This window comes from Capra hircus, chromosome 16 (genome assembly GCF_001704415.2).
Source record: "Capra hircus breed San Clemente chromosome 16, ASM170441v1, whole genome shotgun sequence".
NCBI classification, from domain to species: Eukaryota; Metazoa; Chordata; class Mammalia; order Artiodactyla; family Bovidae; genus Capra; species Capra hircus.
The window spans coordinates 47,949,713-48,017,862 of NC_030823.1; the positions used below are offsets into that span (position 1 = coordinate 47,949,713).

The following is a 68,150-nucleotide window of genomic DNA, read 5'->3' on the forward strand; positions in this document are numbered from 1 at the left end:
GGCCTGGGCACAGGGAGGGACAACTGGAGCACATGCCCTCCCCCACAACATTCAAGGAATGGGTGTGGCTCAGTCACTTAGTGGGAAAAGACCCAAAGAACCCTACCCTGTCCCCTCCCCAAAACAATCCATCCCGGTTGTCCTCAGTCACACGCCGGTTCTTGTGGCTCCATCCCCAGTTATTTCCATAAATGTAGATGGACTGAACTCTAAGGGGCAGATAAACCTACACCATCACAAGAGGGACCCCAGGGGCCTTCCCCAGCCCCTTCCAATACCCTGTGGCTTGTCTTGAGGGGACCCCAGAACGTCCCAGTGCCCACAAGTTCCCCCTACCCGGGCAGAGGGGTCAGGCGGCCATCACGCAGGAGGCCCTGCAGTGACATGGCGCTGTCCCTGGGCAGCGGCCCAACAGAATTCCTACAGTACACCCAGGGCCCAGGCTCCTGGGCCCTCGGAGCTGAGGGGCCCCTGTAGACCCAGCCACCCACCCCGGAACAGGCTGCCCTTGGCCAGTGGGGCCAGGACAGGGGTCCCACCTGGAATGGTGGCCGGAAGCGTGTCGCCCTCAGGGAGCATGGGCAGCGGCCATCTTCGCCTGCCCCTCCCACCCGCACCGGGCCACGTGGCCACAGGAGGCTGGGCAGCCTCTGTCCCTGCTGGCCCAGCAGGGGGTGGGGTGCGGTCAGGACAGGACAGGACCCTCGGCTAGGGCCAGCCAGGGTGGCACCTGGGCCTTCTGTGGAGAGAGACGGGGCCTGCAGGGCCAGGGAGGAGGGCATCGCTGCGGCTCCATCACCCTGGGGTGGCTCCCTGCTCCCTCTCGGCTCCGCTCGGGGGGAGCCCAGGGCTGCTGATGAGACAAATTTAGCCTCCCCACCCTGGGGCAGGGTGCGCTTGTGAAATATGAAAACAGCTGGAGGTGCCCGATTAAGCCGCCCTCTCTCCCTCCTAGGCTGGGGCCCCGGGCAGGCGGGGGAGGCCGAGCCTGGGAGCGGCCCGGGAATCCCCCAGTTCTGCCACCTCTCATCCCGCGGGCCTCTTACTTTTGCTGCCAGCCTCCGTCCCTTGGCTGGTGCCAGGGGCAGGATGGCCTCCCTCCGCACCTGGGCCAGCCTGGAGCACCCTCAGGTTGCCCGGCAGTTTCTGTTTGAATCTAATGGTTGGCTTAGTACCCACGTGAGGCCAGGAGCTGGGCAGCAGCCCTCTGACCACGTGAGCCTCACAAACTTCTGGAAGGAAATGGCTGACCAGATCCTCCAGGGCTGCCTGGCTCTGGTGTCACCCAGATCTCTGCTGGGAGAGGTGCTCGGCCAAGCTGAGTGTTGGGGACCCAGGGGCACCTGCCCCCCACCCCTGCTCCACCAGAGAGGCTGCCATGACCAGCTTCCTGGTGGACAAACTCTTGCAGCCAAACAAAGAAAGAAATGCCAGAGGATGGCTGAGCCCCGCCATGTCCCAGCAGGCCTGTGCAGTGACGTGGAAACGTCCACAGCAAGGTTAGGTCACTCACCCAAGGGCACACAGCTGGTCACAACTCCAACCCAGCCAGCTGGCTCTTGACCTTGCCCTCAGCCTGGCCTCTCTAGAAGGGGAGCAAAGGAGGCCCAACTCCCTCCCCAGCCTGCATTCCCACCCACACAGCCCCACCGGCACGCTACTGGGAAGTCCCTCGCCCACCCCTCTTTCTTCACCCCCACGCCGAGGCCCTACCCACATCCGGGCCTCCCCCCGCCCCCTGCCCTCCGCTGACCTGCCCATGGTTTTCCTCCCATCCCAGCATGTGCAGGTCAGACCAGGACACATGGTCCCTGTCCCCTGGCTTTCTCCTCTGTAGCTCGACACTGCCTACCACACTCCCGGCCCCCGGCCCCCTCTGTCCACTTGGCCCCGCTCTGCCTCTCTGCTTGGCAGTTGTGTGACCCCAGACAGGTGTCTTGCCCCTTCTGAGCCTGCTTCCTGTGCTGCATAGGAAGAGCCTGAGTACTCCGCAGGGCTCTGATACAGGCATGGACGAGGAGCTCAAGATCCCGGAGCGAGCTGTAATGGACCAGTGGGTCCTGAGGGTTAGGGTGGCAGCAGACGGGGAGGAGAAAACCTGCCCTGGTCCCAGGCAGAGGCCAGGTCTGGCCACTGCCCTGTCCCTGGTTCGCTTGCAGGGCCCCCCCTTCACTGGTTTCTCTAAAAACAAGGTGCTTGCAGAGCAATGGATGGGACCCAGCACCCCAGGGCAGCAGAAAGCTGATGTGCCATCCCAGGGTAACGGACAACCCACCCGCTGGAGGCAAGCAATGGATTCCTGCTTGGGCTTCAAAGGCTGGACCCCAGGGGCAGAGGACCAATGGAGAAGTCTTGGTTCCTGCCCAGCCTAGACAACGGGGGCAGGCAAGTTAGTAGGTGGGTGGTGGTGGGGTGTCAGAGGCACAGGCACTTGCGGGAGAAGTTTTCTCTAAGAAGGCACAGTGCAGGGGGCAGAGAGAATGACCTCACACTGGTGGGGGGTCCTGTGTCTAGGAAGGGGCAGGTCAAGGGCGGCTGTAATGGTGCCCCAAACCCAACTGCACCACCGCCAAGGGGGCTTCCATGGCAGCATCCAGCCACCTGTTGGGGGGCCTTGTGAGAAGAGTGGGAGCAGAAGTGAGGGTGTCGGTGAGGAAGGTTCAGATAGCAGAGAGGACAGGGAGGGGATCCAGGAGGCGGCGTGGCTGCAAGGCTGGGAGCCTCACGAGGCTGGAGAGGAACAATGAGATGCTTCAAGCAGAGCAGGTATCTGAGCTCTCGGTCATGGTGTGGCCCACATGAGAGCCGAGGTGGCTGGGAGTGGACGGCAGCTGAGCGCATCGTGGGCCCTCCATCCCACTTCCCACCTCCAACCGTGCCTTCACATGGATCTGGAATCCAGCGCTCCCCTCAATGGGGCCACCCCAGCCCAGATCCCCTCACCACTGCCCCATAAGTGCAGCAGCCTTTTAGCCAGGCTCCCTGCTCTTGCCTCATCTGACGGCCCCCCAGTGGCCGGATGTAGGCTCACGCACCCCACCCCTGTACCCCCACCAGGTGGAAGAAGTCAACGACACGAAGACCAGACTGTAGCCATGACATAAGCTGTCACTCTTCTGAGAACTGGCCTCAGGGAATTCCCCAGCGGTCCAGTGGTTGGGACTCTGCACTTTTATTGCAAGGGGTGCGGGCTGGATCCCTAGGGGAAACTAAGATGCATGCCAAAACAAGAAAACAGAACTGGCCTCGAGAAATGGAAACAAACTGGCCCCGGAACAGAAGACTAACTGTACTTAAAACAATCAAAATGACACTGATGAGACCACCGGGTGACCGATTTCAAGATGACTGTCAGCGCTGACTGTGCTGTTTCCGCATGCAGCCCCCTCCCTCCACCTGTAATAGCTCTTGCCCCCATACTCAGTGGGAGGGAGTCACACTTTGGATGTGAGTCCGCCCACCACTCCCTCAACTCTGCTGCCAGCCTTCAAAAAAAAGCAAACTTTCCTTTGCACCAGGCTTGCCTCCTTTTGGCTTTTGAGTGACGAGCAGTCAGACCCCACTTTTGGCAACACTCTCACCTTCCAGTCTGCCAGGCACTCTTGCTGTTTCTGTCTTTCTCCTCCAAGCCACCCCTCCCGGGGTCCCACCTCTACACACCAGCATGCTAGCTTCTGTCCTCCAGAATCTTCTCTTCCCCGGGCGAGCATTCATGCTCTTCAATTCTGCCCCACATGGTCATTCTCAAACCACCTGACCACCCTCCTCTGGACACCTCCACACTCTTTGAAGGGAACCCACTCATCTGCATTCCCACCCTGCACAGACGCCTTGACTCTCACCCTGGGATCCTCGCTATGGGCTCAGGATGTACTAATTTCTACCATCCCCACTAATTTCTACCTCTACCCATCTCCACTCAGCTCTCCGTCCCCGCTGCCCCCAGCCACTGAGGCCCTGATCTAGTTCGAGATCTCCAGTTGACTCATGAATTCTGCTACTTTCCATCTCTGAAGTCAGCTGACATCTGACATGACCTCATCCAAGGTGCCACGACTCTGGTCTCTTCATGCCCTACTCACTCCAGGAACACTCATCATCAGCCCTTCTGTCCCACCTGCCTCCCTGCCCCCACATCTCCAAGGTGCCCCCACATCTCCAAGGTGCCCCCAGCCCACCCCCTGGCCCTGGCGGTCTCTGTCTGATAACGATGTGCCCTCCCTCAGTGCCAACCCCAGCCTGGAAGCCTCTGCATTTCTTGATCTCAGTCTTCATGAGATCAAGGCAATGCTGTACCCCACTTTCCAGATGTTCCTACAGAAGCACAGAGAGCAGACCACTTGCCCAAGGCCACTCAGAAGCTGGGTTTGACCCAACTCTGGTTAGGATCCACCCAATCCCTTCCCGCCAGGCAGCCCCACCCTCCAGGGGACCTTCTCTCTTAAGGGGGAGACAAGAGGACCAGCCCTCCCCCCACAGTTTGAAGGGTGCACTGAAGGGGTGCGGACAGGCCTGGGGTCAGCCCAAGGGGAAGTGAAGGTCCACGTGCACTGTCATTTTTCGTCTCACCAGCTGACTGAGGGTGGCGGAGGGGCACCAGCCGGGTAGAGCTTGGCCCAGGACAGGCCCTAATGGCCCATCAGGTCAGGGGAGGCAGGAGTTGCCAGGCGGGCTGGAGAGGGAACAGGGGGCTCAGAGTCCTTGGTTACAGGAAGGGTCATTGACCTGCACCTGTGGGACTCAGAGAACAAGAAGGCGGTTTGGCTCTCAGAGGGATGAAGGGGGATTCTGGTGGGGAAGGTCACCGGGGGGCACATTGTGGGTTTGGTGAACCTAGAGGCTGGTGGTCAGAGAGGCAGGGATTGGCTGGGTCCAGCGAGGTGGGGATAAGGACCACGGGAATGCAGGAGGGTGCAGAAGGGGTGAGGACATGTATCCTCTCCTGGGACCCCCTTCCACACTGATCCACAATGGGCTAATGCACTTCTGAGTTCAGCCCCTCAACCAGCTGCACTCGGGCGCCTTCAACCAGCTACCAGTTGTGTGTGGTTTGGGGCCTCTGTCTTTTCATCTGTAGAATGGGGACATCACACCCACCATGCAGGGCTGACCTACACAGGGGCGTCTAGCAGGATTCCTGGGGCATCTCGGGGTGCACACTCAGTGCTCCTGTCTGACCACTGAGCCATTTGTAAATCTGCTATTGGCTATCTTGTAGTTAAGCCCTCACTCCTCGTTCCACTCAGGCTTCAAAGTCTGCTTCCTGATGGCAGCATGTGGGGTGGAGAGCCAGCCACTGGGGCCTACACACCCCACCAGCATCATCAACACACACGTCTGTATTTGGTGTGTTAAGCCGCTCAGTTGTGTCCGACGCTTTGCGACCCCATGGATTGTAGCCCACCAGGCTCCTCTATCCATGGAATTGTCCAGGCAAGAATACCGGAGTGGGTTGCCATTTCCTCCTCCAAGGAATCTTTCCGACCCAGAGACTGAACATGTGTTTCCTGCATTGCAGGCAGATTCTTCACCACTGAGCCACCGCCATCAATGCACACGAACACGTGTATACACACCTGCACACACACATGCTCTGCTTTCATCGTGGAGAATCCCCCAACCCAGCCCCTCCACTCAGGAGTGCAACCTCAGAGGCACCCCTGGAGCGCAGGTGGGACCACAGTGCCCGGCAGGCAGCACAGGAAGCGGAGTCCTGCTGCCCGGGTCTCTGTGATGCCTGGGAGGCAGCCAGGGTGGGTGGGAGAGACCGGGGAAAACTGGCTCTGGGCTGGCCCCATGGGGCTGAAGAATGGTGGCCCCCAGTGGGACAAGCCTGGCCATGCAGCTGGGGCCAGGACTGGGCAGCCACTCCAGGCCTCTGCGGCAGAACATGGAGAGAGTTCCTGGTGGACCCAAGCGGGGAGGCGGCGGCACTAGAGTGACTTCTGTCCCTCCCCCAACTGCCCGGGCCATGCAAATTTCCCTGCCACCCCCCTGGGGGCAGATAGCAGTGCCACACAACAGTGGCTGAGCCCCATCAGGGGAACCACAGGCATGGCCTCCTCGCACTGGCCCGTCTGCCACCCCCGCCCCCAGGGTACCCAGTTCCCAAGCGCCAGGTGGGGAGCTAGTGAGAAGGGGCTTCTGCACCCTGGGGTGGCTCCAAAGAGCCCCAACCGGCAACTGAACGAGGGCCAGCCTGAGCCAAGCCTACCTTGGCGGAGCCTGGGCCCTGGAGGGTCCGTGCAGAGGGGAGGCAGCTGGGAGGCCCACAGCTCGTGGCTGGGCAGGCCGGCGGTGGCGGCAGCGTCCCGGTCGCCTAGGCGATGACATTGGAGCCGCGGAAGCAGCGTGGCCGCCTGGAGCCTCGGGGCAGACGGGGCGGAGCATGGCCTGGAGCCCTGGGGCCGTGGCCAGCATGTGCCCCCTGCTCTAGTGGACGCATCGCCCTCTGCAAGGGACCCGACAATAGCCCCACCTGGCGGGAAGCAGAACTGGGGGCGGCGGAGCAAGATCACAGCCACTGACTCTGCTCGTGTTCCTGCTCGTGGGTTTTTCTTCTGCTCCTCTTGGTCAAAATTTCCAAACACACTCAGAAGTAGAGAGAATGGCACAGTGAACCCATGGATCTGTCCTCCAGTCTCAACATCGGTCCGCCCTCAGCCAAAGCCTATTCTACAAATTATATTGTTTCACCTGTCAGTCACTCAGTCATGTCCTACTCTTTGCGACCCCATGGACTGCAGCCCACCAGGCTCCTCCTTCTGTTAGGGGGAGCACACTGACTGCAACCGCCCACCCTGGCCTGGCTCTCTAGTAACCATTCGCATGACAGGAGATCCTGGTAGGGAATACGGAACTAATAAGCCACTGGAAGAGTTTGGGAAAGGTCGAAAGGAGACATCGCGTGTCCGTCCACTTCCCAGAATCCCTCTTGCTAGCATCCATCTTGGCTGAGCTATGCATGTGCCACCAGGAAAGACTCTGAATTAGAGTGATTGGCCAAAGACCACCCAGAAACTAATCCCATCACCATAAAACCCGAGACTGCAAGCCACACGGCAGAGCTGTTCTCCTGGGTTCCCTTACGCTACTGCTCTCCAGTAGCGTGGGTGCCCTTTCCCAATAAAATCTCTTGCTTTCTCGGCACATGTGTCTCCTCAGAAAATTCTTTTCTGAGTGTTAGACAAGAGCCCGCTCTTGGGGCCCTGAAGGGGGGCCTCCCCACTTCTTCCAACACTTCCATGGGATTTTCCAGGCAAGAATACTGGAGTGGGTTGTCATTTCTTCTCCAGGGGAATCTTCCTGACCCAGGGATTGAACCTGGGTCTTCTGCATTGCAGGCGGACTCTTTATCATATGAGCTACCAGGGAAGCCCTTGATACAGCAGCAGGTGCTTCTAACTGATAAGGATCCACCTATTTCAACACCTATTTCAAAACTGCTGATACTCAGCTCTTTCTGTCCTACCAACACACATAGGCACGTGCAGGTGCACGCACACACACAGACATACACACACTCACAGAATATATTCAGATAATTCAATGTAATATGCGGCCACAGTACCACATTCTGAATTTCCAGGCCCAATTTTTAACTGCTGGTCAGAAGGACTTTGAGGAGGACACAGATTTGGGACATTCATCTGTATCCACACACTGTCCCTTCCCTCCCCCACCGCAGGCAGCAGCACAGAAAGCCCAGCCCAGCTCCTGGTAGACATTGCCAGTGGGACATTGCGAGTGGGATAAAGGACCTGGAGGTGGCAGCCCTAGGTTATCTGGGTGGATCCAGGGTAACAACAAGGGTCCTCATAGGGAGGCGGGAGGTCGGGGTGGAGGGAAGGTGCCTGGATGTGGCTTTGCAGAAGGAGGCCGGGGCTGCGCCCTAAGGAGCATAGGCGCCTCTAGAAGCCCGAAAAGGCAAGAAACAGGTTCTCCCCTGGAGCCGCCAGAAGAAATCAGCCCTGCCAGCGCCTGGACTTTAGGCCAGTAAGACTGACCTCAGCCATCTAACCTCCAGAACTTGTAGGAAAACAGATGCACGTTGTCTTAAGTGGCTGAATTTGTAGCAATTTGTTTACAGCAGCCTAGGAGACTGATAACAGTTTCACAAAACACAAGCTTGGGAAACATCATTGCAGAGATCTCCCATTTGTCAGGGCCCCAGGGACAGACATTAGCATGGCAGTAAGTCTGAGGAGGAATCCCTGGGGTGAGAGACGCTTTACAGAATAGCAGCCCCTGGCTGGACAGAAAGGTGACTGAAGACAACACCGTCCTGGGAGCCAAAGTCCTCGCCCTTCAGGGACGTCACACACAAACACATGCACACACATGCACACATACAGATACACATGCAAGCATGGACACACACACACCTGTGCACACTTGTATACAGAGACACACGCACCAACACACATGCACGCATAGACATGTGTACATGCATGCATACGTGTGTGCACACACATGTGCCCAGGCATATGCACAGAGACACTTGCACACAGACACACACACATATGTTCACACACAGACACACACACACATGCTATAAAACAACAGCGAGTGGAGGTGGGGAGGCAGGTGTTTCCTAGTCCTTGTAAAAGAGGCAGAGAAGCCAGAGGGATGCTGAGGGCTCCCCATGCCCTGATTCTGGGCTCTGCCAGGCCACCTTCTGCCAGCTGATGGCTGCAGTAGGCATGTCCTCAGGGAAGTCATGCAATTCTGGGAAGGACCCCTGCTGCCTATTCTTAAGAGAAATGGGTGATCTCACCCTGGGCTCCTGTAGGGTGACTTCCTGACTGCCGCCTCTCTTCCCCTATGGAGACAGGAGAGTCCTGAGCTCCAGAAGGCTTAGGCCCCACCCTCAGAACTGGGACAGTGGATCCACAGCCCCAGGCTCTTGGGTGACAAACCCTGCCCTTCCTCAGCAGGAACAAGGAAGTCAGAGACAAAGGATGGGTGGCTGACCCTTGAGTGGTGGTCACAGCTGGGCCTCTGGCTAAAGAGCAGTTGGCACAAAGGGCCAACAGCCACCAGCTCTGGGTGGGGCACTTGACGAGCATCCTGGGCCCCTTCTCCCCTCAGGAGACGCGATCAGAAAAGCCCTCCTTGCTGAGGCTGGAGCCCAGGTCAGCCTGGGAGGCCCAGGTGTGAAGTCGGGGCAAGGCCTCTAGTTATCTGCATGGAGAGAGGAGCAGAGGGCGGGGCCCTTGAGGCGGGAGCTTGCCTCACTCCCCTGTTGCAGCCAGAACTGATGACCACAGGCCCTCTGTTATTCCCTCACAGTCCCGGGCATCAGGAAGAGTCTTGGGAGCTGGAAATCAAGGTGTTTCTTCTGGAGGCTCCAGGACAATGTCTGTTCCTTTCTTTCTTCAGCTTCTAGAAGCTGCCTACATCCCTTGGCTCCTGGCCCCTCCCCTCCTCCATCCTGAAATTCCTCCCTCCACCCTCTTCCTCCATCTTGCTTTGACCCACCCGCCTTTCCCTTAGAGGGACCTTTGTGATGACACGGATGCCCCAGATACCCCAGGAGCAGATACTGCCCGCCTCTAGTCTTTGATTTAATCATGCCCCTCTTCGTGTGAAATAAGTCTCAGGTTCTAGGGACCAGGACATGGATGCTTTGGGGGGACATTCTTCTGCCTTCCATAAATGCCCTTTATTCCAAGACACATCTTGGGGGCCCTGGATGGGGGGTCAGCTAAAACAGCCCTGCATCTTTAGACAGAAACCTCTGGACTTCCCTGGGGGTCCAGTGGCAAAGATTCTGAGCTCCCAGGACAGGGGTTGTTGTTGTTCAGTAGACTGCAGCACGCCAGGCTTCCCTGTCCTTCACCATCTCCCTTCACCTTCAGCAACTCCTGTGAGTTTGCTCAAACTCATATCCACTGAGTCGGTGAAGCTGTCCAACCATCTCATCCTCTGTCATCCCCATCTCCTCCTGCCTTCAATCTTTCCCAGCAGCAGAGTCTTTTCCAATGTAGGGGTCCTGGGTTCAATCTCTGGTCACGGAACTAGATCCCACATGCTGAAACTAAGACCTAGTGCAGAGAGAGAGAAAGAAACAGAGAAAGAAATAGAAACCCCTGCCTCTTGCTGGGGCAGCAACTGTGTGGTTGGGGAGGAGGCAGCAGAGGCATGTTCAAGGCCACCCCCCACCATCCCACCTCCCACTGATAGAGGATCCTTCCTCCAGTTCTCAGCATTTCCCAGGAGCCCCTGCTCATTCAGGGTGCATTCCCAAAAGTGTGTCAGAAAGTCGACAGACAGTAGCCAGATCCCCGTGAACCCTCAGTGCCATACCTGACATGTGACTCCCTCAGTACTGGGCACCGGAAAAGGCACTTTACAAACAGGGATCATTTAGTCATCATGTCAGCCCTGGAGAACAACTACTGTCTCCATTCTGCAGGTGAGGATACGGAGGCACAGTGAGACTAAGGAACAACACACAGCAGAGCTGGGCCTAAAAACCAGCAGGAGATGAGCCTCTGACTAAACCACCCATTCCAGACGCATCCTGGGCAAAGCATGTGCCATGTTTCCTGGGACATGCTTGTTCTTCAGGACTGAACCACCACCATCAGATTCAGGAGACTCCAGGAGTTGAACCAAACTCCTGACCCACCTACTGTGTGTCCTGAAATATTCTCCCAACTCCTCCGCAACTCCCCACCCCTGACCCCAGCACCGTGTTAGTTTCCAAATGCAGGTGAGACAGCTTGGAGGAGCAGGTGCCCCAAAGCTGCCCAGAGGGCCTGCTGTCTCAGTTCTGGGCACAGCCCATCCTGCCCCTGGTGGTCAAGACCTCTCCCCACCCATGTCTTTAAATAAAGGAAGCTCTGAATCATGGCTTGCGCCCAGGACCTTCAGGAGGGGGAAGCTTGGGCTCCGGCAAGCCCCTGCGTATTTGCTTCCCCTCCTGGTGCCTGGTCTCCGAGGGGTGGTCATTTTGGTTTTAGGTTGATATCACTGGGAGGCAAGGCTGTGGGCTCTTAGCCCTCAGAACGGAGCCTAGAAACTGTGGGTGCTCAGGAATGAATGACAAGTGATGGGTGGATGGATGGATAAAGAGTTAGACACCCTGTGGAATACTGATTTAAGCCACTCCACATTCCTTTTCTGAACTTTGAGATCCAAAAAACTCAGAAGACTGAAAGCCTTTCCTTACGTCTGGGGCTGACGCTGCTGGGTGGACAGACACGAGACTCCCCATGGTCTTTGTTGATGTTTAAGGGTAAACATCCATGTGTGTCATTGCAGAAACATGGGTGCTTCCATCAGACCTCTTGGTGGTATCACAATACAGACGATTCAGACACTATGCTACTTTTCTATAATGAAAAAGTGAAAGTGAAAGTTGCTCAGTCATGTCCAACTCTTTTCGTCCCTGTGGACGATACAGTCCATGGGATTCTCCAGGCCAGAATACTGGAGTGGGTAGCCTTTCCCTTCTCCAGGGGATCTTCCCAACCAGAGATTGAACCCAGGTCTCCTGCATTGTTGGTGGATTCTTTACCAACTGAGTTATCAGGGAAGGCAAAATGGAAAAAAGTAATCTGAATTATGAAATATCAGGGCTCAGGATTAGTTTGGACCATAAAGTTAGGGCAGTCACAACGGCTTGATTTTCCCCACGGCCCGGTTATACCCAGAGGTGCCCAGATAAGGGGTCAGGAAAGGGTCCCTCCCTGGGACCACAAGGGCTGAACTGGCCACATCCTCACGTTCTCTCCTTGTGTTAGTCACTCAATCATATCTGACTCTTTGTGACCCCATGGACTGTAGCCCGCCCGGCTCCTCTGTCCATGGGATTCTCCAGGCAAGAATACTGGAGTAGGTTGCCATTTCCTCCTCCAGGGGATCTTCATGACCCAGCAGAGATCGAACCTGTGTCTGTTACTGTTACTTCTAACCTACACTGGCAGGCAGGTTCTTTACCACTAGCGCCACCTGGGAGGCCCCATTTTCTCTCCTTATATGGGGAAGGTATTTTCCCACTCATCAACCAAAGCCAACCTTCACACAGCAGATCTGGGCTAGCTGATACCCTCACCATGACTCTCGTCACTTTTTACCTCCGTGGATTTTTCTTTTTTATTTTGTCAATGAAGCACTACTGAGTAGCACAAATTTCAAAAGGTTCAAAAAGGTTCAGGTAGGGCCACGCCGGTCTCTCACAACCCCGTTTGTCCCAGTCCTGGCTCCCGTCCGGGAGCACAGCAGCTGACACACCTAGCAGATTTATCAGGAGGAGAGAAACAGAACGGACCAAGGCTTAGTCACAGCAGAGCAAAGAAACGAGAAAGTCAGCAACTTGAGGTTCTGTTGACCACTTTACATGACCCTGTCTGGCCAGAGACTCCCCCAGACTCCGAAAAGACAGCACGCAGCTTCCCCACACTCTGCTGACACGGGGCTCTTCTACTTTCCTCCCACTGCGAGAGCAGATGCTTCCTAGCATCCTAATTCTTTCAAACATCATATGGACCAGATGACGACCAGGCAGTACTCTTGGCATCACAGCGACCTCAATCTTCCAACTGTCTATTTGGACTACTTTTTATCAGAATTCATTACTTTCACATTAATCCAATTAACATCTTGTTTACCAATACCTCATTTTTAATTTGCAGCTTCCTTCTAAAAGCTGGGGGGGACTTTGACAACCTGTGTCCTCCTCGCTCATTACTGCCAAGTAATTAGGCAAGGAGCACCCCTGATCAGAAGCTAAGAAGCCTGGAGCAAGCTGCAGCTTGTCTGGCTCCTCAAGGAAAAAAAAAAAAAAAAAACAGAGCGTCTCCTAATTACCGGGCTTTTGTTGGTTGAGTGAGGGGAGGGAGGGCAGAGGTGGGGGAAACGGAGGTGAGTAAAAGCAGAGGGGCCTCTAATCACTGGGTTTTGCAGATCACAGAAAATACCGAGGGGATCCTCTTTTGATCTGCATACTAATGACCTACCCTCCCACAGTCTTTTGGGGAATTGTGCTAAATTTGCATTGCACATAATGCAAATGATCGAGGACCCTAAATGCAGGACCGCCCAGTGTGGAGGGGGTGATTAGATCTGTTTATTTGTGTCCTGCCTGGCAGAGAGGAGGATTTGATCCCTGGGTCGGGAAGATCCCCTGGAGACAGAAATGGCAACCCACTCCAGTATTCATGCGTGGAGAATTCCCTGGACAGAGGAGCCTGGTGAGCTACAGTCCGCAGGGTCGAAAATTGCGGGATACAACTGAGAAACTCAGCACGTGCACTCACACGCGCGCACACACACACACACAGCACAGGGAAGCATAGCCTCCCCTCCTGTAGCCCCAACGGTTCTGCAGAGACTCCTCAAGCCGCACACCTCCCAAAAGCCGCCCTCCATCACTGTGGAGGATGGCAGGACCCACACTGGGCCCCAGGCTGCCCTCCTGGTCCCCACTCTGGCCCATCCCCCAGAGGCTGGCATGTATGCTGGATGGACACAGAAGCGGCCTCTGTCTGGCAGGTGGGCACCACGGAAGCAAGCTCGGAGGCCCAAGGCTGCCAAGAGAGGCCCTTGGATCTTTCTCACGTCTCAGCCCCGACGGAGAAAAGAGCCCAGGAAGTCAGGGGGGAGGGGGAGAGGCATCTTCGCTGCCTGCTCTGAAGGACCCAGTCCATCCTTGCCCCAGGAGAAGCCGCCCGCCCAATTAGCCAGAGGCTTCCCCAGATGCCCGCCTCCCGGGCCTGGCACCTTGGAGCGGCAGGTGAGCAATTAGAGCACCCGCCTCTCCTCACAGGCACCCAGGGCCTCAGGGAATGCTTTGCCGGCTGGCACTGGGCGGGGCTCACCAGGAACTTGTCCCTTCTACATGCAGCCACCCTGAGCAGGACCACAAAGGAGGGACCCCTGGGCACCCAGTCCAGACCTGATGCCCAGGCCCCCGAATCCTGGCTGATGGGAGGCAGACTTGTCTGATGGGGCAGGGAGGGGCTGGACCAGTCTTCCCTGGGCGCCTTAAGTCTGCCCTCTGGGGCTCTCAGGTGTGTCCCCGTGGGCCACTCAGGGGAGCCCTGGCTCCAGTTCCAACAACGAGGAGGCAGGTGGGTGTCCCCCGCCCATGGATGAAGAGCAAGAGCCTGGGGACTAGTCCAAGGTCATGGAGGAGCCAGGTCTGCTCTGGACTACTGTCTGGACTACCAGCCCAGGGCTCTGCCCGTTGTACCCTCTGCCCGCGGCATGCCAGCCATGGGTGGCCAGATAACACCTGCATCTGATTTAATCACTGGGTCTGAGGTTTCTGGCTTCAGTGCCCACCTACAAGTGTGGTAAACGCTTGTAGGCACGTACACTGGTGGGGGGGCCACTATGAATGTCTACTGTCAGGGTTATAACTCACCCTTGCCCCAAAACACGGGTGGGAGGACAGAAGCACTGGGCGGTCTGGACTGAAGCGCGGTCCTCACTCCCGTGCCCCCGCCCCTCTGGCTCCCAGGTCCCTCTGGGGCTCATTCTTTGTGGGACCAGATTCTAAACCCGAGGGCCAGAGTGTCACTGCCGCCGACCCTCTAGAGCTGCCCGAGATGCCCACCCCATGGCCCTAGACCTGCCCCGCCTCCTCCCTCCAAGCCCCGCAGTGCCCTCCCTGCTCTCTCCTGGTCCCGTTCCCTCGGAGGTGCCGCCCCTCCTCCCCGACTCCCCCAGGTTGATGCCTGCCCACCTCTAAGCCCCTCTCTGCCACCGGTGGCCCAAAGCCACTCAGTGCGTCTGTCCTCTCTCCCACCGCTGGGGGGCTGTGACGGCACACGTAGACTTGGGTGGGGTGGGCGGGATAGTGGCGGGAAGAACTCCCCACAACGGCTGGAGGAGTGGCTCCCTGCACCTTTGGCTGCCCTGGAACAGACTGGGGGGAGGGGTGTCCGGTTCCTCTTTCAGCACAGAGGGGTGTGGGCTAGAAGAAGTTTCTTCACCTTTTACGTCCCGGCCCCTGGGCAGCCCAAAGGCTGAGGAACACTTCTTAGAAACATATTTCAGGGAGTTCACTGGTGGCCCAGTGGTTAGAACACAGTGCTTCCACTGAGGGTGGTTCCAGAGGTCGTGTGTGCAGTACGGGCAAGCAAAAAATTACAAACGAAACTAACCCAGGTCTCCCGCACTGTAGACAGACGCTTTACCGTCTAAGCCACCAGGGAAGTCAGCTACATTGAATCACGATTATTCTAGTGGGTTCAATGGCACCCCCCTCCCCTCTGCAGACACGTAAGATAAAGATCTCAGGATGGGCTCTCCCGGATTGCTGTGGTTCTAAATCCAATGACAAGGGTCCTTATAAGAGACAAAAAAGGGGAGACACAGAGGAGAGGCCATGCGAACCCAGAGGCTGGGATTGGGGTGATGTGTGTACAAGTCCAGGAAGATTCGGGGCGAGGGGTAAGACACAGACGCGCTCTCCCTCAGAGCCTCCGGAGGAAACCAGCTCTGCCCACACCTGCGTTTTGGACTTTTGAACTCCAGCCCATGAATGAATAAGTCCTTTTCATTTGTTTTCAGCCCCCTCGTTCTTGATTGTCTGCTAGTGCCCCAGGACGCTAACACAGTTAGGATGATACTTAAAAGCAAAATTAGGGACATTCCCTCCCCGGCTGTCCAGTGGTTAAGAACCCGCACTTTCACTGACAACACCGGTTCAATCCCTGGTCGGGGAAATCAAGATTCCACAAGCTGCATGGTTTGGCCAAAATAAGATAAAAGCCAATTTGTGATATGGTGATTATGGGGCTTCGGGTAGCAGGTCTGACGACTATTTCAACTCAGTGACAAGAATAAACGAAATTTTGAGATTTCCACAGCAGCTGCCACACACAATGAAAATATCAGTGATTCCTTTAGGAATTTTTGCTCTCTTTGGGTCTCTGATTTGAGGAAGGATCTCTAGGAAAAGAAAATACTTTTGAGGAGCGAATGTCTGGTCTGCAAAGGAATACCAGCCTGAGAGCAGACAGGAAGCAGGGGATGCAGATGAAAAGTCAATGCCCGCCCACTCGTGCAGACTCTCAGAGCTGGCTGCAGTGAAAGTGTCTTTAACTCGAGCCCCGATGAGTAGAGGGAGCTTTTCTTGATAGAAAAAAATCAATTTTCCTCTGCATAACACACTCAGAAAGGGTTTTCCAGGAGTCCTATGTAACCTACTTAAGAAGGCAAACTTAAAGAAAAAAAAAGATATTGTATATTTTCAGTTCAATTCAGTCGCTTAGTCGTGTCCGACTCTTTGCGACCCCATGGACTGCAGCACTCCAGGCCTCCCTGTCCATCACCAACTCCAAGTTTGCTCAAACTCATGTCCATTGAGTCGGTGATGCCATCCATCTATCTCATCCTCTGTCGTCCCCTTCTCCTCCTGTCTTCAACCTTTCCCAGCATCAGGGTCTTTTCAAATGAGTCAGTTCTTTGCATCAGGTGGGTTGTATATTTTGGCTACACACAAATGGATGCTGCTAGTTCCAGACAAGGAGAAGGCAATGGCAACCCACTCCAGTACTCTTGCCTGGGAAATCCCATGGACAGAGGAGCCTGGTAGGCTACAATCCATGGGGTGGTAAAGAGTCGGACACAACTGAGCAACTTCACTTTCATGCATTGGAGAAGGAAATGGCAGCCCACTCCAGCGTTCTTGCCTGGAGAATCCCGGGGACGTAGGAGCCTGGTGGGCTGCCATTTATGGGGTCGCACAGAGTCAGACGAGACTGAAGCAACTTAGCAGCAGCAGCAGCAGCAGCAGTTCCAGACAACTGGGTAGGGCACAGAAACACTTTATAGCAGCTTGCATGGGTAAACTGGCACACAGTGTTCTGGGGGCACAGTTCTCATAACAATAAATCTTTCAGCATCCAGACAGAAGCATGGTCAGGGGCCAAGGGAACTAGGACTTGCTCAAACACTCATCTCAGTTTATATTTTTTTTTTTCATTTTTTGCTGTATAAAGCTAAATCATCAGAAAATGAGTAGTTTTAAACATTGACTCAGCACTCCCACAGAAATGTCCAAATTGGAAAATAAAGGCATGCCCTTCCCTTTTATGGGGGCTGGGTAGAATAAATGCACAACTGAAGAAAGTTTCTGGCTTTTTTTTTGTTGCAAACTCCAAGTTCATTGTGTGTATCCTCGATGTCTTTTATACAAGCCTTTAGAGGACAAACTCCCCTTGAATTTGTTGTACAGAAGCAGTCTCCTGGCTGGATGAAAATGAAGCTTCCTTTCACCCACTGATGATTTCCCTTTAAGGTGTCAGAATCTCCGGGTGAATGCCATCCTTGGCCATAGGCAGGACCTTCCCCAGGTCCGGTTCCCAAGTTCTCTACAAATAACTACTCAGGAAGGCATCCTTGCTCCAGTACCCTCGACAGAGACTGGCAGCTTCCATCCAAACCACAGGCAGATTCCTGCCTCACTGCCAGCCGTTCCCCACTCCCAAGGGGAGACCTGCTGGCTCCCAGAGAACCATGTCCCCTACCCTACCAAGGCCTCTGGAGCAGCATCAACAGCCAGCGCTTTGGGACCCACCTGTGGGCAGCAGGCATCATTCTAAGCACTTAGATATGGCATCCTGGTTACTCTTCCTCCAACCCTCTGGGACAGAGGCCATTATTATCTTTCTTTATAGTTGGGTAAACTGAAGCTCCAAGCGGTTAGGTAACTCACTGGAGGTCTGTGACAAGTAAGTGGCGGAGAGGGGATTTGAACCCTAATGTTCTAACCTCCACACCTACCAGATTAACCATTGCACCAGGGCCAGCATGGAAGGCTGGCCCTTCCATGAGGCTGTCCTTGGAGGCTGAATTTGTAGACAGCTACCCTGTTCTGTTTTCCCAGCCAATTCTGGCAGATAGTAAAGGACAGGGAGACCTGGAATGCTGCAGTGCGTGGGGTCACAAAGAGTCGGACACAACTTAGAGACTAAACAACAACACCCTGTCCCCCAGAACCTCAGTAGGACTTTGAAATCAGGCTAAGCTTTCTGTGGCCATTCTCCTGGTGGCACCCCACTGACACCCTGGCAGCTTCTGGTACCAGCCCAACTTTTTATCTTATTCTTACAAATCACATGCATGATCATACATTCACATGTTGCAAAGTATTAAATACTTTGACTTTTCGTTCTCGATACAATTCTTTTTTAACTTATTGAGTAAGTCAAAAGATGAGTGCTAGACTTCCAGTAAACAGTGTATTTTTGCCCAAAAGCTAATTATTAAGGTGAAACAAACAGTAACAATGACAGAAAAAAAAAAAGAAGAAAACAATTGTTTCAAGACTCCCAAATGTACAGCATTCAATAAGCAGGCCACAGTATACTTGAACGAAATGACCTCTGGTCAGAAGTGAACGGTGTACTGTTTCCCCAGCCCCTTGCTGGTTCGTAGTGGTTTACCCATCACCCATTTATTTATGCAGACACGTGTATACTTTGTGCAAAGCCGCCTAGGGACCAAAGGAAAATACAAGCTGTAACCCATGGGGTCTCAGAGTCTGAGTGACTGAACACCAACAAGAAGGCGATAATAGCCCCCCCCAGCCCCCACCCCAGTCTAAGGCCTAAAAGGACGGTGACTGCAAAGCAAGGAGGACTAGGAGAGAGGGGGTCCGGGAAAGACGTGTGATCTCTGGCCAGGCCGGCCCAGGGCCGAGTTCTGACCCCTCTTTTCCCTGTTTGGAACAGATTCAGAAAACAGGTGGGTACTCCAGCCAACCCAGGGCCACCCAGAGATGCCACTCTGGAACCTGGTCCCTTGGTAAACCACCCCTGGGACCAGCTTAGGGGCTATGCCCAGTTCCCCTGGTCCAGGGAAGACCTCGGCCTTGCCGGGTAGGGTGGCTAACGCCTCCAGATTGCTAATAGCCCTCTAGAGTGCAGACGGCTGGGGCTCGGCGGGGAGGGGCTTGTCAGCTACCGGCACCTGCACCCCCCCAGCCAGCCTCTTCGGGGGTCGCACTCCCCACCTCCCCTTGAAGCTGGGTTGGAGAGGGGTTAACCTGAGGCAGGCCCTCTGGGAATCCCAGCCAGGCTGATCCTGGCCCCAAAGGCCGCCACGCTGGGGGCAGGACCCCACATCTCCTCCCCGGCTGGACTCTGGCTCCCTGCCGCCTCACCGCGCCCAGTGTCAATAGCTGTTCGTACTCGAGGGAGACCCCAGGTCAGCCTTTCTCGAGTTCGTGCACAGGGTCTCTTCTCACCAACTCCCAGCTTCGAAGCCGCGAGCCCATGCGCCCGCGGCTAGGACTCAGGCCCCGCCGACGGAGCCCAAACACGCCCAGGCCCCTTGCGCCAGGTCCCGGTGCTGCTTACCTGGTGCCGTCGGAGCCCCGGGAATCGCCTGGCGCTAGCCCGGGCTTCGCCGCGTAACCCCTTCGTGCGCGTAGGGCGGACGCGGGACGAGAGGCGGGTGCGGCCTGGCGGGCGCGGGCGCGGAGGCAGGGCGGGCTCCGGCCGCCGAGGCGGGTTATATGGGCGCGGGGAGGGGAGGCGCCGCGGGGAGGGGTGGCCGCCAGCGTTAGCGCCTTCCGCAGCCGGCCGGCGGGAAGGCAGCGCGGGCCGCTCAGCCGTTGGCAAGAGGAGCAAGGGGCAACAGCGCCAGGCTGGGGCTAAGGTTGCCATCCGGCGCTCCGCCCCCCCAGCTGGCCGCGTCCGAGTCGGGGTCCTGGGGCGCACTCTGCCCCGCCTCCTTCCCGCCGCCTTTTGGCGCGCGTCGCCCCTCCCGGTCCCGGCGGGGCCGCCTACCTCGTGTTGGACGCGGGCCGGGCCCTGGGGTCCTAATGCTGCGGAAACGGGACAGTGGCTCTCGGCCGGCTTAGGGGCGCGCACGTGGAGGGCAGAGATGCTGACTCCGCGGCCCGACGCCTTCCTGTCCCCGGGACGTCGCATCTTCCGGGTCCCCGTCCTCCACCCCCCGGGCGCGGGACCCCTCCGCGCCGGGAGCAGAGGATCCACGGGGCAGGGGAAGGGCTGGGCATCGTAGGAGCGCGGCCACCCAGGTCTGCAGAGTGCTCGCACTGGCTGTGGCCTGCGGCGGGGGCGGGGGTTGGGGAGATGAAAGTCGCAACCCCAGGACCCGGGATTAAATGAAGCCGCTCGCTTCCGGGTGGTACGAGCCGGGCTCCTCCGCCCTGGCGGGCTCGCCACCTACATCGCTTACCCAGCCGAGGTCACAGCCCCGCTCCCGCCCCTGTCCGCATTGTGGATCTGCGGGAATACTCTCTGGACGCGACTCCTTCGGCCCAGCGGAAGATGTGCCCACAGGACCCGGGGAGTAATTCCGAACACAAACACTCCCGTTTCGAAGCCGGCACCTTGCTCCCTCCCCCGGCCACCGCGTCGCGCGCTAGGAGCTGGGTTTCGTTCCGCGCTGCGCCGGTATGCGCGGGTGTCCACGGCGGCACGTGAGTAGTGCACTGGTAACTGATTTCTACGCGCAGAGACCCGCTTCAGACCAAGACTTTCCTAGGGCGCCCACACCTGGGGCTCCATAGACCGGTCGCCCTCGCATCCATATAGTCCTAGGGTCTTGGCTGAAGAAACCAACAGGCTGGCGAGTTTTGAACTGCTCAAGGTAGCGGTTACCTGCTGTGCGCTGCCTTCTGGCGCTCAACGCTACCTGCCTCAAGGCCACGGGAACCCGCGCGGCAGAATTGCCCTGGAACTGCGCGCAGCCAGGCCTGGTGCACGGGTCCGCACCTCATCTGGCCCATCTGGCTGACTGCCACACACCTTTACTGATCACCTACTACTTGCAAGGTGCGGGGTATGGGGGTTGGGGTACCCAAAGACGAATCACACACAGGGTTTGATCTGGCCAGGGACAAAAATGGCTGGTACCGGCCAACAGGACGCCTGCACGCATCCCCTACCCGTTTGTTCTGGGAAGCTGGAGGGGGCTTCCCCAGGACACAGGACCAGGCCGGATTCGCGCGGATGCGAGTAGGACCCGGGCCGGATCTCGGATCTCAGGATGCAAGAGCGGGGGCGGATGTCCCGGTCCGCGCGATCTAGAGGCGCCGGCAGAGCCTGGCAGATTCGCGAGGGCGAAGAGGACCAGGAGTCCCTAGTGGGCAAGAGGACAGGCCCGCGCGGGGCGGCGAGGGAGGCCAGCAGAGCCAGCGCCAACGCAGGAGCTCGCTCCAGTCCGTGCCGTGCGGGCTGCGGCGGGGCTGTGGTCCCAGCCCGGGTGTTGTTCTCCTCACGGGTCCGAGCGCAGGTGCGTGCGTGTGATGGACAAGCGGGCGCGCAAGATCCAGGAGGTTTCTGCGCGGTGCGAGCGCCAAATTCGTTCTCTCTAGGATCAGAGAAGTTCCTAATCGCCAAGTGAGGGCCTCGCTGGAAGCATGTTGCCGGACTCAGCCAAAAGACAAACGAAGAACAACGAATATTTAGTCATACTCTATGTATAGAATATAATATACGTACTATGCACCATATTTCATATTCATGTGTGTATACAAATACATGAACACAAATACACAGATACATAGGACGACACGTTTTAACTTCAGACAAGCGGATAGTTTTTAAGCATATGTGTCACGTAGTATTGGGGAACATATTTATCCTAGAAAATGATTCGTTGTTTATCTAAATTCAGCTGTAGTGCACTTTCTGCATTTTTATGTGGCAACCTTAGTTGGAGGGGACTTCCCACACGTGAGCACCGGCGGAAATCCCGGGTGGGACGAAACACCTTGTCTCCTTTAAGGCGCCGCTGCGCGCGTTGGGCGGGGTAGTGAACTACAAGCCCCACAATGCCGCGCGTCACCCGGGGCCCTGACTGGCTGCGGCACGCTTCCCGCCCTTCCGTCACTTCCGGTCGCGGAGGGGCGGTTGCGGCTGGCCGGGCCGGCCGGGCTTGGCGGGCCCCCGGGTGCAGCGGCCGCCATGAACTTCTCCGAGGTGTTCAAGCTCTCTAGCCTGCTCTGCAAGTTCTCCCCGGACGGCAAGTACCTGGTGAGCGGCCGCCGGGCCTGGGCCGAAGGCGCGCCTTCCGCGAGGAGGCGCGTATCCGCACGGGGCGGCGAGGAACCGAGGGGGTGGGGCGTACCTGGGGCCCGGAAGGAGGTAGCAGGTGTGGGCCCCAGGCAGGTGACCTGGGCAGTGGTTCCGTGCAGGGTACCTGGACACTTGCTGCGTTCTGGGAACCCGGGAAGCTGCCAGCACCTCGGTTTCCATCTGTTAAAAGCAGGTAAAGCAACGCTGTCTTCGCAGACTTGAGGACACAGTAAACGTGGACTCTTGTTCAGTCTCAGTCGTGTCCGACTCTGACCCCATGGGCTGGAGCACGTCAGGCTTCCCTAGTCTTCACTATATCCTGGAGTTTGCTCCCTTGAGTCAGTGATGCCATCGAACCATCTCATCCTCTGTCATCTGCTCCTCCTCCTGCTCTCAATCTTTCCCAGCTTCAGGGTTTTTTCTAATGAGTTGGCTCTTCGAATCGGGTGGCCAAAGTATTGGAGTTTCAGCTTGAACATCAGCCTTTCCAATGAGTTTTTAGGGTTGATTTCTTTTAGGATTGACTGCCCTGATTTCCTTGCTGTCCAAGGAACTCTTAAGAGTCTTTTCCAACACCACAGCTCAAAAGCAGCAATTCTTTGGCTCTCAGCCTTCTTTATGGTCCAACTCTCACATCCATACATGACTACTGGAAAAACCATAGCTTTGATGTTTGTTTGTAACAAAAGGCAGGTATATAGTCCTGTTGGCTATAAAACGGTGCAGTGCTGCAGCTAGCTGTTGTCACCTTTTCCAGCCCCCTTCGAGGGTCTCTACCACACGCCAGATGAATGACTTAGGTAACTAGCATTCTGTGCTCAGATAAAGAGAGTGGTCCACACTCCTGGTATCTGAGTTGCTCATTCCGTGGATGGCAGAATGGTTCTCACATCACTGAGCTCTCATACATGAAATGTAAGTTTTGAAATATACCAGTATGATCAGTGTACATTCTCAGAATCTTGGGGGGAGATGTGGTGGGTGGGTGATAATTGGCACTGGAAAGACATTAAGAAAAAATAATGCTTTTTAAAAACTGTACTTATTTTCATTAACTATTAACTGATGCTTCCTGTTTTGTCTTTTCAGTCTGAGCTTTGTTAACATTCCATTTGTCCTTGAGGGTGGATGTATTAATAGCTCAAATTACATGTTTACCTTCTTTATGGAGGTTTTATTTTAAATCACATTGTATGGTATTCAGCTACAAAATACAAAATACCTTTAGCTTAAATGGCACACCGAAAACCTTGGTATACTTTTCAGAATACTCCCCAATAAATTTGTTTTTTGGTCATTTATGAAACTTCCCTGGTGGCTCAGCTGGTAAAGAATCCGCCTGCAATGTGGGAGACCTGGGTTCGATCCCTGGGTTGGGAAGATGCCCTGGATAAGGGAAAGGCCACCCACTCCAGTATTCTGGCCTAGAGAATTCCATGGACTGTATAGCCATGGGATTCCGAAGGGTCTGTACACAACTGAGTGACTTTCACTCACTGACATGAAACTTCCAGTGAATTAGGGAGACAAAGATTACATTTCCTCATTTAGTTATGGTACGTTTTAGTTTTACATTCTGATTAAAATTGTGAGCCTAGGTAGTAATGTTACTGGAACCATGTTCTTCAAAGCTCTGTCCTAAACAGCTGAGAAAAGTAGGGCCATGTTGCCATTTTTAACATCTTGCAACAGATTTGATACAGTTTTTCCAAGTGTTGCTACAGACATTTCATTTTACCAGGAGTTTGTGGTAACTGATCACAGCTTTCAAAGCTACAAAGTGAAAAAATAAGCAGGGACCAAAAAAAAAAAGCAGGATATTTGTTCTAATCAGCAGTCCATTTCACACTCTTTTTTTCCCAGGTGGAACTCATTGGCTTTTTAAAAATGAAAGTTCATAAAACAAAAACCTAACAATCCAGTTTGACCTTGATAAGTACCAACATGAGGCAATTAACATTCAGAAGTCAGTTCTTGATTTTTGAATGATGATGCACTCTCTGGTTAATAGATAAGTATCACCAGTCATAGAAGTCATTTGCTTGGATTTGGGTATTATTAACAAATACGGACATAAAGTAACTGTATCTTTAAGAACACTATATTAGGAGTTAAATGTTTCCAAACTCAGGGTTAGGAAAACCTTAATGGGTGTGTAAGAAACCCCCCAGCCCTCCCTCTGTCAGTCCCTTTTCCTCTCAAACGACTGCCATACTGAACACTTCTGAAACGTCTGGTCACCTACTGTGTGGGGTTTTCCCCCACACCAAGCAGTTCTCCCCAACACCAGCTGGGTGTCCTACAGTTTGAGTCTGTTTTGACACTGTCCACCTGGAGAGAGCACAGAGCCTACAGGTGGAGGGCTCAGCCCCACAACACTGCCCCCCACCTTTCAGACTGCAATTGAAAGTCCAGGTTGTCACCTTTGCTCCTGACCAACTGGATGTAGGCTCCATGACCTCCTCTTTGGGTTCCATTAGTTTGCTGGAGTGACTCTGCGCTCAGAAAAACAGATTTACCATATTATTAAGGGGTGTGATAAAGGAACAGGTGAGCAGGCACATGAAGAGATAAAGAAGGTGAGATCTGGGGGTCTTGAGTGCAGGAGTTCTGTCCCTGTGGAGCTGGTAAAGAATCTGCCTGCAATGTGGGATACGTAAAGAATCTGCCTGCAATGTGGGAGACCTGAGTTTGATCTCTGGGTTGCGAAGATCCCCTGGATAAGGGAAAGGCTACCCACTCCAGTATTCTGGCCTGGAGAATTCCATGGGCTGTATAGTCCATGGGGTCGCAGAGTCAGACACAACTGAGTGAGTTTCACTTACTTACCCTCCTAGGATGTGGGTGTGCTTGCCCACCTGGAAGCTCTGGACCCTGCGTCTTTGGGATTTTTTGGAGGCTTCACCACATAGACCTGGGTGATCATTCACTCCATTGTGAGCCCTTTTTGCTGAAGAGAAGAGAGCAGGGCTGAGAATTTCAAGCCTCTAATCTTGGCTTGGTCTCTCTGGTGACAGTCCCCCCAGGAGCCCACCCAGAGTTGCCTCGGTAGAATAAGAGATGCTCCCGCCCCCCAGGACTTCCGAGGGTTTCATCAGGAGCCTGTGTCAGGACCTGTGGGGAGACACCAGTGTGTATTATCTGTTCTCTCATCACAGGTAAATGGACATTTATGACGTGTCCTTACACTTGCAGAATTTCAGACCTGTATATTGACTTTCTGTTGGTTTGGGTCCAGGTTAGACACTGAACCAAAGGGAGCTGTGTTCCTGGATCGTTCTCACCGGCAGTCTGCAGCCCCCTCCTCGCGCCTCACACACAGCTTGTTTGCAGGTGGTAGAACCAGAGGGGAACTGGTTGTTCTCAGAGGGCCTTTGCCCAGTGCCATGTCCTGCTTTAGCATTTGTTATGCAGTGAAGACAGGCACAGAAATGATGCCGGTAGAGTTCTGCAGTAATACTTCCTCCTGGGGCTTAACAGCTGGGCACCTGGTTTTACATTTACGCTTCATCTTTCTGCTAACTCATCTTTGTTCGGAATAGGCTGTTCACATGGTAAACACAAGACCATCTAGATGGAAAGCGTGTGTGCAGGGAGAGGAGGCAGCCATCCTGACTGGAGGGCACGCTGCCATCCCAAGAGCACCCTGCCGTCCCAAGAGCGCCCTCCTCTGGAGCCCACCCCGCCATGATCTCTCTCCCCCTCCAGGCTTCCTGCGTCCAGTACCGGTTGGTGGTCAGGGATGCAAACACCCTGCAGATCCTCCAGCTATACACATGCCTGGACCAGATCCAGCACCTCGAGTGGTCGGCCGACTCGCTTTTCATCCTGTGTGCCCTGTACAAGCGGGGGCTCGTGCAGGTACCTCCGGATGGATTTCCCTCCTCCCCCTAAGCACAGCCCCCACCCAGGGCCTTGTTCTGTGCCCTGCTGGTATGGAGGAAGAGGCTGCACAGGTCAAAGCCTATTTTCTTTTAACATTATAATAGTGCTGTAATAGTTAAAGTACTTTTAAAAACAAGAAAGCATGTAAATGTCCTTGATCCGTACCCTAGTTCATTCTGTAACAGGAAGTGTTCAGCAAGCAGCCCAGCTGGTTCCTGTGTTAGGGAGTGCTGAGATGTGTCTTGTTATAGACCCCACACTTAGCTAAGTGAGATCTCAGACAGCAAAGGGAATAAACCCTTCGGACCACAACAGAGTGACATCACTGAGAAGTATGGTGCAACCCAGGACCTGTCCTTCGAACTGAAGGATTCTGAGAGTTTGCCCATCTTTGCTTCCATGCAGCTCACCAGTTGTTCTTAAGCCTGAGTAGCAAACGGATTCATCTCTTTTGTGAGTCCAGGTGTGGTCCTTGGAGCAGCCAGAGTGGCACTGCAAGATAGACGAGGGCTCGGCGGGGCTGGTGGCCTCCTCCTGGAGCCCCGACGGGCGCCACATCCTCAACACGACGGAATTCCATGTGAGTGGACACCCCAAATACCTGCCTCAGCCACAGGACAGTCAGCCCTCACCCCTTGTCCTGATCACTTGGGAGGATTGGAGGGAGTGGTCTAGCGGGGAGGATGTATGTCACAAATGGTTAGAGCATTATAAGCCCATGAGTGTTGTTATGTAATCTTTTTGCCCAGTTTTAATGAGAAAAGGTTTTTAAAAAGAACATCTCAAATAGTATCTTTAAGGATTTAGACAGGTCCTTTGATTCAACAATAGAAAAGAACTTCAGTGATGCAAAGAGCCGACTGGTTGGAAAAGACCCTGATGCTGGGAAAGATTGAGGGCAAGAGGAGAAGGGAGTGACAGGATGAGATGATTGGACGGCATCACTGTGTCAGTGGACAAGAGTCTGAGCAAATGCGGGGAGATAGTGAACGACAGGGAAGCTTGGCGTGCTGCAGACTGTGGGGTCGCAGAGTCGGACACGACTTAGCGACTGAACGGCAACAGTGCTCAAATTTACATCTTTCCCTGGAGACATCTGATCTGTGTGTCTCTAACCTCCTCATTCATTTGCTCCTCAAGCCTTGGGCTCCCTTGGGATGCAGGACCCTGGGCAGGAGCTCTGAGTGGGAAGAAGAACCTTTGACATCCAACTGTAAATCAGAGACAGCTTGGGTGGTGTGCCTGTGCCTCCCAAACACATCACGTCAGGGGACCATGGGGGCTTTGGACATCCTGGTCCTTCACTGGCACAGCTTCTTCCAGCCCCTGCGTGTGACGTGCCTGCAGTGGGTCCCCCAGAAATCCTTTGCAGAGCCTCCACTCAGACAGTCGGGCCACTCCCTGTCCCTGCCGACCCCAGGCCCAGCCACCTAGCAAGGCAGGGCAACTCACCCGCTTCACTGCTTCAAGAGACTGCGGGGCATCTTGTGTGGCTGTCTCTCCTAGATGAGTTTCTCTGAGAAACATTTTTAGGTTCGCTACTATATGAAAACTTTGACTGTAGCACCCCTGGCCTGTTATCCCAGGGCATGCCTTCTTGGACCCCTGGATGCTGAATCCCCCAGAAATGCTGGGCCTTCCATGGACTGCTGTGCCTGTGATAAAGCTTAATTTATCAGGCAGAAAGGGGTGCTGACTATACTTTGAACTAAAATGCACTTATGTTTAATTTTGTGTCACTCAGATAATACTGTCACAAAATGAAAACCAAACACTAAGCCCATTAAAATTAACAATTGTGGGAGTTCTCTGCTGGTGCAGTGGTAAGGACTCACCACTTTCACCTCCGTGTCCTGGGTTTGATCCCTGATTGGGGAACAAAGATCCTGCAAGCCACATAGCACCACCAAAAAAAAAAACATTTAGCAATTGTAGATGTGAGTTTGACACACTTCTTCAGACAGAAAACACCGTGGGACTCCTGATACTTTTGCTTCAGTAAATCTCTTGTTTAGGTGTGGGCAATCTGGACCTAAGTGACTCGCAACAGTCTTTCGAGAGTGCTAAATTAACGGTTTCCTTTCTCTTCCTCCCCCTTCCCCTGCAGCTGCGGATAACTGTGTGGTCCTTGTGCACAAAGTCCGTGTCCTACATCAAATACCCTAAGGCTTGTCAGCAGGGTGAGTCATTAGAGCTACTCAGAGGCCATTTCTCTGTAGTTGTTTTGGGGTTTGGAGACCTTTTTATCCTGGGAAATTTCAAACACAGACAAAAGTAGCCTCAACTGTATTTCAGCTCACAGCCAATCTTTTTTCTCTATACCCACCCATCCCGCTGATTGTTTTAAAGTACATCCTAGATCCCCTAGTACTTCTCTGTAAGCCTTCCCCCACCTGCGTCTCCAGAAGAGCAGGGCTTCCCTGTTCTGTGATCACAACTACTAAAGAGAATGTTGTTTAACAGATGTCAAAGAAGGGTTTACATGAAAATCCTGTATATCTGTCACAGAGCTGGGTGTCAGATCCTTCCTTGTTTGCGTCAGTCCCGGGACCCCACCCCACACAGCGGATTTTGAAATGAATCCTCCGTTGACTTAACTCTGAGCTCTGTAGAGGGGAATAGTGACCTATCCCATCCGTATGTCTCAGAGGAGGGACGAAGGGCGTGTGTCCACTGTGCCCTCAGTTAACCCCCCACACACGTTTAACTGAACCTGAGAGCTCGTCGATGCCCCCCCTCCTGAATCATGAAATTACTTGATTGTCTTCTAGTTAATAAACAGAAGGAAGCATCACATGATTTGAGAGGTTTTTCTGTTCTTTCTGTTGCCATCAGCGGCTTGAAGCTCACATGTTAGTTTGTATGTTAGTGTCTCTCCAGATGACACGCATGCTTCTTGGTGAAACAGCAGCTCTGTCACTTAGGTGTTCTCTTGAGGTGTGAAGTGTGGCTGAGAACTCAGTTCACTGATATGGACCTGGAAGGGACAGTCTGACGTTTCAGCCAGATTCTCACCTTAAATTGACTTCTTCCAAATTTAAATTCAAAAGTAAAAATAGGAGCTGCGGTGACGAGCCTGCGTTGACCCAGCTGAGCTTCTTGCAGTTGATTTCCTGAGAATACAGCATCCCATAGGGCTCCACACTTCCCAGTAACATTTAGAGGCTCATCGGGGCTCAGGGCACCCTGTGTGTCTCACAGGTTCTCTGTACGTCAGAAGCCCGATCGAGGGTATGGGGACCCTGCCTCATGTGCCCACACTCTGCCGCAGACTCAAGGTCTGTGTGCTGCGTCCCCTCTTCAGACCTCTGCCTTCTCTCTCTCCTTCTAATGTGAAAACTACTGCTTCTCGATCCCAGGACCTTTCCCTCTTCTCGGCAGGAATAACCTTCACGAGGGACGGCCGCTACCTGGCGCTGGCAGAGAGGCGGGACTGCAGGGACTATGTGAGCATCTTCGTCTGCAGTGACTGGCAGCTGCTACGGGTGAGGCGCACACCGGGAGCACCGTGACCCTGGGGCGGGGTGGGGTGGAGGTGCGTTCTTAAAGATCCCAGAGGCTCTTCAGGGTGGTGTGAGAAAGGCAGCTCCATGTTTTCAAAGGTGGGTGCTGCCTGTTACCCCATGGCACACACACGGGCAGGTGTTCACGGGATCTGGTGAGACCACGTGGGCTCACAGAGTGTTAGCAGTTAACAGTCCCCCAGATGGGAGCCGCTAGGCTTGTTGGCTCAGTGGTCTTAGCGTCCATGTGCCCGCATCAGGAGGAGGAATGAGCTGCAGGTTAATACTGACCACGTGCCTGGATGGGCAGGAGGCTGGGCTGGATCCTGGATGGTATTGGATGGCGGCCTCCTTGACCACGGCAGTGATGTCCTGGGAGGGTCTCCCCTGAGCTAATCTTAAAGGGGTGAGACTCAGCCGCACGGAGGCCTGAGCCACATCGTGGCTGCGTGTTGCTCGCCCTGTCATGGCAGGAGTACACAGCTGGTGTTTCTGTTCATGGCTAGATGAGGAGATTAAATCCTGTGTTAACGCATCAGGTATGAGATAGATGTTCGTGTGTTTGTTGAAAAAAATGTTCTCAATGTCATCTGTTCCCCCCCCACCCCCCCCGCCTGCCTGGGAAGCACTTTGACACGGACACTCAGGACCTGGCAGGGATCGAGTGGGCCCCCAACGGCTGCGTGCTGGCTGTCTGGGACTCCTGCCTGGAGGTAGGGAGCCCGCTCAGGACGCACTCTGCTTGTAGCACTGCTGTGTGTTTCTCACCCTCTCTGAACGCCTCAAGCGTGAACTCTGCCTTTTTCAGATGTTGAGCTGAGGAGCTCTTATTACAAGTCTTTAGATTTAAGACCCAGCTTCCCCTTTTCCACAATGTTCTCTCTGCTCCTCCAGTACCGTCCCCGTCTCCACTTCCCACCACTGTGGAGGAGGGCAGGTTCCCTGCCCAAGTCTCACTCCCCTGGGGAGGCTGCCTCGCACGCCACAGGCTCAGTGATGCCTTCACTGTCTCTGCAGTACAAGGTCCTGCTCTACTCCCTGGATGGCCGGCTGCTGTCTGCCTTCTGTGCTTACGAGTGGTCCCTGGGCATCAAGTCCGTGGCCTGGAGCCCCAGCAGTCAGTTCCTGGCGATCGGGAGCTACGATGGAAAGGTGGGAGGGGGCCTGTGGGGCAAAGCCCAGGCACAGCCAGCGCCCCGGAGGCTCTGACCATGTGGTTCTCCCAGGTGCGGATTCTTAACCACGTGACTTGGAAAATGATCACGGAGTTTGAGCATCCTGCAACCGTCAATAATCCCAAAATAGTAAGTCTGGAAGTGTGTTTGAGGAAGGGATAGAAAGCTGCTCTTTCACTTTACGCTATCAGTGTAAGTGCTACAGGGGCTCACGTCCCATGGTCTTCTGATGCTGAAACACTCTAACCGCAGACGTTCCCGTGGCCCTTGTTTCTCCCGCCATGTTCCCAAAGGGTCCCAAGTGGTGTCCTTCCCAGCCTCCTCCACCCCCAGCCCCACGACTCTGGGACCAGCAGCTCTGGGCCAGGCAGAGATCAGCAGGCGGCTTCTTTCCCTTGGAGCCTTCCCTGGGAGGGTGGGAAGGCTGCCTGCCAAGGGGCCCTGGGGCGGACCTTGGGAGAAGTGGTGCAGGGTCTGGGGAAGAGCGATTCAGGCAGTGCGAACAGAATAGCAATGCAGAGGCCCTGAGGAGGGATTGAGCTGTTTATTCAGCAGGCCCCTGACAAGGTGCGGGAGACTGTAGGGACCCAGACAGCCAGCCTTTCTTGGGGCAGGGGGCAGGACAATGAGGATGAGGGCAGACACCCCGGCCTCAGGGCAGGGATGGGGACAGACACCTGATGAGTTGCCCGCAGGTGAGGGACCCAAGTAAGACAGGTGTGGGTTGAGGAGGAAGCAGGGGGTGGGCCACTATACAGTCCTGGGGTCTGGGTGGGTTTCTGGGGAGCCTGTGAATGGACGGATGTCCCGACATGGGTGGTAACTGGAGGACCCACTGGAGGTGCAGGAGTGGGACTGACACAAGGCCTCACAGGGTTCGCCTCGGGTCCTTTACCCCACGGCCGTTCGTCCTCCCCATCCGGCCTCTGGTGACACGTGCCCCGGCCCTGGCCCGTCTGTCACCTGTCTCCACTGAAATGCCGGCTGCAGGCGGGACCTCGTGGAGAAGGTCCAGGAGGGCACAGTGAGGGACCACGGCCACACCTGCTGCCCAGGCCATCTCTCTTCCAGGTGGTGTACAAGGAGGCCGAGAAGAGTCCACCACTGGGCCACCTGGCCTTCCCTCCACCCCGAGCAGCGACCGGGCCCCTGACGTCCTCAGAGAGCAAATGTGAGCGGCTCAGCCGGGTGGTGCCGCCCTTGTCTCTCTCCCTTTCCTTTCTTTTCATTATGAGAAAAAGCCCTCTTGGTCCAGGGAGACTCCAGATACTCCCATTTTTCCTTTCAATCCTTTTCCTCTCCGGTGATACCTGGTGGACAGTATTCTCATCTGAGAGCCAGCAGGCTGCTTGGGCTCTGGCTCCGTGGATTGAATTCATGCCCTGGGTCTCCTGATTGTTGGCTGGTCCTGAGAGGACTTTTTTTTATGAATGCTAACCTTTTCTTGGGTGAGTGGGAGGCCATCAGAGGGCTCAGGGAGGAGCTGCAGCTGCATCTGGGGCGCAGAGGTCACTTCTGGTTCAGTTTCATCATAAAGTGGGAGTAATTGGGGCATCAGAAGAGCCACTGGGCCTGGGCGACCACCAGGCCCTGCGGTGTTGCCTAGCCTGTCACAGCTCTGGGACCACAGCCTCGCGTGGGAGGGCGGACCTGGTGCCTGCACAGCCCTGCCTTCTGTCAGACCCTGCCTGCCCCTGCTGGCCTCCTCACCCCACGGGTAGTTACACTCAGCTCCTCTCCCGTTGCGGGCAGCACCGCAGACCCAGGCAGCTCGCCCTCAGGGAGGCTCAGAGCGCTTTCTTTTCCCACCCAGACGAGATTGCCTCGATGCCGGTCTCCTTACAGACCCTAAAGCCGGCCACTGACAGAGCCAACCCCAGGATCGGCGTTGGGGCACTGGCCTTCAGTCCTGACAACTACTTCCTGGCCACGAGGAACGGTCAGTGGCCCATCCCGTGTGTGCTTTCCCCTTGTCAGCCTCCTCCGGGGCCCGGGCCTCCCGCGCTCACTTCTCATTCTCCTGCTGCTGGCAGGGTGGACATCCTGCAGCAGTAGTGTCTGGGGCCCATTGCCCCGTCAGAGCAGCAGCCACTCAAGCCCAAGCCTCCGCGCCCTCTGCTCCATGTTTGGGAAAGAGCAGGGCTCCAGGCCCACAGGATATGCCCCCGTTTCCCGCCCCGCCCCATGACCCTGGGGAAGATGAACATCCTCACTGGTGAAAGGCTGGGGACTGGAGCAGAGCAGCGAGGGGTGAACGTGAGCCTGGGTGCCCCTTCCTCCTCAGACAGCGTCCCCAACGCCGTGTGGATCTGGGACATCCGGAAGCTGAGACTGCTGGCGGTGCTGGAGCAGCTCTGCACTGTGCGCGCCTTCCAGTGGGGCCCACAGCAGCCCCGGCTGGCCATCTGCACAGGGGGCAGCAAGGTGTACCTGTGGTCGCCGGCAGGCTGCGTGTCGGTGCAGGTCCCCGGGGAAGGTGAGCGTGGGCAGGGACACAAGCAGATGCTCTGGGGAGGCACCTGCCCGTGAACCTCAGGGCCCGCCTGCTGAACTTCGGGACTCCAGCTGGGTCACGCTGAACTTCGGGACTCCAGCTGGGTCACCCTAGGACTCGGGTCTCCCCTAACCTCTGGCCGCCTGCCTTCTCCAGGTGACTTCCAGGTGCTTTCCCTGTGCTGGCATCCGAGCGGGGACTCTCTAGCCCTCCTGAGCAAGGACCACTTCTGCCTGTGCTTCCTGGAGATGGAGAAGGGGGTGCGTATGGCCTTCGGGCAGCGGGGCGACTGCACATAGGACCCGGGCACGGTCAGGCCCAGGTGGCACACACTGGCCATGGGACAGAAGCAGAGCATCTTGGGCGAGTTTTCCTTCCAGGGCCCAGAGGAAAGGATTTGCTTTCATTTTGCTATAGCAAGGTGTTTTTGTAAATATCTATGTAATAAACTGTAATTTTTGTTATTTAAAATAAATATTTGTTCGTTTATAAAATGGCTAATGCTTACTTTTTAAAAAGGTTTAAGTCACAGGAAAGTCTTCAGGTCAGTTTTAAGTTTGGGGTTCACTTGTCTTAGGGGAAGTAACTGCACCCCAGGTGGCCAGTCCCCCATCCCACCCCACCCTACCCTTGACCCAGGACCCGTTCTGCAAAGAGCCTCTGTTCTGTCCCTTAACACTCTAAAGCATGGCCTGTGTGTCACGTGGGCCTGTGCTGGAGCAGAATTGGAGGCCAGGGCTGTGGGTCCCAGGGCAGTTCAGTTAAGGTCAGGTCTCTGCAGGGAGTGTCTGCCTGGAATGATCCAGGTGCTTCAGGCGGTCGGCCAGGACTAAGAAGGACACTGGAGGAATAAGGGTTCTTCACCCTGGGCAGGGGCTGGACGGTGGGCACCAACCCTGTGGCTGTGAAGGGAGCAGGCTGTGTAAATCCCGAGAGTGCACATGGCCGGGGTCAAATCCAGGGGGGAGAACATCTCGGCTCTAAGATGCTCTCACCAAACAAGACCCTTTCTTGGTTGTTGCGCCTACTTTCAAAAAGGACCACCACTTACTGGATTCTAAATGTCTTTACTAGAAGACCAAAAGCAAAAGCTCAAGACCCAGGCAGAGTTGTAAGGCAGCCTTTCAATGTGGACAGGCCCCTGCATCAGGATCATCACATCCATGCCGACTAGAGCTGTCAGCCTGGGCAGTGAGGAGGAAGGAACTTGGGGGCCAGCAGTCAGACCACTGTGGATGGGCGGGGGCGGTGAGCAATGACTGCGCACAGGCTGGGGTCTGCATGGAGCAGCAGGAACTCAGGTGGGGCAGGCTGCTTCAGGAGACTAATATGGTTCCTTTCTGAAAGCACTTCCTTAAAGGCAAATTAAGCAACTCCTTTTTAAAATATGCCATGAGAGGACAAACCTAACAGAGATATCAGCATTGCGTGTAAAGAACTTACCAATGTGACTTTCTGAAACGAATGACTTGTCTTAAAATAATCTTCTGGGAAGCTTTTTGGGTGGGCCTGAAAAAGACGCCATCAGTATTATTCACACAATATAGATAAATTTTAGAAGTGTGACTTCAGGTCAAGCACGCATTTCCACAAAAGCAACAGTCCATTCAGGGGCTGACAAGGCAGGCCAACTTTTGCTGAGCTGGTGGTCTGCTGGCTGCTTCTGTATTAGCTTTAAGAAGATGGATTAAATTTCAAAATGCAAAACTGGACACCAACCGTACACACACTTGCAACCATGGGCACTGGGTCCCAGGCACATCTCTGGATGGAGCAAACTATGTAGCTAATCACGTGACATTTATTGTAAACATGCTCCAGGGCTTGTGGGGAGGGACCACGGGGAGCCGAATGGAGACACAGGGGACTTGAAGACTGAGATCCTGGCCAGGATGCTGACAGGTTCCCTCTGCTGTGTCTGGAGCTCACGTGACCATCTGTCCAGTATCCAGCTACAGTATTCGGTCCACCTGACTGCACTCGTGGTGCCCAGGTCCTTGAAGGTAGGGGGCCTGGACCCTGCCGGCAGAAGTGGAGCTGGGCCAAGGTCTGTCACTCCCGGAGTCCTGGTGGCCACCTCTCCTGGCAAGAGACTCACGTGCAGCATCTAGAAGCCGATCTTGCCTCTGGTCATGGAGTAGCCCAGCTTGGCCTCGTTATTGATGAAGGACATGAGCCCCACGTAGGTCTCAATGAGGAGTGGACACTCCAGGACCAGCACTCCGCCCTCCTGGCCTGGCAAAGGACTCTCCTTCTGGGCTTTCTTGACAGCTTGGATTAACAGAGCCTTGAAACCATCCAGCTGCAAAGAGAGAAAACATGGAGTCTGAGCAGATGATCTGCACGAGGTCCCCTACCCCTGGACAAGAGGCCTTCCCAGCCACACCCAGCAGCCCATGGGCTCAACTCCTGGGTGTGGCTCTCACCTCTGGGCTCACCCGTGACAGACAACAGCTAGTCCTCACAGACCTCCCTCTTCCGTGGCGTTCTGCCCCGGTGACCCACCTGGTCCTCCCCACCACCCACCAGGCAGACAGCAAGCCAAGGCACGCAGCTGGAAGTGGGGGGCCTGTCCCCAGTCCCAGACCCCATGCCCATCACCCCCAGGCCTCCTCTCCTGCTGAGCGCGCAGCTTGCCCAGCTCTAGCAGGGGCCAGGGTCGGCTGCCACACCCCAAAGCCCTTCTGGGCCCTTCTCCAAAATGACCACAGCCACCAGGGCCACATCACAGCACCACACTGACCAGTACCCACTTACCACACAGGGCTATCTAAACATAACTAAAGTTTTTAAACATTTAAAGGTTTATTTTCTCAGTTTAGCCACCGCTCAAGTGCTTAGCCGCCCCACGTGGCCACCGTTACTGAGCAGAGCAGGCCTGGAAGGTGCCTGTCCCCGCTGAGCAGCGCTACTGCTGCGGTCCGTGTCCTTACTTGGCACAGAGAGGCTGTCTTCTCGTCCACACCGGCCATCGGGTGTTCTATGAACGTGGTGTATGGCACACTGGTGGACCACGGGTTCCATCTGCTGATGAAGGATGGGCGGCTCTGCTTGTCCCACTGGATGCGAATCCCAAAGCCTTCTCGCCTGCAGGGTCAGAAGACAGGGACCAGACTTCACAGGCAGGCCTGTGCCCCAGAGCACCTGCTTGGTGCTCGGTGTGGGAACAAAAAGCGGTCCCACCAGTGAAGACGAGACTGATGATGGCCATTTCACAATAGCCACGGGTCTGGACAGGAATGTAATGTCTAATAATGACAGCTCTTAGCACTTTAAGACAGGACAAACTGAGTACACTTAGTTAAGCTAATCTTTACACAGTTAATAAACTTTAACATGTAGTGCTCTAACTAAACAAATAATACTTTTCCAACTTCTAATCCTTTTTTCCAGAATATTTTATTGTTGTTTAGAATTTTGAACCTATCTTCCTGAATTTCCTACCCAAATCTCCACATCAAAACCCTAAAATTTACCGTTTAATTCAACTGAATATATTCATGTCGAGGTTTCTCATAATTCAGAAAGCTCCCTAACTGATGAAGATCAGCTCTTGAAAGTTGGCCATGAAACATTCCAAATTTAATCTTCAATAATATCTGTAAACCAAAGCGATGTGCTACCTTTTTCTTTTAACAATTAACCACAACAGGGTTTGACATGACAACTGCCAATCCTTTCTTGGCAGGGATAAAGTGCTGAGTTCACTCTTATCTGAAAAATACCTGTGTCAGGCCTATGTTAACGTACCCTGAATTCATTTACTACCAGCCTAATAGCTGTCTCTTGCGCCAAAATGCCTTTTAATGCACCCTGCTGGGCAGAAGTCACCCGGGTCTACTCTAAACTCTACTGATATTAAAGCAAGACGTCCACTGGGGGCTGGTTTTGGAAGGGTTGTTTGAAAAGACTTACTTGTTCAGCGACTTCGGGGGAAACTGGAATTCTCCGTAGGAGATGGTATCCACCGCGTTTAAGGCCACCCTGACCACCTGCTGGCACTGCAGGCTGATGAAGTCGTATTTGCAGATGAGGAGCGCCTGGTCGGTGATGAGCACCAGCCGCTCCTTTTCGTTGTTCCAGTGATCAACCCTACGGGCGGCAGCGGTCACTCGGCGCTGCGGCGCGCACAAGTGCCCGGGCCCCTCCCCAGGGCGCGCCCCCTTACTCGGTCAGCAGCCACACCCCCTGGATGTCTCCGTCCTCCACGGGCCGGACCACTACGCGGATCTCCTCCACCGCCTGCTCGATGGTGCCGGGCTGCGCGGAGAGGGCGGAGCCGGGGCGGAGGTCGCCACAGGTCCCGCCCGCCCGCCCGCCTGCCCCGCCCCGCCCCGCCCCGCCCCGCCCCGGCCCCACAGGCCCACGCCCTCTCCCGCCCCCGCCCTCACCCCCAGCCTCACCCGGAACACGAAATACTCCTTGACGCGGGCGCGGCGCGTGGGGTCGTGAACGCTGAGCGGCCACAGCGTCTGTCGCAGCGGCGTGCCCGCCCCCGGACGCCCCCCGCCACCGCCGCCGCCGCCGCCGCCACTACCCGGCCCGACCTCCTCGCCGGCGGCCAGCAGCGCCGTGGGGCTCGTGCCCGCCGAGTCCACCGAGTCCCGCAGCTGCAGCATCACCGCGCCCGCAGCCGAGCGAACCCGGACCGGACCCGACACGGCCGCAATAGCAGCCGCCGCCGCGGCCGCAGCCGCCTTCACCTCCACCTACGCCAGACCCTCGGCCCCGCCCCAGGGCCCGCTCCGCACCGCGGCCCGCCGTGATTGGCTCCGCTTCGCCAGTCCCGCCTCAGTCTCGAGTCCCTCCCGCCCGCTCCGGTCCTGACGATTGGCTCTTCCCTCAGGTTTCTTTCACGATTGGTCCTGCTAGTCGCCGTTCACAATCGCTCCCGCCCCTCACTGCGCCGGAAGCGCACTCCGCGGTCACGCCCACTTCCTGTTTACGCTACCGGGAAAGGGCGGGGGCCTAGGCCGGTTGCCAAGGCGACGCGGGGGGCCGGCGAAGAGAGGGTAGTCAGGTCCTTACCGCACCCCGTCAACACTTCTCTATTCATGTTCGACGGAAGTGCAGCGGACCTCCGGGGAGGGACTCCGGTCCTTGCCCAGAGTGACGGCCCCTGGACGCGCCCCCCGCTAGAGCTGATAACCTCTCTGGACGCGCCTTACGCCCTGGATGCGGACCCCTGATGGGGAAGACCGCTTCCCTGATCACACCTCCTGCCCGGGGTGACTGCCGCCTGGACGCGCCCCCGCCCGTGGTGACCATCCCCTGGATTAGTTCTGCCCCTCCCAGGGGTCCGCATTGCACAGCAGGGGGAGCGCGGGCTTTGGGGACTGGAGGAGAGGAGGCCGGCGGAGCAGAGCCCCTTCCTGAGCGCCTCCGTCTTTCTTACCGCGGGTTCGGGGATGCGGCAGCGTGGACATGGCCCCCAGCTCTGTGTTAAATGCAGACGTGCTCCCGGCGGCCTGGGAAGCAGAGCTCCGACCCTGCACCACGGAAGGGAACAATGTGGAGGCACCGGGCGTCGTCACTCCATTGAGGGCCGAACCAGGGTTCATTGCTGTCGCTCTGCGCTTGTCCTCCAGAGAGTTAGATGTGTTCTTGCCCTGATTGATCTTGCCTGCGGCTAGCGGCACCCTGGGCATCCGCAGTCCCTGCCAGGTACCTCAGCTCCCCGGTCTTGGCGCCTACAAGCCCCAAGGCAACCTCATCTCCATCCACCTTGCCCCGTTGTCTTGGAAACCCAAGGGCTGCAGCCTTGACAGTTTACAGCAGCTCCTGTGATCCTGACCTGGTTGGTCATTATGTCCTTCCACTGCCTGTAGTCACAGTTCCAGCTACCCCCCCCCCACCCCCAAAGGCTTCTTGCCTCAGTCCTGCTGTGTCCATCCTCTGATACTGGGGTTTAGCGCCCCCTCCCAAAGAGGCACTAACATTAACTACATTCACTGCTAGTTCTTTGCGGTGTCATCCAGTCACCTACTGTGTGTGTGTCCTGTGTATAATTCACTTGTGTTTGTTAGGTCATCCTGTGTGTGTGTGCTCGTGTGCACACGCACATATCCTATTAGGAAATTTCAAGAAAACAGCCCTTGGCATATGACTGCGCTTTGGGGTTTATAACCCCCAAATTCACAATCCTTTGAATTTCACAAGAGCCCGGGGAGGTAACCCCTCTCTTGTACATGTGCTGCAGCTGAAGTGGAGAATACCGCTCAGGAGCCCTGGGGCTGCATAGCTGGCATAGCTGGTCAGCCATGGCTCTCCTGCCTCTGCAGACTCAGGTGCACTCCTGAGCTGTGAAGGGTTCCAGGGTGGCTGGCCTTCCTTCTCAGGGCATCTCTGGAGGTTAAGGGGAGTCGCCGAGCTGTACACACAGCAGGTCCTTGGCAGCCCCTCACCACTCTACCTGGACATCGTCATCCACAGAAACAGGAGGGATGAAAATATCACAGATGCTGAAATATTAACAGCTTTGGTACTTCACTTCCTGGGAAGACCAAGGGCTCAGAGAGGGCTGAGTGTACAGAGACAGGAAAGGGCTTCTAGCCCCGCCAGCCTGCTGAGATGGTGTAGGGACAGCCACTGCTGCCCCTGGGGGACCAGGGGCCGTGTCATACCCAGTGGGAGGTAGCTGCTTTCTCTGGCAGCCAGAGCCTCCAGCTGAGTCTGTTATGCTGGTCCCTGCAGAGTGGGCCTGAATCAGGCCCCAGAGGGTCAGCCTGAGCGGTTAGGCTTAGGAGACCTGCTGGCACCTCTCCTGAGTCCCCTCAGTACGGGGGCTCAGCAATGGCAGCTAGGCGAGTGGCCTCATAGGAACTTGAATCCCAGCTCCCCTGCTTCTGTCCACTGAACTGGGACCCTCAAGCCCTGTCTGCCTCAGTCTCCTTTTTTTTACTGAACGGAGATAATGACAGTTCCCGCTTCCTATGGCTGTTGGGAGAAGTCTGTGAGTGAGGACCTGGGACTCACAGTGCCCCGCCAGACCTGGAGCCAGCTCAGTGCTAAGCGTGTTCATGCTGTTCGCTGAGCCACGGCTGGGGGCCTCCTGTGCTGCAGATATCGTCTTTGCTCCGCCCACACGTGCACGTCCCATTCAACCGAGGAGAAAACAGTCCCAGAGAGGCTGTCACTTTGCGAAGGTCACGCAGAGCCCTGGAGTGCAGGGCCTGTGTCCCCGCCCCCGCACTGGTGGCGCATGAGAACAGGCAGAGGAGACCCGTCCTCCACTGGATTCACCAGGAGTCCATGTATGCTCACGCACCCTCAGACACAATGACCAGGAAGACACGATCGAGCGCTAATGGCATCACTTTACAATGACCTTGATCAGGGTCGACTCAGCCGAGGAAGGAGGGATGAGAAGGGGCTGTGGTTTAAAGGATGAGGCTGAAGGTGGGGAGAGGGGAGGTAAGGGGACAGCAGTGATGCTGGCAGGCAGCAGCAGTGTGCTGGGCGGAACCTAGAGCCCAGGGGTCTGGGTCTAGCTACAGTAGGAGGGCTGCGCCTGCTCAGGGATAGATGGAGAGAGCTGAGGGTGGACAGGTGGTGGGGTGCTGATGCAGTGGGGGAGGGGCATGGAGCGGTTCTGGGACATCTGCTTTCTTCAGTGGTGAGCGAGGAGTTGCTTCAGGTGGGCGTGGGGACCACCAGGCTGCCTGCCGGGAGTCCTCAGGCAGGTTCTCAGTGGAGCCTTCCACCCAGCAGCTGGTGGGAGTGGGAGAAGCCAGTAGCTGGACTGGAATTTGCTGGGCAGCTGTGGCCAAAGACAAGGGGAAAAGGGAGGACGAGCTCCTATAAGTTAGTATTTGCCAAGGCCCGTGAGGGGTCAGCTGGCAGCTGACAGGCTAAGCTGCCAAGATTTCACGGATGCTGTGGAAGACAGGTGACCCATGGGTCAGAGACGATGGACTGTTATCCACAGGGAAGCCACGTCCAGGGCATCAGCATGGTGCACGCGCCCCGAGTCCCAGCTCCCACGGGATGCTGCCATGGGGCCTCGTCACTTGCGCCTGGGAGCAAGCCTGGTCCTTTCCCCTCAGGGCTGCTCTGTGACCAGCGGCCCCAGGCAGGGCGGTCAGGGCCTGCCGCTTGCTCCTTGCACCCCCTGCAGGATGTGTAGGAGAATTTCCCAGCAAGGTCAATGGAGGGGACCTTGAGTCTAGTTCTGGTCTGAGGGAGGCGTCAGCAGATCTAATAGGGACTGGTGACCGGGAAGAGGTTATTGAGAGAATGGGACCACTGTGGACTCTCAAGCTGGACCCAGGCAATCGGAGTGTTGACGAAAATAATCATTGAGCTATCTAATATAGGAACAGAAAAGAGCCAAACTGTAGCCCGGAAGACTGCCTGTCAGATCACTCAGAGGAACTGCTCCGGAGAAGCAGGATTTTCAGCACAGTTTTCTGTCTTGTCAGAACAGAGAACATCAAATGATTCTGGGAGACATTCCTTCAAGGTCTCAAAAAACAGACCGGAACGCACACGGGGCTTCAGTGTGGCCTTGGCAACTGGGAAGGGAGTCTTATTGTGGAGGGAGTAACCAGCATTGGTGTCCCAAGAGGGGAGGTGTTTAATCTTCATCTTTAACATGGGTAGTCTTTACTTCTGGTCAATGTTCCCTTTAATAATTAAAGTGAAAGTGAAGTCGCTCAGTCATGTCCGACTCTTTGCGGACCCCATGGACTGTAGCCTACTAGGCTCCTCTGTCCATGGGATTTTCCAGGCAAGAGTACTGGAGTGGATTGCCATTTCCTTCTCCAGGGGATCTTCCCAACCCAGGGATTAAACCTGGGTCTCCTGCATTGTAGACAGACGCTTTACCATCTGAGCCACCAGGGATTAAAGCAGACAAGAATTCCCTGGTGGCTCAGTGGTAAAGAACCCACCTGCCAATGCAAGGGACTCGGGTTTGATCCCTGGTCCAGGAAGACCTCATGTGCCGCGGAGCAGCTAAGCCCGTGCACCATGACTACTGAGCCTGTGCTCTGGAGCCTGGGAACCGCAACGACTGAAGCCCGCGCTCTTTAGAGCCTGTGCTCTGCAGCAAGAGAAGCCGCTGCAATGAGAAGCAGCACACCCAACTAGAGAGAAGCCCCCGCTCGCTGCACCTGGAGAAAGCCGAGGTAGCAGTGAAGACCCAGCACAGTCAAAAATAAAATTATAAAAAAATAATTATATGACCTGCCACAAACAGGCTGTCCTAGTTGGCATCAGATTCAAGCTAGCTCCTGTATGAGCCAGAATGACTTCCCCAGACCTTGCCATGTGAGGATTTCCTTCATCAGGAAGCTCCTTGAACATCTGTCCTTAAGATATTCAGAAGCAGCCTTAAGACAGCAAGGTGCCGGTGAGACCACAGTCACATGACTGAGCCCCGTGAAGGCTTCTGCATGAACCTTTATGATCTGGCAGGTGGGTATGGAGACCCACTGGACCTGCAGTGACCAAGACAAACCTCAGGAGCAACCCCTGTTTGTCAACCTGCCCCCAGCCCATCTGGAGCGTCTGCCTCTTCCTTCGGTCTCTTGCTGCCCTGGCGTGTGGCTGGTTTTGAAACCAGCAGTGTGGAGGGATGGAGAACAGGGCCTGAAGTCTGGACGCCAGAGGCTGCAGTGGGTGCTGGAGTCGAAAGTGTCACAGAGACAGCGCTCTGCAGGGGAACAAGGACTGAGTCTTGGTCTTTGGACTGGGTCCCCAGTGATGGGTGAGCAGGGGCCAGGACCGGACAGAGGGTGGGCCCTGAGTTCCCAGGATGCTGGCAGGAGTAGGCATGATGGTGAAGATGCTGACCGGGTGTCTGAGCCTTTAGTGGATGTGGAGGGAGTGAGGCAGGTAACTTGAACATCCACAAACTCGAGAGATGGCTGGGTTGGTCACTGAGCATCCGTTGGACACCTGGCACCAGTTGTTGTGCTGGCCTCATGGGGCCATCATCCCAAAGTACCACAGACTGGGGGATTTCAACAACAGTCTAGTCTGAGGCCGGAAATCCAAGGTCAGGTGTCTGCAGGGCCATGCTCCCCACTGAAACCCTTAGGGGAAACTCTCCGCTGCCCTTTCCAGTCCCTGGCGGCTGCCAGAGGTCCTGAGCAGGTGGCCAGGTCACCCTGATACCCTCTCCTCCTGCTCCTGTTAACTCTCTCCCCTCTTCCATGTTGGACTCAGATCCGCCCAGGTGACCACATCTTAACCTGATGACACCTGCAAAGACTGGGAAAGCCGCGGATACTGAAAGACTCCACCCCCAAACACGGCCAAGGATACCGAGTAGCAGCGGTTAGGGCTCGAGTGTGACTGGGGAGGTGACCCAGGTCTCCCTGTGAGAGGGGTGGGCACGTGCAAACAGCGAGGGGGCTCAGATGGTGCTCAGCGCTGTCCACCTGCGCACAGTGGCCGTGGGGGTGCTGGGAGGGAACTCCTGCCGGGTCTGGCTGTGGCTGCCCCTCCCTGGCCGCATCCCCCTGGGCTTGCCCTGTCTCTCTTGGGACCATTGAAAGGCTGTTCCCGCTCCCACCAGCAGGTGGCAGGATCACTCACACGGAGCCTTCAGAGCAGCGTCCTGCACCTGGGTATCTGTTAGCAAACAGATGATGGTCATCTCTTCCCCAGGTGAGTGGAAGGCCGCCAAGTCTCAGCTGGAAGTGTGGATTCCTATCTTAACTCCAGATGTTGTGGCTTAGTGTTTTTTTTTTTTTAACCAAATCCAAGGATCTCACCTTTGACGTCTGCTTCTGATGGAAAGGAAGGTCAGGTGCACGCCTGTGGGAACTGCAGGGGCAGGACCTCAGAGCTGCCAGGTTCCAGGGGTTCTGGGGCTCTGTGTCAGAGGTTAAGGCATGGCCCAGGGACTACTCTGTGGGCCACACTCACCTTCCAGAGACAGCTGCCCTCTGGGCGAGGCCTGTCTCTCCTGGGGAACCAGGCTATGGACTCAGGGCCGGTCAGAGGCCAGACAGTGCTTGCTGGCTGCCCTGGCCCTGGAGACCCACCTGAGAGCCACTGTGTGGTGCACTGGAGAGACTGCTCTTGATCCTTGGTAGATTTCTTTCAACAAACAAACACCCTGTCCAGCAGACAGGGTTGGGGGAAGCCCTGGCCTTGGGCAAAGAGGGGGCGGGCTTCCAAACTTCCTGACTTTAAGGCATATGAGCAGGACATGGGGAGACAGGAAGACATGGACATGGTACTCCTGCAGTGTCTAAAGGCTGAGTCGTCTCCATGGTAACTTTCATCACGTCCTGCACTCTGATGGAGAGGACGGGCTCCCTCTGCCCCCACCCTGCTGCCCACCTCACCAAGCCCAGGAACCCCTAGTGCCCTGTGCCCATCTGGCGGGAGCTGAGGTGTAAAGATGGAACCCAGGAAAGGTCTGGCCACATGGATGTGCTGCCCTCAGGCAAGTGGGTTCAGGAGGGTCACTGGGTGCACCAGGATAGGGTTGAAGGCCAGGAGGTCTTGGAAAGGTCATCGCCTGGGACTGCGGCATCTGCCTGGGAGTCGAGGGATGACAGGAAGGGGTATATGTATTGACTGTTCCTGAGAAATGCAAGGGCTGCACCATGGGGAGCGTGTCCAGCAACAGCAAATTCCCTCGTCTCCCAGACTCGGTGTCAGGAGGAGCCTTTATCCGCCCCGAGGATAAGTGTGTCTGAATAGGCGGGCAGGAGGGGCCCCCAGCATGCCCCGTGCTCTGCTACCTCCTCTGTGGACCCCCAGGGCAGGTGCTGGGCCGCCTCATCATGGCTGTACGTGTGTCCTATAGCTGCTGTGAGAAACCACCACAATCTAGGTGTCAAAATGAAAGAAAGCTGCTCTCTCACAGTCTGGAGGCTGGAGCCTGAGAAGGAGGAGCGGCCAGGCTGGTCCCTCTGGAGGCTGCAGGGAGTGTCTTCTCTGTGCTCCTCTCCCAGCTTCTGGTGGTGGCTGCAGTCTCCTGCATCCCTGGGCTTGTGGGTGTGCCCCTCCCATCCTGCCCGCATGTGGCCACAACACCGCCCCCCTGTCTCCCTGTGTCTCAGGTCTCCTCCTTCTATCTCCTTTCTGGAAGCTTCCTTAAGGAACCTCAGATTGGACTTTCATTTATTTGGCATTTATTTATTTCTAGCTGTGCGGTGTGTGGAATCTTGGTTCCCTGACCTGGGGTCGAACCTGTGCCCCAGACCACCGGGGAAGTTCCCTTTCTCTTACAAGGACACCTGTCGCTGGGCTGAGGGTAAGCCCAGGGCAATTTCTTTCTGATATCCTTAGCTTATATCTACAGAGACCCTTTTCCCATGTCTGGTCACATTTGCAGGTCCTGGGGACCAGGGCTTAAAAAGGTGACTTTTCAGGGCATACAGCTCCATCTGGCACTGGTGCGTGAGTGGGTGGTTTTCTGCTCTCAAGGTTGGCAGGGGTCTGTAACCCCTTCTTGATGCCCCTTCCCTCACCCCAGGTAAAGGGAGGGAAGGGTGAAGGGGGCGGGCCAACCCTGCTATCCACTGAGCAGTAGTCAACTTGCTGTCCAGCCAATAGGCCATCAGATCAGTGGCCGAGCAGGAACCAGATTCCAGGCCAATACTCTGCCGTTCCTGGCCCACCACGTGGATGGAGGCAGAGAGAGGCACTGGGCCTCACCCAGGGCTGCACAGTAGAGGGGCCCTGACCCTGGCGTCTGCTGCAGAATCCTGGCCCACCCACCCCTCTCCAGCCCCATTGCACAGCCTGACTGTGTTTGTGTGGGTGGCCTCTTTGGTGTCAGTCTCTCTTGGGGGTGAAAGAGGAGGTTTAGAACTGGACTCTGGAAGCAGAGCCGAGAGCGTCCATCCAGCTGGAGAGGTGTTTGGCGTAGGGTTTTGGATGCTCTGCTTAACTCGTCATCTGGTCCAGAGAGGGGTGATGCTGGATTTGAGGTCCCCTCCCAGTGAGAAATGGTGGGCTTCCCTCTACACACACACATACACTATCGCAGGTGCCCAACCCCTGTGGACACTGCCTATACCAGGCCCTCTCTTCTGGAACCTGAAAACGCTTTTGGCACTAAGTAATTTGCTTACTCTCTTGTCAAGGAGAGGCGTCTGTAAAAATTCAGACAGAATACTGGATTCTTCTCTTGGATTGCAAACAAGTCCAGCTCAGGAAGCTGCAGAGGCTGTGCTAGGGCATCTCTGCAGGACCCTGTCTGCCAATTCCCTGGGACTGGGCACCACTGAGGAGGTGAGGGGCTGCAGCTCTGGGCATGGGGGAGGGAGCAGGTGGCTGTGTGAGGGGCCAGCCAGGATGGGAGCACGCCTCTTCCTCTACCCCACTTTATTTTCCTTGGGCCAAAGGCTATTTTTATCATTTCCAGCGGAGAATGAGACCAAAACATCAGCATGCAGTGTCTTTTAAAAGTGCTCTTCATAAAAGGTTCACTTTCAGGGCCTCCTTCTGGGCCTGTGTCCCTGCAAACACTCAGGATCCTGACTACCAGCTTCCCGTCTGCACCTTGTAAACTGAGCCAGTGATCCCAGGCTGGAGTTGGGAGGTTTGGCTATAGTTGGTCTAATGGCTGCACCTTGTAAACTGAGCCAGCGATCCCAGGCTGGAGTTGGGAGGTTTGGCTATAGTTGGTCTAATGGCCTCGGAGATGGGAAATTGGACTGAGCAGAATCCCATCCCCCGCACCCTAGCTCCAGCTCAAAGAGAGTATGAAGCCTTAGCCTATGGAGGCCACGTGGGTGAGGCACGGGGTCCGGAGGGCTTCAGTGGACTGGTGGGGCATGCACGTCGCCTCCACTGTCAGAGTAAATCTACCCCCATGCTTCTTGACTTTCTCCGAGTTAGATCACTATGAAGATGCCAGATCTTCTGGAATTGAGTATGTTTAACAAAATGCTAATGAAAAGTCCAAAGCAACTTTGAAGGTGCTGGATAAGGGACTCCAAAGTTTATTTGGAAGAAAGATGGGTGAAAATTCCCAGCATAATATGCAGTTCAATAAGGGTGAAGCGGGTCCCTTCATGGATTTCACCCTTGGCATGGCGAAGCGGCTTGTGTGCCTCGGTGAGTCTCTGAGCCGTGCTGTGCAGGGCCACCTGCCGGACGTGCTCACTGGCAAACCACTCCAGTGTTCTTGCTGTGAGGGCCCTGTGGACAGTATGAAAAGGCACAAAGGTGAGACACTGGGAGATGAACCTCCCACACTGGAATGTGTCCAATATGCTGCTGGGGAAGATTGGAGGATCATTACTCATAGCTCCAGAAAGAATGAAGCGGCTGGGCCAAAGCAGAAATGACGCTTAGTTGTGGATGTGTTTGTGGTGAAAGCAAAGTCTGATGCTGTAAAGAACAATATTGCACAGGAACCTGGAATGTTAGGTCCATGAATCAAGGTAAATTGGAGAAGTCCAGCAGGAGATGGCAAGGGTGAACATCGACATCTTAGGAATCAGTGAACCAAAATGGACGGGAATGGGTGAATTTAATGCTGGTGACCATTTTATCTACTACTGTGGGCAAGAATCCTTTTGAAGAAATGGAGTAGCCCTCATAATCAACAAGAGAGTCTGAAATGCAGTACTTGAGTGCAATCTCAAAAATGACAGAATGATCTCAGTTTGTTTCCAAGGCAAACCAAGGTTGCCTTCAAGTCTATACCCCAACCACTAATGCCAAAGAAACTGAAGTTGATTGGTTCTATGAACACCTACATGACCTTCTAGAACTAACACCAAAAATAGATGTCCTTTTCATCATAGGGGATGGAGTGCAAAAGTAGGAAGTCAAGAGATACCTGGAAAAACAGGCAAATTTGGCCTTGGAGTACAAATTGAAGCATGGCAAAGTCTAACAGAGTTTTGTCAAGAGAACAGGCTGATCAACAGAGGGTCAGCAAACACCCTCTTCTGACCACACAAGAGACCACTCTACACATGGCCATCACCAATTGACCACTAATGAAATTAAATTGATTATATTCTTTGTAGCTGAAGATGGAGAAGCTCTATATAGTCAGCAAAGACAAGACCAGGAGCTGACTGTGGCTCAGATCATGAGCTCCTTATTGCAAAATTCAGGTTTAAATTGAAGAAAGTAGGGGAAATCACTAGACCATTCAGGTATGACCTAAATCAAATCCCTTATGATTATACAGTGGAGGTGATAAATAGATTCAAGGGATTATATTTTGTAGGCTGAGTGCCTGAAGAACTATGGACGGAGGTTCATACCATTGTACAGGAGGTGGTGACTAAAACCATCCCCAAGAAAAAGAAATGCAAAAAGGCAAAGTGGTTGTCTGGGGAGGCCTTAAAAATAGCTGAGAAAAGAAGGGATGTGAAAGACAAAGGAGAAAGGGAAAGATACACTCAACTGAATGCAGAATTCCAGAAAATAGCAAGGAGAGATAAGAAAGCCTTCTTGCATGCCAAGGTGACATTAAGAAAGAAAACTGTATTCCTGATCTTCCCCAACTCAGTGCCTATCTCTAGGCACCGGGGAAATAGCGGGGCAGACTGTAGGCTTGGGGACACACACTCAGAGACCTACATTGTCTGGAAGCATCACCAACCACCTCAAGACTGAAACTACAGACCAGGAAAATGTTTGCCATGTCCCATAAACTGTCGCTTTACCATGAAAATGGGCAAAGATGGAAAATTCTTAGGGAATATTTATTGCATTCTAATTAGATGGAGTACTAAAAAAAGTTGTTTGAGTCCATTTATGGAAGTGTACTAAACACATATGTGGGCTTCAGTGGTAAAGAATCCGCCTACCAGTGCAGGAGACACGAGTTTGATCCCTGGGTCGGGAAGACCCCCTGGAGAAGGAAATGGCAACCCACTCCAGTATTCTTGCCTGGGGAATCCCATGGACAGTGGAGCCTGGAGGGCTACAGTCCATGAGGCACAAGAGTCGGACATGACTTGGCAACTAAACAACAACGATGGACACATATGTACTATTTAATCCAGTTCAGTTCTTTTCTTACAGAAGGACCCATCTTATTTGTTTTAGGGCCCATCACGCTTGGGGACCCCCCTGTCAGCAGCCTCCATTTTAACCCACAGGACCCAGCCAGATTCTTTCCTCCCTCCTCTGAGGAGCCGGAGAATGTTCTGAAAGGATGCAGCCCCCTCAGCTTATGTTGAGAGGGCTGGGGTGGGGTCCCTCGAGGAGCTGGTGAACAGTTGAAGCTGCTCACTCACTCATTCAGTGCACACTTATCCAGCTGTTTCATGCCAAGTGCAGCTCTGGAGGGGAAGGGGGTCAGGTCTTTGAAGGTAGGCAGCAGGTGGGCCATCAGGAAACTCTCTGGTGGAGGGACTCGAACCCCAGGGAGGGCCTCACATTCACTTTGGAACTCAAGGGCTCTCTTAGGGCAGGTTCGCAAGATACCAGGTGTCAGGGAGCCCAGAAGGAGCATGAGCCCTAGGGTGGACCAGTCCTGCCACTGGGATGCCAGTGGGGGCGGGGGGGTTAGGTTGAGCAGAGGGCACACAGGATCATGTCTGGGGCATCACCGAGCAGGGGTGCTGACCTGTGTTTGGGGTTTCAGAAGATCGTGAAATCACCCTGCTGTGGACTGAACTGTTTTTTTGTTCAGTCGCTCAATCATGTCCAACTCTTTCTGACACCATGGACTGCTGCATGCCAGGCTTCCCTGCCCTTCACCATCTCCTGGAGCTTGCTCAAACTGATGTCCATTGAGTTGTTGATGCCATCCATCCATCTCATCCTTTTTCGTCCCCTTTTTCTCCTGCCCTCAATGTTTCCCGGCATCGGGGTCTTTTCAAATGAGTCCGCTCTTCCCATCAGTTGGCCAAAGTATTGGAGCTTCAGCCTCAGCATCAGCCCTTCCAATGAATATTCAGGGTTGATTTCCTTTACCATTGATTGACTGGTTTGATCTCCTTACAGTCCAAGGGACTCTCAAGAGTCTTCTCTAACACCACAGTTCAAAAGCATCAATTCTTCAGCGCTCATCCTTCTTTATGGTCCAGCTCTCACATCGATACATGACTACTGGTAAAACCATAGCTTTGACCACATGGACCTCTCTAGGCAAAGTAATGTCTCTGCTTATCCATAGGTTGAAGCCCTACTCCTCAATGGAATGTATATGGAGCCCAGCCTTTAAGGAGGTGAAAGTGAAAGTCCCTCAGTCGTGTCCGACTCTTTGAGACCCCATTGACTATATAGTCCATGGAACTCTCCAGGCCAGAATACTAGAGTAGGTAGCCTTTCCTTTCAGGGGGTCTTCCCAACCCAGGGATGCAGCCCAGGTCTTCTGTATTGCAGGAGGATTCTTTATGAGCTGAGCCACCAGGGAAGCCCAAGGAGGGTGACTATACTTAAATGAGGTTATGGGGTGAGGCTCTGGTCCCAAGTGTCTGGCTTCTTCTAAGAAGCAGACACCAGAGCTGCTGTCTCTCTCACCCCTTTGCCCCCCAGGCAAGCTCACACCAGGAGGCAGTCTCTGTAGGTCAGAAAGAGGGCCTCCCCAGGAACCCAGGAGTCAGCATCTTGACCTTGGGTGTCCAGTGTCCACAGAGATAAATCACTGTCTGTGATGACCCAGACACCCTGAGGGGCCACTGGACTGGCCGGACTTCTCTCTACTCTCCCAGATCTGGTGGTTTTCTTAGATGTACAGGTTTAGTGATGGTCCCAGAGACAGTTCGCCCTGTCCAGTTCCAGGATCTGCAGTTTATTAGAGGCGACTTGGGCGTGCTGGCTGCTTCCGCTCTGACCTTAGTTTCCCTGTTTGTGCAGCAGGGTGGCAGCGGGACCGGCCGACAGAGACTCACCTCCCCCAGGATAACGGGGGCTGGGGCCCGGCGTCCTGGAGGACTGCCTTTCCAGGGTTGAGGGGTGAGATCTCTGCTGCTCCACCCCTTGGTCTCCCGAGTCGCACGGAACCTGAGACTTTCAGCCGGAGAGGAGTGGGAAGCGCGAGCGGGCAGCGGGGGTTGTGGGCGGGGCTGTGGGCGAGGAAGGCGGGGCTGGGGCGGAGCGTCTGGGCGGGGATGGGCTGTGGGCCGGGGTCCGGGCCCGGCGGTGTGCCGGGGGCGGGACGAGGCCGGGTAGTAGGGATCCGGTATATCTGGGCGGTGGGCGGAGTCGGGGCTGGGGTCGGAGCAGGGGGCGTGGCGGAGGTGGGCCGCTTCTCCCTCGCCGGGCTTGGCGTGCACTGGGATCCCCGCGCCGGGGCGGGTGTCTGGCTGGACGCATTCAGGCGCACAGGACTCCGCGTTACCCTCCAGCGCGGGCTCGAAACCGGGGCCCTGCCCACCTGCGGCGACCTCGCGCTCGGCGGGACCGGGCGCGGCACCTGTGGCTGCGCCCGCCGGGTCCCCCGGGCCATGGCGCACGTGGAGGAGGCGGCTCCAAGCGCCCGCCTGGGCCGCCTGTGAGCGCGGGACCGTAGGAGGGACCCGGTGCGGCGCCGCGGGCACTATGCCTTTCCTTCCGGAGGCGGGGGCGGCGGGGCGCGCCGTGGCCCTGGCCCTGGTGCTGCTGCTCCCCGCAATGCCCACGGGCGCTGGCGCCCTGCTCCGCCTGCAACCCGGCATGTGAGTAGCCGAGGCGGGCGCGGGAGGCGGGAGGGACGTCCGGAGACCCCGAGTCTTGGGCGGCTTTTCCCCCGGGCCCCTAAGAACTGAGTTCTCTTTGCCTTAACTGGAGAGGGGGAGGTTAAGAGACAAGGGTCGGGGGTTGGGTCTGGGGGAGCTTCCCTGGTAGGGCCACCCGGCCTTTCCCCTTCCCCTTCCCCTTCCCCGTCTGCCTGAACTCTGACCGCGGGTTTGCACGTTGGGAGGAATCGGCGCCCCGCGAGGTGAGGGAGTCTGGGCAGGTCTGGCCGGGCAGCTTGGAGAAGGCTGAGAGGAAGCAGCCTGAGCCCACTTCCTTCCAGAGCCTGTCTCCTGGGGCCGGGGTCCTGTGCCCAGACAGGGGGCCGCTTGGGCTTGATTTCTGTGTTAAATACGCGGGCTTTGGGGCTGGGAGACAGGAGAAGGAATTCAGTTACAGAATGGGCAGGAAGAGAGGGTCAGGGAGCCAGCCGAGATGAATTTAATTTTGAAAGATGATTCCCCAGCGGGCCGTTTAGCGGTCTCTTTTAAACAGCAAATCGATCCTTGTGTTGGCCTCAGAGGAAAACTGGTGCGAAGTGAGCGGGTCTGGAGGAGGAGGGTGGGGGGGAGGGCCTGCTGGCGCCCCCGCGCTCCCGCAGGGTATTGGGCCTGGGGCCCTCGGAGCTTGGAAAGGCTGCTGAGCGGCTGCGGGGCGGGGAGTGGGGGGACGCTGCGAGGGGCCTTGTCGGGGGCTTCCTGTGCTGGGCTCCGCCAGCCCTGAGGGCTGGGTGCACCTGGCTGTACCGACGGAAAGGACAGGCTTCCAGCCAGAGCTGGGGAGGGGGCAAGTCCATGACCCCAGGCCCCCGGGGTCTTGCTTTACTCCAAGAAAGAAGATTTCTCTGTGGCCTTTTAAAGGACCAGATCTGGGGCCTGAGCCCCGACTCCCCACGTGACTTCTCCCCCAACATCGCTCTTTGCTGTGACCCCAGGGAGTTTAGTTTGTCCAGGGGAAGCGGTGGCCTCAGAAGGGATTAACATGGGGCCATTAGGCCGTTCAGCCTGCCTGTTCTTCACATGGTTGGCCCAGGCTCCCCAGAATCCCTGGGTGCTGGTCAGGGTGGATGCTGAACAGAGGACTCTGCTCTTAAGAGGGGCTTCTGCCCCAGTGGGCTGGTGGGGACCACTGGTTGCCCTTCCCCAGCCCTGGGGAGTAAGCCAGTCGTTTGAGGTGTGCCCATTTAGCCAGGGCTCACTCAGCCCTGGGAGGGCTTTCTCCCAGTGGGCAGAGGACTGCAGGAGAGTTCAGACTTCCTCGGGCCCACTTTTCCCAAAGCCTCATCCCTGCCCCTCACCTCCGCTCTTCAGACCCTTCAAGGCCTCGCCCACCAGTTCTCCTCCTGGGGATCCTCCCAACTGTGTGTGTGGGGGTGGCTGCCCTCTGGGGCCTGTGCCCATGTTTCTTGTCCTGGGGCGCAGTCACTCCACTCTCAGATGCCCCCTGTCATGTTGAGTTCCTTGCTGCCTGGGAGCAGGCCTTCCCAGTCGTGTCTGTAAGCACCTGCCACCTTCCCAGACCCTCGCTGGGGCCACAGTGGGTGTGCTGGCTGGCTGAATGATTGGGGGTGCTCTTTTGCTAGACTTCTGAGAAACCTTGTGAATGGGCCCATCCTGCAGCTCATTCTGCCCAGAAAGGAGGCAGGAGCCAGTGGGCTCTTGGAGGCCCCAGAATTGGCTCCTTGCTGCCTGCACCTCAAAAGGGGGACCTGGAGAGCAGTGAGGGCCCCAGAAGGTCCTGACCTCTGTGTCAGTTCCTTTCACGGGCAGCTCCACCCTCCCTGGCTGGCTCAACAAACCCATGGTGGGCCTGTGGGAAGGTGAGGCGGGAGGATGCTCTAAGGGGGGTTCCCACGGACTGGTGGCTCCAGGACCCTGGGAACCTGCAGGGTGATGTGGTTGGTCCTTTGGCTCTTGCTGGCTGACGGGTCCAGATTCCAAACAAGCCAACACTTATTTATTTACTTATTTACATCTCCGAAGTGAACCTCTTCTGCTGCTCAAAGATGCTGGCCTTTCTCCCCAGGACCTGGGCTGACTGCTGACAGTGTGCTGGGCTGGTCAAGACAAGGCTGTGGGAGCAGTGTCTGGGCACAGGGAGCTCTGACCTACCTCAGCCCGAGGCTGCAAGGCTCAGAGGAGGCATCTTCCCACAGCCCTGCTTCTCTGGGGCTGGAGTCCTCTGGGCAGCTGTGCTAGGAAAATGTCCAGTACTCCCGAATCAGCTCATTAGACTGACCCCTCCCACCTGGAGAGGGACAGGCCCTCCAAGCTCAAGTCCCCGGTTACAAACGACTCCTAAACCCACTGCCCCTGAGCACTGCATGGCCCCCACTCACTGAGGCTTCCTCCGGCCATTTGAAGGCCCCTGCTCACTGGTCAGGAAGCTTGACAGCTGAACTGTACTTTCAGTGGCCTGTGAGCAGCTCCCAGTCACTGGGCCCTGCCTGTCCGTCTCTCCTGGGGGCAGAGGCCGTGCTGGGTGGAAGGAAAAGGCAGGGAAGGGGCACTCCCCTCACCAGCTGCCCCATGCCGGCCAGGCTGTGTGTTTGGTGCTGGGCGTGAGCTTGACATTGTGATCATTTGTCCATTTGTCTGGTGGGAGGACCTGGGTGTCTAAGGGTGGTCTGCCCAGGTCACAGCATCCTTGGGACCTCAAGGCTGGACCTGGGCTCATCCATCCTCAGAGCGCCGAGTGTCCCCTCGTGCATACTGCACCCAAGCCAGGAGGCCACTAATAAATAGAGCCTGTAAAAACAGACAGGACAGAGACACTTCTTAGCAACCCAGCCCCCTCCTAGACCCGGGGGTGTGTGCAATCAGGCTTCCCCAGCTGCGTGTGGATGACTGCCTCCCCTACCCTGTGCCCCGGTTTCGTCCTCACCTCTTCACCCTGGCGTCTAGTTCTTGGGGTCCAGGAACTGCCCACCCCGGAGGGACGAGTCTCACGCCTACCCTCACCTGCAGCTCCAGATGCCCTGCTCTGCCCCAGGGAGCAGATAGCCCATGCTGGGATGAGCACCGCCCCCTACAAAGCTCTGCTCACTTTGCAGTTGAGGAAGCACCTCCCGTCCCCCAGATGGGCAGTGGGTTCGTTTCAAGAGCAGAGGGCCCGAGCAGGGACTCCCGCCCGCCCTGCGCCCTGCTCCCCATCGTTGGGAGTCTTTTCTGTGCCTCCTCCCACCTGCCTCTTTGTTTCCCCCTCCGCCCTCCTCCCCCCGCCCCCACTTCCTCTCTCTTTCCAAATGGAAAAGCCAGCTCCGCTAGTGCTTCTGAGGTGCCGGAAACTTCCCAGAGGAGAAAGTCATTCCAGGCTCGCCCCTCCTCCCTTGAACGGTTTTCAGCACGCAGTAGCCAGGCGGCCTGCCTGCCGGCCTAGGGGACCAGAGTCACGCAGGGGCCTCAGGGGGTGAGGACAGGGGGCAGTGGATGGGAGAGTGACCGGAGCAGATGTGCCTGAAGGGCTGCTGTGCTGCCTCATCATGGTCATCCCGCTGGTCAGCATCCCTCAGCCCACGTGGCTGAGGTTTGAGGGGGAGGCTCAGAGGCAGCCCTGTGCATCCTTTTCCTCCTGAATATACGTGCTCTCGAGGCCAGGCCTGTGCAGGCCCGGGGTGGGCACTGCGCTGGGTGCCCTCACCCAGGGCCTGCCCTCAGGTCTGGACAGCTGGACCCCCGACGGAGCATGCAGGGGGGTTGGAGTTGGTGACGGGGGTGCTGACTGTCTGTCTCTATCCCAGGCCCCACGTGTGTGCGGAGCAGGAGCTGACCCTGGTGGGCCGCCGCCAGCCCTGTGTGCGGGCCTTCAGCCGCACAGTGCCCGTGTGGAGGCCGGGTTGTGGGCGGCAGGCCTGGTGTGTCAGCCATGAGCGCAGGTACGTGCCGGGGCTCCAAGGACCCATGTAGGGGTGGGGGCTCAGCTCACCTCTGCTGCAGCATGGAGTGCAGGGAGGGGGCAGTGCGGCTGGGGCGAGGCTGTCCTGGTCTCAGGGCACAGGGCCCGCCCCAGTGCCCCACATCTGAGGTCAAGGCCCCTGACCACTGCCATTGGGGTGTGGCTACCATGGAGGCTATTCCCAGACTGTACACCCCTGCTCAGCGGCCACCTGGGGCCTGGTGGGTGGGGGCAGACCCCGTGGGGAGGGGGCCTGTGAGGAGGAGGAGGGGACCCTGCAGGGAGAGGTGCTGGCCATCCATGCAGGAGGGTGAAAGCGGGGCGCTCAGCCTGCTGAGGTCCCGCCTGCAGGCAGCTGCTGCCTGCCCCCGAGCCGGTGTGAAACCTCTATTGCTCAAGATTTTATTTCAAAATCAAGCGGAGGGAGTGCCTTTGCCTACCTCTCCTCTTCTGGCAGGTTCTGGAATCTGCCTGATTGCAGAGCTGGGTGGGGCGGGGTGAGGAGGGCCTTCCGCCCCTCCCTCCTCTGAGGGGGTGCGCCATCCAGCCTCTGGCTAGGTCTTCAGGATGTGAACCTGCTGGGTCTGCCCCAGGGAGTGGGGGCCGTGACCTTTGTTTTAAATGTTGGCTGTCCCATCACACCTGTACAGTTCTCACTGTGGTTCTCAGCTGGGGGCGGTTCATCTCCCTCCCTGGGCCTTCACAGCATCTGGAGGGTGTGGGTTGTGGAAGTTGAGCAGGGAGGATGGGGCAGGTGGACAGCCCCTCTACCATGACGGTCCTGCCCCAGGGTCAGGAGGGCTAAGGCTGGGCCCTGCAAAGGGGCCTGTCGTTTCCTCAGAGATGTGCATTTCTTTGCCCTGGCCCCACGTGTGTGTGTGTGTGTAGGTGTGTTTGTAAAACAGGAATGAAGTCACATCAGCTGCATCCCCACCCCTCATAGCTTTCGGGGAAAGGGTGCTACTTTGGAAGCAGCCAGAAGCCCTGTGGTCCCTGGGCTGGAGGGTGGGTGGGTGGCCGTGCTGGGGAGGCTTCTGTGACTGGCCATTTCTCCAGGCTGTCCTGGGCAGGGCGGGTGCAGGGTTTTCAAGGTGACTGGTGCCTCAGCTTCCTGGCAGGGTGCCTGGGCACTGCTGGGGAACGTCCATCTGCTGGGGGGCTGTGCTGCCTGGCCGTGTGCAGCCCGTGTCAGGGGTCCGTGTTCTGGGTCCCGGTTTCCTGGGAAGGCTCAGGCAGGGCTCTAGATCCCTTCCTTGCACTGCCCAGCCTGGTATCTGGGACCCTACCCCCCGAAATCCAGCAGGGCCACCTCCAGGTTCCAAGGGAGCAGTGTGGGCCCCAGCTCCGTGGCGGCCGCTGTCCTGTCTGCCTGGCTCCGGGCTGGAGCCGGAGTACAGGTTCCTCTGTTGGGCTGTCTCACTCCAGGTAAGTGCGACCACCTTCCCACCTCGGTGCCCACGGCGGTCAGTGTCTTGTAGAGTTTCCTGGGGTCAGTGCCAAGGGTATGTGGGCGTCCCAGCCTTGTTTCGACTCTGGAGGGCTCCCTGCCTTGTTAGTGTGTTTTGTTCCCTCCCACGATGCTCATGGCTGAGGCCTCCACGCCAGCTGTGGGAGGTTTCCCAAATGCATCGTCTAGCTGGCCCTCCCGTGGCCGTGGAGGCTGTGGCTAGTGTGTTTAGGTGTGTTTGTAAAACAGGAATGGGGTCACATCAGCTGCATCCCCACCCCCCATAGCTTTCGGGGAAAGGGCACTACTTTGGAAGCAGCCAGAAGCCCTATGGTCCCTGGGCTGGAGGGTGGGTGGGTAGCCGTGGGGCCAGGACAAAGAGATGCACGTCTGAGGAAACGACAGGCCCCTTCGCTCTCAGGGCCCAGCCTCAGCCCTCCTGACCCTGGGACAGGACCGTCGTGGTAGAGGGGCTGTCCACCTGCCCCATCCTCCCAGCTCAACTTCCACAACCCACACTCTCCAGACGCTGTGAAGGCCCGGGGAGGGAGATGAACCGCCCCCAGCTGAGAACCACGGTGAGGACTGTACAGGTATGATGGGACAGCCAACATTTAAAACAAAGGTCACGGCCCCCACTCCCTGGGGCAGACCCAGCAGGTTCACATCCTGAAGGCCTAGCCAGAGGCTGAACGGCACACCCCCTCAGAGGAGGGAGGGGCGGAAGGCCCTCCTCACCCCACCCCACCCAGCTCTGCAAGTGTTGAGGAGGCTCCCGCGGCTGGCCCACTCCTATAAGACCCCACAGAGGCTCCAGCTTTATTGTGTTGAGCTCCCAGCCCTCCCTCCCCCTCTGCCGGACCAGCGTCCAGCCCTCCTTGGTCCACTCTTAACGCGACCAGCCACGGGCCAGGCCGCACGTGTGGCAGCTCTGTGGCGGCTGCTGTTTCTCCTGCAGCCACAGTGACGGCTGTGTCTGATTCCTGGGCTGGTGGGCTTGTTGCATGGCCCTGGTGGGGCTGGGTGGGGTGGCACGGGTCTGCATCCTGGCCCAGAGCAGGCGAGGCTGTGACGACGCCTGAGGGGCTGGATGAGGGGTCTTGCTCATGTCCCCCCAGTGAGCATTTCCCCAACAAACCCAACACAGGCTGCCCCAGGGTTGGGGAGCTCGGGCTGTGTGCCCCCCACGGGCACGGAGGAACAGGTGAGGAGGGAGAGGATGCTCGAGCATGAAGCTTACACATGAGCCCCCACCAGGCCCCTCCCCTACCCCACTGTGCTGGGTCCTGGGCTTCTCAGGGACCACACAAAGTGAGGAGTGGATATCAGCCTAGTAGCCGTGCCCCCTGTCCACCCTGGCCTTGCGAAAACTGGCTCCTGGCAGTGGCGGGGGCCCATGTGACTGTCCCTTTCCCCGTGTGAGCTGCAGCAGGGGCTGCAGTCTGACCCGCTGTCTCCAAGGGTCACTAGCTTTAGGGGAGGGTGGCTGACCAGCCCGGTCACTGGGAGGAGCAGCACGTAGCCCAGGGAGCGGGTAAATATTTACGGCGGAAGGGTCCGTCTGCTTTGCCAGACATTGTCTGCGCCGTGGTAGGCCTCTCTCCAGGCAAGTGGTTTCATGTCCTGCCAAAGTGGCGTTTTGCAGACTCCCCTGAGATGCATGTACACAGTCATGTGCACGTGCTCATGCTTCCGGGAAGCAGCCCTGGTTGGTTTGAGGGGTCCAGGTTCCCTCAGCAACCAGGAGCTTCCCGCTACTCCTGAGGGCCAGGAAGAGCAAGCCAGGCAGTGCCGGGGGTATTGTTTCCCTGACCTGGAGCTGGCAGCCCAAGCCCCCACACCTCCTGATGCCACAAGGGCCCTGAACCCAACCAGGCCAGGCCCTGGGCAGCAGTCCTGCAGATGGCAGCGGGGTGGGGTGCTGTGCCTGGAGGTCACTCATGCAGGGTGGGCTTGGGGTTGCCCCTTTGCTTTCCTGCCACTCCACTCTCTGTCATCTGGGCTGGGGGCTGAAGCAGGGAGTTGGAGTGGCTCCCCAGGCAGGTGGGTGGGGTGTGGCAGATCCTTGCTTGGATTGTTAAAGCCCACTCTCTGGAGCAACAAACACAGAGGTCTCCAGATGGGACGCAGGAGTTGGGGTGTGGCTGGAAGGAGGAGCGCTGCAGGTGGAGGACAGTCTGATGGGCTGAGTAGGACCAGGGCACCCCCACCCCGCCCTCCAGCTTCTGCTCCAGGTTTGTGGTTGCAGGGGAGTCCCAGCCTGGGGGAGGTGGACCCTCTCGGACTACTGCCCCAAGCCTGCCTGCTGTGGGGGCTGGCGATACAGAGCAGAGGTTGGGCTGGACTGGCAGAAGGTGGCCCTGAGTGGCTGGGCTTCTGGGGACCTGGAGGCGCAGGTGGCCAGGGGCAGCCTGTGGATCTGGGGTAGGGACAGATGAGAGGCCTTTACCCCTTGGGTGGGGCTGGTCTCTCTCTGATGTGGGCACCACCTTCCTGTGGCCACTCCCTGTGCCAGGCCCCAGGCTGGCTGGATCGGCTGCCTGCTTCCAACTCCTGGAAGCAGGACTGTGCCCCTCTCTGTTCAGCCTTTGTGAGGCCATAGCAGTCCCATTGGAGCGGGAACCAGCCTTGGACCCAGGGAACCCTGGCCTCTAGAGCACCCTCCTCCAGGAAGCCCTCCCAGCTGTCCCTTCTGACCTCAGTGCCATGTGCTGAGCACACTCGGGTCCTGCTGCTGCCCACAGATGCTTGACCTTCATCAGCCTGTCTCCCTGGCTTAGCGGGGAAGGGGCCGGTCCCTGGGGACTTCCCAGGACCAGCCCACCACCCGGCTCCTTGGTGGACTGGTGGGCTGGGAGCCTGGGGCACGGCTTGCCAGCACTGGGCACCTCGGCCCACTTGGTCATCCCAGGGGCCACTCTTGCTCCTGGGCTGGGCCCTGAATCTGACCCTCAGACCCTTCCAGACTGGCCACGTGATGAGAGCTGTGTGCTGGACACAATGCCTGTCCCGAGGTCGCTCAGAGCCGGGCCCACCATGGGGGTGAGAGGGAAGGGCTGGCGTGTTGCCCTGCTGCTGGTTCGAGGATGGTTCGAGGATGGCTGTGCACCCCCAGTGCCCCTCATTTATATGACACGGCCTCGGGAATGCAGACCTTTCGCCTACCTCTGTGCCCTGACCTGCTCGGCTGTGAACTGGGGACAGTGAGGGAGTCGGTCTGGGAGATGAGGAGAGGTTGGAGCCAGAGGCACCGGATGGAAATGCCTGGAGCCTGGTCCTTCGGCGGTAACGCTTCCCTCTCTCTTCTCTTCTAGAACCATCTACTACACGGGCTACAGGCAGGTGTACTCCACGGAGGCCCAGACGGTGTTCCGGTGCTGCCCGGGGTGGAGCCAGCAGCCAGGGAGCCAGGGCTGCCTCTCCCGTGAGTGCCCCAACTCCCGCTCCCCACATGGAGGCTACATCCTCAGTCAGTCTCCCGGGGGTTGGTCCCGCTGCCACACACGATGGAGCATCTCATGGCTGCGGGAGAGACTTCAGAGCCACTGGCTCAGCCACTCTGCTCCCCAGAGACTTCACAGGAGCTGATGGAAGGGGAGGACCAGTGATGCTTCTCTGGCCCAATGCTGCAGGAGCTTCAGAGGGAGAGAGTTGGGACTTGTGGAGGTGCAGAGCTGGAGGGCAGGGGGCCATCTGCGCGGCACCAGGGAGGGGGCCAAGGGTGGCCCCAGGGCCATGTCTGGGTGTCAGTGGGCTCAGACGCCCCTGAGCTTGGTTTGGGGTTGGTGTTATAGAGTGTGAACCCCTTGCCCACCTAGCCCGTGTGCCCACGCTGACGCCCTGATCTCTGGGTCCTTCTGCTGCTCTGTCTGGGGCCTGGGTGAGGAGCTCCAACCCCTTGTGGGCACCCTGGGCCTCAGTCTCCTCTCTGCTGGATAGAATGTCAATCCTGCTTCCCTCAGAGAGAAGGGTCCTGATGGATGCAGGGGGAGGAGCAGCCCCTAGGTGTCTGCACAGGACCACAGACAGCCTGAAACCCCCCACGGGACCCCACTGAGGGTCCCAGAGGTGGGGCAGGAATTGGGTTCTGATCCTAGCGGGTGGCTGTGAACCTCTGCTTTCTTTGTAAATGGAGCGGATGGGGCTGGAGTCCAGCTGCCGAGGGTGTTGGGGGAGGATTGCTGGTCTGCGGGTGTTGGCACAGGCGAGCCTGCTGTTGAAGCTGGCAGGGTGGGAGGAGGCAGCCGTCCTCCTGAGAGGTTGGCCCACAGGTTGGGCAGCCCCTGAAACAAGGCTGGGGCATCCAGACAGGCTGAGGTTGGGCTGCACTGTGGAGGGTGGCAGGTTCGTGGCTCCCCACGGCATGGGGGTTAACCTTGTGTGGGCAGCTCTGTGACTGGGGTGGAAACTGAACTTCCCGGGTTGTGTCCCTGCCTGTCCTCTGGCCCCTGGAGGGGGGGGGTCCATAAACAGGGGCCACAGATGCGCTCTGTGGACTCTAGCAGGAAAGGGGGAAAGTAGAGGATGTGGTGATGTTTGTCCAGGAGAGGAAATGAGTAATTCTCTCCAGGAAGGGGCAGGGGGGAGAGGACCAGACGCGCCTTGGGGGGATGATGCAGGGGCAGGTGGTGCCGGCCAGTGGCCCCTGGAGTGTGGGGAGCATCCAGCTCTGATGGCCCTCCTTTCCGTGGCTGTCTGATCACAATAGTGACCTGTGTGGAAGGGGAAGTGGGGTCTAGGTCTATCCCCTGGGTTTATGGGAAGGGACGTGGGTGCATCACCACGTGGCTGGCCTGGGATGAAGACTTCTGGGCAGGGGAGGGGCAGGGGTAGGGGCAGGGGAAGGTTTGCACAGCAGTGTCCCACAATTGTCATCCACTGTGCACCCCTGATCTGGAGCCCGGTGACCCTCAGTGTCACCTGGGTCTTGGAGTGACCATCCCAGCATTGGGTGGGGGGAGTGGGAGGGCCCAAGAGCCGTCCAGACCCCTGGAGGCCCACTGTGGAGACGGTCCAGTGCTGGCTGTTCAGGAACAGGGGGCCAGCATCGGGCTGGCTCCACAGCACCAGGAGCTGCTAGTCTCAGCTCCAGCCTGGCGGGCCCAGCCTGTGGTTCTGCCTGTGCCTGCAGCCAGGATGCTCGAGGTGGCCCTGCCCTGGCTGGCTGGCTGGCAAGAGGAAGATGCAGCCACACCACTTGGGAATTAGGGGTTGCTGAACCAGCCCAGGACTAAGGGGCCTACCTTTGGGGCTTCTCAGTGCAGGGACGGGTCTCAGCAGGGACCCTCCCAGGGCAGCCTGGGCAGTGCCTCTGGCTGGGGGCAGGGCTGAGGTGGTGGGGAGGTGGGACGCATCTCGGTGGCTGGGTCAGGCCCTGGAGGTCCAGGTTTTCACGTCAGCTGGCAGACACAGGACAGGGTCCCCACGTGTATCTTGAACTTGAGGCTCTTGCTTTCTTGGTTGATTTTTAAGAATTCATTTTTAGGGTGGGATTTATTTATTTATGTACCTGGCTTGTATCTGTTTGCTTTAATTATCCGGGAAAAGCCATGTGATCTGACCTCTTGGGACACTCACTTGTCCCCCCGGCGTCTGGGTGGCCAACATGTGAAGGAGCAGGGAGAGAGCTGGGATCCTGCCCCCAGCACCAGCTCATTGGTACACTCATTCATTTTTTAAAATCCATTCACTCGTTCAGTTTGTGCTCAGCTGATCTGGAGCACTGAAATTTCAGGGGGACTGGGTTAAGGTTACGGACAATACATGCCCGTGGGGGTCTCAGGTCTGTGGGGGTCTCAGGTCTGTGGTGAGGCCAGCTGCTGCTGGCAGATGCTGGAGTGACCCTGATGTGTGAGGATGGGCAGACCAAGCCAGCCAGATGGGCACTGGTGTTGTGTGGAGTGACTGGAGCCAGAGCAGGAGGAGGTTAGGTTGGGGGGAGGAGGAACGGGGAGAGGTGGGTGGCCAGGGCCTTTCTTAGCTGCCCCATGCTGTAGCTGAGCCCCTGGGGTCCCTCTGCCTGTAGCTGCTCAGGGCTGGTTTCCCAGCTTCATGGGGCCAGAGCCTTCCCCATGTCCTTTGTGCATTTCACACCTGGGCTCTCATGGGGGCACCTGGGGCAGGTGCAGAATCGAATCAGGCACCCATCTTGGGGTTGGTGGACCCTACAGGTGCCAGAGCCCCTAGCCCCCTGGGAAGCCCTGCCTCGGGGGTCAGGTGAGAGTGGGTGGCTGCCTTCGGTCCCCTCTTGGCCATAGGTCAGCAGGCGTCAGGCCAGCAGATGGGGTCAGTGTCGCCTCCAAGGTCCTGCGAGTGGAGGGGCCGGTGATGAGGCAAAGGGCCTTCCCTGCCTGCAGAGGGGCCCCTGGGATCCACTCCTCCGGCTTTGCCCCCACCCTCCCCCTTTCTCCCCATCTATCTGCCCCATTCTTTCCCGACTGTCTCCCCAGTCTAGACTCCTCAGCACATTTCCTTGTATCCAGTCTAGGGTCTCTGCAGTTCTGGGGCCCTGAGAAGTGGGCAGGTTGTGGCAGGGCCCTGTGACACTGACTCCCGCTGGCCCCACCCCCTCCACCAGCCACGGATATGACCTGGAAACTTGGCCATGTGTGTGACCAGCTCAGGTCCTCACAGTGTTCATGCCGGAGGACAGCAGGAAGCTTCTAATGTTTGGTGGGATTCTCTAAGACCCACACATGGCAGCAGGTGTGACCTGGAGGTGACTGAAAAGGAGAAGTGCCAGCAGGGGGCTGCCCGATGGCCAGGGCCTTCCCCGATCTGTGGGCCCCTTCCCCTGGGAGGCAGATGGGCTCTGCTGCTGGGGTGCCTGTCCTCTTGTTCAGTGGCCTCTGAACTGCACCTCCATCCTAATCAGATGACAGATTTTGCTGGCCTCTCCCCATGTCTCCACCATGGTCACCCTGGGTCCTGGCCACCCTTACTGAGTGCCCAGAGGAGGCGCCTGGCCTGGAGCAGTTCAACCCCTCAGACCCCTGCGTGCGGACCCTGAAATGGAATGGGTGCCGAGACCATGCTAGGAAGACCACCCGTGGCTCTGTCTCAAGCTCTCTCCATGTGGGCTGGGCTCAGTCCATCAGAGGCTGGAGGACGGGGAAGCAGGGCCCGAGGAGGGGCCAGAGACTGCACCAGCTCTGTGGGTGCCAGGAGCTCTGGGAAGGGATACTGTGGTCCAGGAAGCTCTGAGTCAAGTACAGTTAAGGGGGTTGTTTTTGCAGGACTTCTCAGAGCCTTTAATACAGTAGTGTACCCTGGGGTTTGCTGACACGTGCTGTGCAATATTTTCAGAATGAATTCTTTCTTTAGAAAGGAAGGAAAAAAAAGGAAGCCGAAAGTCAAAGTAATACAACAGTGTTCCTAGAGCACGTACTGGGCAGTCTGCTAGTGATCCATTCTCGACAGGCATCTGTAGAGGCTGACAGGGTGCCTGGCGCTACTCTCGGGTGTGGGAGGGGCTGCGACCCGCGGCGGCTTCTGGCCCTGTTCTCCTGGAACCTGCATCCCGCGCAGAGGGAGAGGAAGGAAGAAGGAAGTTTCCAAGCTGGCGAGTGGGGATGCTCCAGAGAAAAATGAGGCCAGATAGGGCCCACGGAAGGGAGGTGCTAACTTAGTGGGCGTCCAGGAGGCCTCTGTGCCCAGGGCGGTGGTGGCCTGTGTGATGTGAGTGCTGGGCCTTACTGGTGCCCAGGGAAGAGCCCCACCACAGAGGGAAGGGCAGGTTCGAGGTGGTGGGAACTGGGCAGGGCTGAGCCATTGTCCCCACCCCGGGAGCCCAGCCCTGGGTCTGGATCTGTGCCTGTGGCCTCAGCTCCTTCAGCCAGGGCCACAGGGCAAAGCGTGGTTTGGCACCCCTGTGTCCAGCTCTCGAACTGCCAGGCAGGCCTGTCTTCCCTCCGGCCTCCTCTGTGGTCCCTGGCTGGCTGGGGCTGTAGGGAAGGAGCTGCAGGAAGACGGCCCTGCGTACGCCCCCACCCCTGAGGTGGGGCTTCCTCAGCTTCCGGTCTCTGACCTTCACTGGTCCTTTCCCACTCTGGCTGCAGCATGGCAGCCCTGCGCCCACCCCGCGCCCAGTGGGGAAACTTACAGAGCTGGTGCCCCGGGCCTCCTGTCCCTGGTGTGGACCAAGGTACTGGGGGCAGGGCGTGTTGTCCTGCTGTGTCCCCCCGCAGCCTGGTCTCTCCGAACCATGCATCACACCTGAACTGGCCCGGCCCTGTGCCCAACACACGTTTACACACACACTCACATTTGGGCCTGCAGCCCACCCAGAGGAGCTCACCACACAGCCTCACATACCCTCATGTGTACACACGTTGTGCCTGGGTTCACTCACACGCGTGTGACCTACTCACACGGGCAATCACATCTGGGTGCACCCATGCTCCTGATCACACGTGTGTGTGCACAGTCACGTGCATGAACCCACACTTCCGTGGGTGCCCAGACATCTACACGCATGCTCTCACGGGGGCATGATGCAGTGGGGAGCACCGGTGACAAGACACGGAGGTGCCCCTGTCAGCAGGGGCCCAGAGCACTCCGTGCACCCAGGGGAGCTGGGACCAAGTTCAGCTTCTGGAAGGTTCTGGGTGCACGGCCCCTCCCCACCGACTGCCTTCAGAAAGGTGGGCATGGTGGGGGCCAGGAAGGAGGCTGCCCCACCCAGGTGTGCTCTCAGGGCTCCTGCGGCCCAGGGTGGGCCTGGAGGGGGCAGTGGGCTTCGCTGTCATCAGGGTGCCTCAGCCTCTGTGTTGACCAGACACAATGTCCCAAAGTCAGTGTGGCTAGTTTGTGCCAGGCCTGCCTTCATGGGGCTCTAGGAGCTGGGCCTGACCCTGGGTAGAGGGAGTCTGCCCGCCTGTCTTCTGAGATCCCCCTCCCCCGTGTGGTGGGTGCTGTTCTAGGCACAGGACCCTGAGGAGCCGCCTGGAGGGCATGCCGCTCCCTCGGGCACTTGGAGCCTGGGTGCCCAGCACAGAGCTGAGGTGACTCCCTCCCTGCAGCAAGGGTCCTGGTGGGAGAGGTCTGGTGGGGCATGTGATCTGGGCCCCAAGCCCTCAGCCAGCGTTGGGTGGAAGGCTGGCAGGAGCAGAGTCAGAGGGACAAGGCAGGAGGGCTCAGGCTGGCTCTGTCCCCTGGGCTCCCAGGGAAGTGGCCTCCCTTCCTGAACCACTGCCAACTTGAGGTGGGCACTGGTTCCCATGCCTGCCCGCCTACACATGGCAGCTCTTAATCAGCGGCTGGGGTGAAGCTGAGGAAACGCTGCCCTGCAGCCTGGGCGATAAGACAGGAGACACCCTGCCTGCCCGTGACCTTGAGCTGAGCCAGCCCTCCCTGCTGGGGTCTCTGGGATGCAGGCGAGCCCTCGCTTGCAGGGCTGGCTTCCAGACCCGCCTTCGGTGACCTCGGCATGTGGGCGGGTGGCTTGGCAGGCCGGACAGAGGTGTCAGTCTGGGTCACCCTTTCCTGCCTGTGGTCACTCAGGTTTCCACTAGCCCCTCTTGGGGCAGAGGGAAGGAGGCTCAGGCTCAGCCAAGCCTAGGTCCAGGGTGGTGGTCGGGGGGCTGAATTTGCAGAAATCAAGCCCTCAGAGAACAGCCAGGTCCCATTTCCAGGGTCAGCCTGTCCTGGGACAGCGAGGCTGGGGCCACCATGGCCAGTGGAGTTGATGTCTGGCTGGGCCTGGGTGTCCCTGCCTGTCCCAGTGAGGGGAAGAGGCTGGCGTCAGGATGCCACAGACGATGCCTGGACGTGGTACCCTTCCCTGTGGACTGTGCTCCCTAAATCTGTCCTCCCGTTCCCGGGCCTGCCCAGGATCCCCCTCGGAACTGGACACCCTAAGGATCCTCCCAGCATTTGGTGTTAGGAATGTGGGCGAGTCCACCCAGCTTCACCCCAAGGCAAAGGCCTGGTCAACGTCTCTGAGCCTCGGCTCCCTGTCTATAACCTGGTGGGGGTGGTTCCTCCTCTCTGTTCAGATGGTGGCTCTGGGCCTGAGCTGCTGCGGGGCCGTGTGCCTCTTCAGCTCCAGGTGATTGTGTGGGGGCAGCACTCTGACAGTGTGAAGGGTCCATGAAGATATTGCATTTGACACATGGCAGGGAACTTAGCCCACATTTCCAACCAACAGTGAGTATCAGGGCTGGGACTTAAATGTAGGTCTTCAGAGCCCCAGCTGCCTTGCCCTGTGAAGGCATCTGGGTGGGGTGGGGGAGGGCAACGGGAGTCCAGTGAAGGACAGTGTCTTCCAGCCTTGGAAGACGCGGCTGCCTGGCAGCTGCAGACCCTGTGGGCACAGTGCTCCCCCCTCCCCAGCTCACCTCCACCTGCTCTTGAGTTTCTCACACTTGTGGGTTCTGACAGTTCCTCCGGAGTCCCTGAGGGTCCTGTGGGTTCAGCCATGCTGACAGTGACGAGGGTAGGTCCCCAAGCCTACCCCCTGCTATCACCCTGGCACTCAGTAGGTGCTGGTAAAATTCATTAAAAAGTATGGGCTTTCCAGGTGGCAGGCACAATGGTAAAGAATCCACCTGCCGAGCAGGAGATGTGGGTTTGATCCCTGGGTTGGGACAATCCCCTGGAGGAGGAAATGGCAACCCACTCCAGTATTCTTGCCTAGAGCTCCACAGACAGAGGAGCCTGGCAGGCTACAATCCATGGGGTCACAAAGAGTTGAACATGACTTAGTGACTTAAATAGCAATGTTAAGTATAAGGCAGATTTGGTACTTAACAATCTATAAACCATTTCCAAAGCATCCATCCTTCTTCCATTTAACACCTGTGCATGGCTCCCCTACTGGCTCAGCAGTAAAGAATCCGTTTGCAATGCAGAAGACCCAGGTTTGATCGCTGGGTCAGGAAGATCCCCTGGAGGGGGACATGGCAAACCACTCCAGTATTCTTGCCTGGAGAATCCCATGGACAGAGGAGCCTGGGGGACTACAGGCCACAGGGTCACAAGGAGTTGGACATGCACCCTGCCTGCTAGCATTTGAGCTCTGTGAGGGAAGAGTCACCAAATTGCCCACTAGGTGTACCATGTGTTTGTAGTAATAATAGTTTCCTTTGTGTAGCAGATGCTTAGCAAACGCTAGTCCAATAGATGAATCTGTCTGAGCCGCTG

General features: G+C 56.9%; 3 protein-coding genes across 7 annotated transcripts in view; 2 read left to right on the forward strand and 1 right to left on the reverse strand.

Moving 5' to 3' along the window:
- WRAP73 (WD repeat containing, antisense to TP73) lies at positions 21,817-33,558 on the forward strand. Of its 3 annotated transcripts, XM_018060462.1 has the most exons (13): positions 21,820-21,968; positions 25,028-25,168; positions 25,719-25,871; positions 26,359-26,475; positions 28,003-28,075; positions 29,277-29,380; positions 30,025-30,111; positions 30,416-30,550; positions 30,625-30,702; positions 31,645-31,744; positions 32,387-32,512; positions 32,858-33,049; positions 33,224-33,558. In XM_018060462.1, the coding sequence occupies exons 1-13, from the start codon at positions 21,900-21,902 to the stop codon at positions 33,364-33,366; spliced, it is 1,518 nt and encodes a 505-aa protein (XP_017915951.1). In that variant the 5' UTR covers positions 21,820-21,899; the 3' UTR covers positions 33,367-33,558. The 3 variants fall into 3 exon arrangements, with proteins under 3 accessions (XP_017915953.1, XP_017915951.1, XP_017915952.1); XM_018060464.1 differs by lacking the exons at positions 32,858-33,049; positions 33,224-33,558 and adding an exon at positions 32,607-32,851 and having other exon boundaries at positions 21,817-21,968; XM_018060463.1 differs by lacking the exon at positions 25,028-25,168 and having other exon boundaries at positions 21,822-21,968.
- Positions 34,119-37,812, reverse strand: TPRG1L (tumor protein p63 regulated 1 like). 3 transcript variants are annotated; one of them, XR_001919298.1, is made up of 7 exons: positions 37,471-37,812; positions 37,236-37,327; positions 36,983-37,159; positions 36,001-36,154; positions 35,166-35,369; positions 34,511-34,576; positions 34,119-34,420 (listed from the first exon to the last, which is right to left on the reverse strand). XR_001919298.1 is itself a non-coding variant. In XM_018060466.1 (6 exons), the coding sequence occupies exons 1-5, from the start codon at positions 37,684-37,686 to the stop codon at positions 35,175-35,177; spliced, it is 834 nt and encodes a 277-aa protein (XP_017915955.1). In that variant the 5' UTR covers positions 37,687-37,812; the 3' UTR covers positions 34,119-34,576; positions 35,166-35,174. The 3 variants fall into 3 exon arrangements, 2 of the variants coding, with proteins under 2 accessions (XP_017915955.1, XP_017915954.1); XM_018060466.1 differs by having other exon boundaries at positions 34,119-34,576; XM_018060465.1 differs by lacking the exons at positions 34,119-34,420; positions 34,511-34,576 and having other exon boundaries at positions 34,849-35,369; positions 37,471-37,811.
- The window catches only part of LOC102183348, a 22,026-nt gene continuing 4,939 nt past the window's right edge, over positions 51,064-68,150 (forward strand). The window contains exons 1-4 of the mRNA XM_018059947.1: positions 51,064-51,215; positions 51,301-51,609; positions 55,407-55,541; positions 60,323-60,432. Of these exons, the coding sequence (XP_017915436.1) occupies positions 51,064-51,215; positions 51,301-51,609; positions 55,407-55,541; positions 60,323-60,432 (706 nt within the window). The remainder of the gene's footprint in view (positions 51,216-51,300; positions 51,610-55,406; positions 55,542-60,322; positions 60,433-68,150) is intronic.

What these genes read in the sequence shown, in the direction of transcription:
- WRAP73 (XM_018060462.1), top strand. Translation starts at nt 21,900, where the DNA reads ATGAACTTCTCCGAGGTGTTCAAGCTCTCTAGCCTGCTCTGCAAGTTC. An exon ending in CCCCGGACGGCAAGTACCTG is followed by an intron (nt 21,969 to 25,027) that starts GTGAGCGGCCGC and finishes CTCTGGTGACAG; the next exon opens with TCCCCCCAGGAGCCCACCCA. An exon ending in CTTCCTGGCCACGAGGAACG is followed by an intron (nt 32,513 to 32,857) that starts GTCAGTGGCCCA and finishes CTTCCTCCTCAG; the next exon opens with ACAGCGTCCCCAACGCCGTG.
- TPRG1L (XM_018060466.1), bottom strand. Translation starts at nt 37,686, where the DNA reads ATGCTGCAGCTGCGGGACTCGGTGGACTCGGCGGGCACGAGCCCCACG. An exon ending in CCCCCGAAGTCGCTGAACAA is followed by an intron (nt 36,155 to 36,982) that starts GTAAGTCTTTTC and finishes CTGACCCTGCAG; the next exon opens with GCGAGAAGGCTTTGGGATTC. An exon ending in AGACAGCCTCTCTGTGCCAA is followed by an intron (nt 35,370 to 36,000) that starts GTAAGGACACGG and finishes CTCTCTTTGCAG; the next exon opens with CTGGATGGTTTCAAGGCTCT.